At 42.9% G+C, this 72089-nt stretch overlaps 1 protein-coding gene and 1 pseudogene across 1 annotated transcript; both read right to left on the reverse strand.

Moving 5' to 3' along the window:
• Window positions 1-8910: 8910 nt before the first annotated feature.
• On the reverse strand, window positions 8911-17803 carry LOC148594240 (guanine nucleotide exchange factor C9orf72-like). Its single transcript, XM_088527317.1, has 6 exons — window positions 17311-17803; window positions 14758-14817; window positions 13823-13918; window positions 13202-13266; window positions 11154-11226; window positions 8911-8934 (listed from the first exon to the last, which is right to left on the reverse strand). Exons 1-6 carry the CDS (start codon window positions 17752-17754, stop codon window positions 8911-8913), a joined length of 762 nt encoding a protein of 253 aa, XP_088383443.1. The 5' UTR covers window positions 17755-17803.
• A 16533-nt stretch (window positions 17804-34336) lies between these two features.
• Window positions 34337-43213, reverse strand: LOC148594241 (guanine nucleotide exchange factor C9orf72-like; annotated as a pseudogene).
• Between the last annotated feature and the right edge of the window lie 28876 nt (window positions 43214-72089).

The following is a 72089-nucleotide window of genomic DNA, read 5'->3' on the forward strand; positions in this document are numbered from 1 at the left end:
AGGGGACGGGACACGCGGCCGTTACCGCGGCACTTCGGTCTGGCCAGCGAGAGCGCCATGGCTGTGTGCCTGGTGCTCATGCTGATGGCGCTGGCCGTGGTGCAGCAGCCGCTCAGGGTCAGCGACCATGTGGATGCGGGCACGCAGGAGCGGCTGCAGCGGCGCCTGCAGCACCTCACACGTTCCATGGCCCGGCTGCAGGAAGAGCTGGAGCAGCCGCAGCCCATCGAGCAGCGGCAGCAGCAGCAGCAGGAGGGCAGTGACGCTGCCCAGCAGTGGCTCTTGGCTGGCAGCCGTTGGGGGAAGCTCGGGGAGGCGCTGGGAGCCCTCGTGCTGCTTGTGGGCCACGGCTGGCTGGCCAGGAAGCGGCGCCGTGAGCTGGGGAAGCCATCGAGTCCGTCGTGCAGCTGGGCAGGGCAGCAGCAAGACAAGGAGGAGGAGGACAAGGAAGAGCAGGAAGAAGAGGAAGAAGAGCAGAAGGAGGATGAGGGCAAGGATGAGGAGTGTGCGGGCCAGAGACAGGCAGCGGGGTGTCTGCAGCAGCAGCAGCTCCAGCAACCGGTCTGGGTCATGCCCGAGGCCCTGGAGGAACTGCTGGACGAGCTGCTCTCCGCCTGCCACGCGCTCTCGTTGGGCTCCTTCTTCCCGCGCCTGGGCCCAGGCATCTGTGTGACTGGCAGCAACCCAGGCCGCCCCAGCAGCCACTACACCTTCCTGGTGCCGCTGCGCCCACCACCCGGCCATGCCTTCCGCCTGGAGACGACCCATGAGCAGGGACGCTCGCCGTGGCAGGGCCGTGTGCGTGTGCACGCGCGGTGCGTGTGCACGCGGCAGCGCCTGCTGGGCGATGTGCACTGCCTCCTGCACCAGACCATGTCACTGTCGGGCGCCTGCTGCAGCCCAGGCCTCCTGCGCACCCTCTGCACCCACTCCTTCCTCGACGCGCGCAAGATAGCAGAATGGTTCCAGGACGTGGCGCAGAGAGCCTGGCTGCTGCTGCCCGCCTCACAGCACTGCCGCCTTGCCGTGCTGCCCTGCGCACATGCCTGCCAGCTCTGCCTGCACAGCGCCTCGGGCAGCAGCCTGCTCATCCGCATCCTCTTTGGCGTGCGGCAGGGCAACCTGGCCGTCTTCTGGCCAGCTGGCTTGCACGGGCCTCCTGACGATGACGTGCGGCGCTGCTGGAGCAGCGTGCGCTGACGCTCGCACCCCGCACAGGCCTCCAGAGCCAGCACTGCAGCCGTGTGTGTGTCTCCTAACCCTAACCCGGCCTCCACGCAATCCCTTCCCATAAGCCCAATAAACATTTTTTTCTGCATCAAACAGCCTGTGCCCAGAGTCTCTCTGACGCTGCTCCAAGTACTCAGCTGCCCTTTCCAGGAGCACCTCCTGGAGCTGTTGGTTCACAGCCCATCACTGGTCACAGTCTGCTCTTCCACGGCTGTGGTCATCATAAGCCCCTAGCCAAAGCCAAAGTCTTTTGGCTTTAACATGCATTTGAAGAGACTTGTCAGTGGAAAAAGGAGAACTTTGGACCTCAAGTTACACTAGCAATGGTTCCATTTATGCAACGACTTCTACCACATCCTTCTATTTCTGCTCTTTCTCACTACTACATCTCCATAGGTGCCTGGCGGGGCATCCTGCTCTGTGGGCAGGTACGACTTGTGTGGACAGACCTTGCGCAAGTCCTCATGTGCTGCACCACAGGAGCAGTAGTGCCTGTGGCCCACAGGCAGGTGGAGAGCCCTTCCTACCACTGTGAAGCCTGTGGACAGCAGGACTGTTACAGAGTCTGGTCCCTGGGGCAAGGGTCACTGTGGGCTGCCTCTTGCTCCCTGGAGAGCTCCAGTTAGGGTAAAGAGATCCAGGAGCTCAGAGCCGAGGCTGAGCTGGAGAAGGAGGAAAGATGAGTGGACAAGAGGTGCCCCTCATTAGAGGGGAGTCTCCTAGTCTTTCCATCCTCTCTCACAAGCACCCTGCACAGAGACACGAGGCTATGCATAACAGCCTAAGGTCAGTAGCAAAGAATGTCTGGTTCACAGACGGTCGGCTGTGCTGGAGAGGCGGGAAGCTGCAGCCACATGGGCAGCGCATGACCAAGAAGGTCACTGGATGGCCTCGCGCGTGATCAGCCTGTGATCATCTGGTTGATTGGTTGCTTGATGGTGGGGTGTCGCGTGCTACCGGGCAGGGTGGGGACTGCTCTGAGGTCAGAAGCTCTGTAAGTGGCGTTTAAGTATAAGTAGAGGTTTTTGGTTTCACCCCCACTGAAGTCTGTGTGCATCATATTGTGCAAGTGTTGCCCAACGTGGAGCACTAACATTGAGGCGGCTGGTGAAGCCTGAACCTGGTAGCACAGGCCAGCCTAACTGGGAACGGAGCAGGAAGAGCTCCAGTGTGCACCCATCTCCTAATTACACAAGCGGCCTGGACCCATGGGAGGTGGAACGTCTCAAGAGCAGAAAGGCAGTGTAGACGAGCTGCAGCGCGTGGTACACGAACAGAACTGCGCACCACAGGTTTCCAGGAAGGATTTAGTCATGTTACTTGAGTGGATTCGGGAGAAGGTACCTACTTTCCTGAAGGAAGGCAGGCTCTAGCGATAGATGTGGGAAGATCTCAGAAAGTGCTTTAAGGAGGCGGTGGCAGATGGCGATACACACGCGGTAAAACATGTGACCACCTGGTGGTGGATCACCTTAGTCAGAGAATGCAGAGATGCGACAAGGCATTTGGAAGGCAATCTGGCAAGTGACATTAAAAATAACAAGAAAAACTTCTTCAGCTATATTAACAGCAAAAGGAAAATCAAGGGAAAAGGTGGGTCCACTGGTGAATGGGATGGGCACCCTGGTTACGAATAACACAGAAAAAGCAGAGTGGCTGAATGCCTTCTTTGCTTCGGTGTTTACCAAGGGCAGCCCTTTAGAGCCCCAGGCCCTAGGAACAAGAGAAGAAGCTGGTGGACAGGAAGACTTGCCCTGGGTAGAGGAAGATTGGGTCAGAGAGCACCTAAGGAACCTCGATACCCACAAATCCATGGGCCCTGATGGGATGCACCCCAGAGTGCTGCGGGAGCTGGCGGATGTCATAGATAAGCCACTCTCCATCATCTTTGAAAGATCCTGGAGAATGGGGGAGGTGCCGGAAGACTGGAAGAAAGCCAATGTCACGCCAGTCTTCAGAACAGGCAAGAAGGAGGACCCAGGCAACTACAGGCCAGTCAGACTCACCTCCGTCCCCGGAAAAGAGATGGAACAGCTCATACTGGCCGTTGTCTCCGGGCATAGAGGACAAGAAGGTGCTCAGGAGTAGTCAGCATGGATTCACCAAGGGGAAATCTTGCTTGACTAACCTGATAGCCTTCTATGATGGAATGACCAGCTGGATAGATGAGGGGAGAGCGGTGGATGTTGTCTATCTTGACTTCAGCAAGACTTTTGACACTGTCCCTCACAACATCCTCCTGGGCAAGCTCCGGAAGCGTGGGATAGATGAGTGCACAGTGAGGTGGGTTAGGAACTGGCTGGATGGCAGGGCCCAGAGAGTGGTGATCAGCGGTGCAGAGTCTAGTTGGAGGCCTGTAGCTAGCAGTGTCCCCCAGGGGTCAGTCCTCGGTCCAGTCCTGTTCAATTTATTCATCAATGACCTGGATGAAGGCACGGAGTGCTCCCTCAGCAAGTTTGCTGATGATAAGCAAACTGGGAGGAGTAACTGATACCCCAGAGGGCTGCGCTGCCATCCAGAGGGACCTGGACAGACTGGACAACTGGGCGGTGAAAAACCTCATGAAATTCAACAAGGCCAAGTGCGAAGTCCTGCACCTGGGGAGAAATAAGCCCCGGACACCAGTACAGGTTGGGGACGGACCTTCTGGAGGGCAGCTCTGCAGAGAAAGACCTGGGTGTCGTGGTGGACAAGTTGACCAGGAGGCAGCAGTGTGCTCTTGTGGTCAAGAAGGCCAATGGGATCCTGGGGTGCATTAAGAAGAGCGTCTCCAGCAGGTTGAGGGAGGTGATCCTGCCCCTCTACTCAGGCCTGGTGAGGCCACATCCAGAGTATTGTGTCCCATGCTGGACCCCCCAGTACAAGAGGGATGTGGAGCTGCTGGAGAGAGTCCAGCGCAGGGCTACAAGGATGGTCAGGAGCCTGGAACATCCGCCCTATAAAGAGAGGCTGAGGGAGCTGCGCCTGTTCAGCCTGGAGAAGAGAAGGCTGAGAGGGGATCTAATCAGTGTTTATAAGTACCTCAAGGGAGGGATGGAGGAGTATGGTGCTGGCCTCTTGTCAGTGGTGGCCACCAACAGAACTAGAGGTGATGGCCACAAACTGGAACACCAAAAGTTCCACAGGAAATTAAGGAAAAAATTTTTAACAGTGAGCGTGACAGAGCACTGGCACAGGCTGCCCAGAGAGGTTGTGGAGTCTCCTTCTCTGGAGAATTTCCAGACTCACTTGGACACAGTCCTGTGCCATGTGCTCTAGGTGATCCTGCGTGTGCAGGGGGGTTGGACTAGATGACCTCTAGAGGTCCGTTCCAACCTTAAGCATTCTATGATTCTGAGGTAATTTCAAAACTGCATTTTCAAGAATTTATGCCTACCTTACATATTCACTTGCTATTTTGGTTATTTCTTTTTTCTAACTCAGAAACCTCACCTGAGTCCTGAATATTAGTTTGATCGTACTACAATTTTATCGTGGCAAAATTCCTCCTTTCAGTGGGGTCACCATTCTATAGTCCATATTGTTTTTATTGTAAGCATCAATTTCACAAATTAATACAAATTATGCTTTTAATCAGATTTCTGGAAAAATACTACAGCTACTATGTGCCTGGTAGGATGAAAAAAAAAAAAAAAAACAGAAACAAATATTGGGTTGGTGTTTTTTTGTTTGCAACCGGTTGATTGGGATTTAGAGATAGGCACAGAAAGAGAAAGGTCAATGAAGTTAGAAAATAAATATTTGAACAAGTTTCTAATTCACAGCCTGCATCTGCTTGCAGTTAAGAAATAAAGTTTACAAAATACTGAAGAAATGTATTTCTGTTCAAACAAGAAAAATGGAATTCACTTGAACTTTTGCAAAAAGAGAGTGAAAGAAGAATCCTGATCTTTTAAAGACAGATCAACCAGCTCTCTGACTTGATTGTTCTGTCAACTGAATGTAAGAGTATTCTGATGACGGTGATCTTGGCTTTCTACACACCACTTTTCCTCTCTTAAATGCTTTCTTTCCCCACCCAAGTTATTTCCTGTTCTTTCTAGAGATTTGCAATTGAAAGTGTCGAGAGGATTTTATGCATTTCTTTGCTGATGGTGAGTATTTTGTCTGTCAGGCAATGCTGTGTCTTTTGGCTTCATCTTGTCCTTCAAACGGATATATAACTTTTTTTTTCAAGAATTATTATTTTATGACATGAAATCTCTGTTTATTAAAACCTTTGATTTATGTGGGTTTTGCTATCTTACCCATCTGCAATTACTACAGAATTGTCACATAGATATTTTTCTTCCTAGAGTGAGAAGAGGAAGAGTTGTGAGCTATGTGAGCTATGACAACATTTAGAACAGAGACTTTCAATGCAGCTTGGGCACTTAACTACTGCACTTCAACCATGTGGCCTTTAGTGCCGTTTTGGGGAATCTGTTCTACTTTTGGTTGCTGACATGCCAGTGAGAATTTTGTTTTCTTTTACTACCATTTTATCTAGGGAACTTCATACCGAATATCTTCCAATTATAATACTTGAGAGACAGCATAAAATTAAGAGCTTCTGTATTCTCTCTCTATATATCTCCAGTCAGGTCTAAAGTACCTTTGAAACAAAATATATATATTTTTTGATATTTTTACTGATTAGCTGGTTATTTGTCTCCATCATGTTGCTATATTTCCTAGTTGAATCAGTCTGAAAAGTACCCAGGCATTTTTATCTGTTAAGATGGAAAAAAAAATCCAATTATATGTTCATTTGAAGTTGTTTAATTTCACGTGTTACTAATTCGGAGTGTTTTTCCCTTATTACATACTCAGAAGAGCTTAACATGTTAAGTTCTTTCAACTGAAATTCAACCAGTAAGCAATTTTTTATAAATCTAAAGTAATTTCAAGTCATTTGAACAATGAAGCACAGATTACATGATGGGAAGTCTCCAGTGTACATCTGCTCAGTACTTTAAACTCCTATCTTTTCAGAAAAATAAAAAAATTAAGGACTTGTTTTTCATAGTTATATATATGGTCATATTAAAAATCCACATGTAGTAGAGGAATGGTACTGAATGCTATGAATATTCAGTGCCATGCTCTTGGAGAAAATACAGATAAATAAATAGATAGATAAATAAATCAAGCATGTACAATCTTGCCTATATTAAGCACACAGATAATGCAACTGTATAATGGAGTGATCTCAGATGGCCATTTCTCCAGGTAAAATTCTCAAGTATATCTAAGGATGACTGAGTTGTACTAAATCCTATGAAGTTTTTAAAAACACTGAATATCATCTTTTTTTCCTTTTGTCATCGTAACTGATTTGGGGATTGTCAATGTGGCAGAAAACCAATTGCATAAACTAATCTGAATTTGCATAAAACAAATCTTGCACTCTTTTGCATGTATTTGTGTCCTTTTCCGTGTGTTTGTCTTCTTTAAGTCTTCCACTCAAAACCAAGGGCTGAACATACGAGAATGTCAAACTTATAACCAACCTGCCTTTCTTGCTCTCCTCATATTTCCATAAGATACCTTTTTCATACAAAGCAAACCATGATTTGGCTACAAAGTACAAAAGAAACCCTGGTTTTGGAGGTACTGTTTCAGGACCACTGCCCTTAATACATGCTATATTACAAAGAAATAGGAAAGAGTGTAAAACCGAATTAGCTTTCCTTATGCCTAAATAGAACAATATGTATGACTGCAAACTTATACGATTTAGCTAACTATAACAAAAACGGAGGCTTGTAACATGTAGAAATCAAGAGTGCCACAATCAAAATCATCACCGTCAGGTATAATATTACCTTGCCTTGAACCTTTATCTAAGTGCCTACTGAAGCATATTTAACCAATAGGAGTATATAAGTATTTTGCACCACTGTGATACCATATCCAGAAACAATATATAAATATGTTATATATGTGTCTGAGCAATGTGACCACTGAAGGGACACACAAAGTTGTGTACAGTTGTACTGTAAGCATGCCCCCCCCAAAAAAAGGTGCAGATAAGGAGCAGTGAGGGTGCTTCTTAACACTTCTTGAAAGTGAGTGTGACAGACCACTGGAACAGGCTGCTCAGAGAGGTTGTGGAGTCAAGTAAGTGAGAGCATATTCAATAAATTAGAGCTTTACTGTTAATAGTGTTAATGTTACGTTTCCAACGGCTATCAAGCTACAGTGATTAATTCCAGCACCACATTTACATCTATTTAGACTTTAACACTATTTCTATGTAAGGTTCAAAACTGTTCATTATAATTTCTCCCACAATTGTGAGCCTAGAGAGTTAAAGGTTATGAATCAGACTTGTAGTTTAATTATAAACCGACTAAAGTGCAGAAGGAAAAGAAAATGCTAGCAAGACAAACAGAATCTAAGCACAAGCAACTTATGTCAGCATAACTCTGACAAGTTCTCCTGAAAAATTGGTGAAGTCTGTTGTCCAAAAATAATAAAAAAGAAGTAAAAAAGGCTGGACAAGATGCAGCTACTTACTGAGGTTGAACATTTTTATTCATAAAAACAGCACATAACTGAGACACAACTGCCTTCCTGCAGGAGCTCTCAATATTTAACAATAAATCTTTCTGTGAAAAGTAAAGAATTCTGAATGTGTTAGGAACTGACAGTATTCCATTTAAAAAAACATCATGAATCTGAATTATTGATTTTATATCTCATTTCACGGAAGAGATAGTAAAGACTACCTTGAAAAGAGGAAACTGTCCTCCAAGGACTGCTGTGAATAAGTTCATCAAACAAGCAATAGCAGCTTTTCAAACTACAAGAGCAGTTCTTTTACAATGAACAACTAGTTATAAGGTTACTCTAAAACATGACACATATTCCTGCCTTCATCCAAAAAAAAGAGAAATACACCGTCATCAAACACAGATGTGTCACCCGTTTCAATACAGCATACATTAACCATGAGCCAAAGTGTCAAAAAACAAAAACAAACAAAAAAACATAGTAATGAAAAATTTTACGGTATACAAATAGAATACTTAGAATATCACTCTGGTGCTCTGCGGGAAGATTTTAAGGTTTTGACCTGGCCTGCATACAAACTGACAGTGGATAAAACAATAGCAGCTAATAGCCAAAGACTGACAACAGAAGCTGAGAAAAACAAATTTTCTGTGCTTTGAAAGATCTCAATTATGCTACATTACTGAATATTTAATGGTAGACCAACAATCTGTGGCAGAATATCCTGGTTGGCAGTGAACATAACATCTTAAATAAGGTCACAGTTCCATTGTGCAGTGCTGCAATTTATGTTGTTAACAATCAACAATTGCTTGTTAACACTTGCTTGTTAACAGTCAAAGCATGCTCTTCTATTTCAGTTGATATTCCGTCTGATAGCACTTCTTCCTGCTTCTTGCAGATTTCCTTTATTACTATTGCTTCATTATAAATCAGTGATTGTCTGAAATGTGGTATTCACATTGATTTCTTTTACCAGCATGCAAGACTGCAATATTACACATGAACAATGGGTAATTTTAAAATGTCATCAGCATATCACGTTCTTGTACACTAATGTAGAATGGTCTCCCAAAGATGAAGAAATGTAGACCTGGTTTAATCTTCTCAGCTCAAGCCATTATTATGTTAAGATCGCCCTCTGCTGTTAGGTCAAGGTCTATCTTTAAACTCCAAAGAGACTTAAAAGGCCTTTTTCCTTTTTGCCTGCAAGAAAGATGAGAAGAATTTTTGAAGCTGGATTACATCAAAAAGAACATAATTTCCTACAGTCTATTTTCTATTACTTATTCACTTACGTGTCATCCTCTATGTATTTTATTAAAGTTAAGGCTTTTCTGTGAAGGACTAGCAGAAATTGTGCAAGAAAAGTACTCCTCAGAGATAAGCCTGGTTTCAGGTGAAAGATCTGTTAAAAATTACACCAGAAAATTAGCTGTATACAGAAATCAAACTATGGAATATAAAGAAATAGTGTGCAAATGTGACAAACAGGTTCCTAATATGCAAAACAAACATACTAACATTGGATTCATACATACACATTCTTACTGCTCTAACTGTTCAAAGATAGTATGTTAAGCTGTTTCACATTTCAATTGATATTTGAGTTGAAGCAATACACACAGATACATTCACATATTTATCAAAAAAACACGAAAGTAAGAATTTCTGTAAATGGAAAGTCTTATGCTTACAAAATAAACTAGAACTGAACGATCAGTACACCATAATTAAAAAAACATGATCGGAGAGAAAACTCCAATATAGAAAAATATTTTCTGTCAGGAAATGAATTTATTTGACCATACTGCTTCTCCACATGTATACTCCAGCAGCCATGTCACGGTCTAAGAACATGAAAATATTGTTACTACTCTGCAGAGAAAATACTCTGAGTAGTACCAGTGTCCTCATTAAACGTAATAGTATCTAATACCTGAAGGCTCTAGGATCGTATGTTTTTATAAAGCCCTTCTTTCCATTCCCACCTGCAGGGATATTCTGAATCAAACAGGCTTTAACATTAGAAGATTAAAGAGTGAAAGCAGAGAGGCAATTTAGTTAGTGAATTCCATTTACTTTTTAAAAAATAAAATCCATGATTTGTCTGTGCATATTTTGATTCAAGATTAACTTTGGTGAATTTATTAGAAAAGATGGAAAAATAGTCTAATTAAGTCCTCCTGGGTGGAGGGAAACCCTCCTGGGTGAAAGGCTGATATACTGCCATATGCCATAAATAGATAAGATTTTAGAAATATTTCAGTGGACTACAAACACAGATATATATCTTCCAGAAATTATTTTCAATTTATTTGAAACTAGCTTTATATGTAATCAGAAAGCTGTGTATAAAATTTGAGTTGGAAAACACTGAATAAAAAAAAATCGTCCTTTAATTTTTCTTTTAAACACTTAGTAAATTTTAAAAAAAGCATCAAAACTTCCCATATTTGTACAAAAAACATTACAAGAAAAAACAGAAAAGATAACAAATACTTAACCTGAACCAATATGAAATCAACAGATTTAGAAGAAAGTTAAAAAGTATTAATAAAATGGAGAAAAGGGTGGCTATCAAAAAAGGTAGTAATTTTATTGTTCCAAAATGACAGCCTCCAACGGTGAGTTCTGGATCATAGTGGTATATGTACATTTTACTATTCTCTACCAAGAAGTGCAGCTAATGCTGCCTGTTGTTTCTAGCCCTGGAAAGTTGCTAACATTAGGTCAGTTTTACACATGCTACAGCAATTATGTTGAAATATGGTGTTTTTCTTGCAGTTTTAGGGGTCTACATTTGTGTTTTGCATCTCTTTGGCTCTTCTGAAAAGTTGAGTCAACTTAATTTAAGGATCTAAGTCTGCAGTTATTTACAAATTAATTTCAAATAGATTGCAGACACAGGTATGCAAATATCTTGAAACTGATGGTACAGATGAAGATCCTAATAAGCTGCACATTCTGAGGAGTGTGTTTATAACTACAGTTGTGTATCTGTTTCATGAAACACAAGCAGTTCATGATGCAGAAGTATGCATTCCCCAGCACAGTAAAATAATGCAGATATCCATTTCTTAAAGTACATGGACAACACCTGTTGACCTGAGCTATGCAAGTCACACCAGAATGGTTCAATTCATATTTAGCTAACAAACCTGATCTTAAAATCTCCAATTCATCCACTATTCCCTTATGAACAATATGAATAAAATTAAATATATTGCCTTGCTTAAAGTTGCCAGAAAACAACTTATAAGCCACTTTTCAAGCAGAATTGATAACTGTTAAGAGTAATTAACTGAAGACAATTCCATAATGATATTCTCTCTCTCTTCAACCTCAGGTACATCTATAGGCAAATGACACATTCACACTCTTAACAATGGCCATTCAAGTTGGTTTGTTCAGAAGTGCATTACCTTATTCACTTTTTCTGCACTGCTTCCTACAACTACAGAACAACCACAGGTCTGCAAATGTGAACTAATTGCACTGCAAATAAAAACAGAACAGGTTAATACCTTTATAAATACTTTTAAAATATAATCATCACCATGATTCCACAGAATTAAGTCCCCAGTATAACTTTCAGATTTTAGCAACACTTACAGTTTTAGTCCAATTGATAGAAAAACCGGCAGACAAAATCTCCAAATATCACTTGGGTGCTAACCCAAACTGTCTCTGTATCATAACTGTAGTATACCATCTACACCACTTCACCACCACTACAAAATAATTCACCTAAAATAGCAGAAGACATTAATAATAAAGGATTTAAAAGAATTTTGAAAGATGATTTATTTGATAGTTCTCATTTTCAAAAACTTTGTGTCAGATAGCAGTTTTGGGACGCTTGGTAGATGGACTGCTCTACTCTTGTTAACTACATGGACAAGAACACTTCACAGGTATGAGATCCTTGATATAGAGTGACACACTGGGAATTAGAGAGTGTTGTCTTGTGATTTGCCAGCAGCACTGCTCTGATTTAGTCACTCCTCAGCTTGGCAGCTGCTACAAGTTTATCTGCACTAATCCTCACAACTCTTAGCCTGTTCTTAACAGACTTCTGTTGATGTTTTGTCGTCACCTTTGTCGTCACTTTTCTTACCTACCACACGGTATCAAAAGTCTGGTTATCTTTGTAATTAGAAAGCTTTTTTCCGACATCTGTGAATAAGTATTAGAATTGAGCAACTGTTTGGATACTGTTTAAGCAGTTCTAATAAACACTTCTAAAATGGTTAGGATTATAACAGCTATGCTGAGACTCTCCTACAGGTGAAAGTCCTACAGGTGGACTTTATAGTGGGCCTACTACTCTTTACCTTACCAAATATTTTTAAAATAGATTCAAGGTGTGCAGATGAATTTCTTACTTTGTGCGATCCAATTTTTAGTCAGCAAAATACGGAAATCCATTTCAACACTATATTAGATTGAGAGCAGACCCAGAGGACTTGATGCTGTTTTTCAGAGGGTAGTAGACCTTATCAAGTAGAGCAGCACAGGAAGCTTAACTGAATCTTTATCCTTCAAGACACAGAGTTCATCAGATCATTCATGTCACTTCTGCTCAATAATCTTGCCACTGATTGTACAACTGCTGCATAAAACTGTACGACCTTGATACTATTAGCAGTAATTTTTAAAAAAGTTATAAAAGCAGGAAAAGGGGGTACACAGAAAATCACATAACGCAGAAGTATGCTCCTGATCACTGTAGAGATACACAGCTATAACATATGCAGTGACTCTGACTTAGGAGGACTACTGTGCAACACTGCACATCTCACTGCTCTTTATTTGGATGTTGTCAGCAGCATGTCAGAGTAATAGATATGTTTCAAGCAGGGTCCTTGATGTTAGGACCCTTTAGGCAAATGGCCAAGTTATTCTGCTTCTTGAAAATTTTATCTGTGAAAGAGAAGTAGCATCAAGGCAGCCATTAACTGATAGAAGAGTAACTTATCATCATAGAATCAGTGACTCTAGTTGTTTACAACAATCCATCTAACAACATTCGTCATATTATTTTATAAAGAGTGATAGCCTTAAAGGATTAAAAACACAAAGAGAACCCAATTTTTCTATAAAAGTAAATACTATGTGTCAATAATTTGTAAATTTAACACATGAATTTGTGCAGTACTGAAAGAATATGTCACACTGTATAAACAGATTATAGATTATTTGAAGTTAAGCAGTACAGAAATTAATGAAATTGTAAGGGTGATATTCTAAAATAACATGATCTAAAAATCGATGAAATACTATTCCCACAGAATAGTTTCTCTGAAGTGCAATTATTTCTGGTTTTACATTAAAAATACAATAAAAGTCAAATACATGTCTTTTTCCATTCTTACAAATAAATCTAATCACACACTCACATGCATACATATTTATAAATATACACACACACAAGTCTATGTCATTTTGCTATCAAAACTGAATTTCATACTTGAGGAGAAAGCCTTCATGACAACTATCCCCAATGCCATCGTCATTTAGCACAGTATCACTTACCTGAAACGCAAATAAACACAAACAAAGGTTACACAAGGATATGTGCCAATTTTAAATAACTACTTTTTGTTTTGAACACAGGTGCTTGCTCTTCAGGAACTCTCTCTTTAGGATCTGCTTAAACTAAAGTTTTAACATTGCCAGAAAACCAAAAGCGTAAAAAGGCCTCAGTCTTTGGCCAAAGAATACTGAAAAAGTCACTGATGATTAAACTTGTTTCTCCAACTTGACAGTCAGATTGCACCCAAGAGGTTTTTCTAATGCCTTCTCCAGATTACCTTAAATTAGTTCAAGTCAAATCACTTCTATTTCTTTCATGAGAATGATAAACCACACTGAAACGGTTATCAACATTAAACCCAATTACATCTTCACTTGTTTTGTTTTGTGTGAACAGCCTCTCTCCCGTTCTTTTAAAAATGGTATCACTGGTAACTAATTTTACTAAGTGCTGAGCAAAACTTCACTAAGTGGAACGTTATTTTTTGTTGTTGTTGAGAGCTTCAAATGAGAACATCACTTTATTACTCAGAATGCAATAAATATAAGGACTTACATCTATTTCTTCTGAAACACTGTGTGATTTCATAGACGAAAGGAGTTCCATTACAGGAATAACTTCTCCTGTCAGCATCGGAATGATACTGTGGCCCTGTGGAATAAATAACATGTTTGAAGTTAAAGCATGCAGTACAGGAAGTTGCCAGGGAGAAACTCAGGCAAAACATCCTAAGTTTCTATTATTTGGAAGTGCGGTGTATGAGTTAATACACAAAACTTCAACAGCAATTGTAAATTGGAAACACGCAATTCACTTTTTAACCAGACATGTAAAATGCGTTCCCGGGGTGCTAGGCTGATTCACCAGATCAGTTTGATCAACCTACTCAGAAAACATTTATAATGATACAATTTATTCACACCATATTACATGCAAGTACTGTATTCAAACTATAATGTTTTCACAGTGACAGGGCAACAGTATCAGGCTTACTAGTTATTAACATGGTGCCTTATTTCTCTTGCTTCACACACACACAAAAGCCACATTTTCCTACTTTTTCAGAAACCTCACAGTCTCACACATTAGATCTACAAGCACATTCTAACACAACAGATTCCATACATCTCTGTAACCTGAAAAGGTAATGACCTATTGAAAAACTACTCTTAACAGGAGAAAGCATATATCTGTGGAAGCTACTACCTTTAGGGAAACTGAAGTACACATAAAACACTTCCCTCTTCTGAAATACAACATTCTTCATAGGCTTTCCTTTTACACATAAAGTGACGCAATGTATTTGTTTTTTCACAGCTCCCACCATCCTATCTTCAGTAGTTTTCCTCATGTGTATGGCAGGTCATCAGCCAGTCCAAAGTATCTTCCTGAATCCCAGAAATGAGAAGTGGCACCAAGTGCTACAGTCACGAGATCCAGTCGATTAATTTTGTCATGTTGTGCCATATTCATCAACCAGCCTGTCTTACCTGATCCTCCATTCTCTCCGTGCCTTCCAGGGCAATCTTCTGGAAATGTTCTTGCCTCTCCTGAGCAAGAAAGCAGTTAAATATAAAAGCTTTGGTATTTCTCTATACACGCATGCACACAACAGTCAAAGGCCAAATTTCTTCCCTTCAGAAACATGCTTCTTAGATTCAAACTTTGATGTTCAAGTCTTTTTCTTTTACAGAGTTGACACTGCTAGGAATGAAGTCACTTCAAAGTGATCAGTGCTCCCTGCTCCACTTCCCACCAAACCTCTTACACATAGCAGGAGTAGCAGGAAAGTGAGAGAATGATGACAGTAACAACAGATTAGTAGTTCTTTTGTTAAAGACCAAGAAAATGACAAATGATCAAAAGATTAAAGTTCAGAATTCCGTTTTATATACTTTTATTTTCAAATGATTAACATACACAGGGATGACTCCCACAGAAACAGGAGAAAATGATATCTCTAGGATAAGGAAAAATATTGGTTTGGACAGGGGAGGAAAGACAGGATTATTTTCACATCTTCAGACACTGACAAGACTTCAAAACATGCCTTCTGTTTCAAAATCAAGTCCAGGAGACACAAAACCTCACAGCATATAAAACACCACTGTAGAAGAGATTGGACTAGGCTTTCCAAACACACTCACCAGCAGCTCAGTAGCAAACAACATTCAAAATGTAATTCAACAATATTGAATTATTATTCACAATAAAAGCTTAAATCACTTGATCAATCACTACGAGATCCAAAAATAAATAATGCCACAACAACTAATAAGTTTTGCTAAATGCTAGGAAGTTACTGCATTTCTAATCCCATTGGTCTCATGAACTACTTGAAGTCCATCAATCTCAAGTGGGTAGAGTTTGCCTAACTCTTTTGAAACAGGGGAATAAGGCATAATCTATAGTAAATTGCCATCAAATGGCACCCAGCTAACGATTTGAAAGGCTACAATGTAGATTCCTTAAGGACACTTCTATTGTGAAGCTTCCTAGACAATGAAGATCCTTTGTTTTGAAAGAAGACTTCATGTAAATACCTTAGTACCACTGTAATACCATAAGCCACTTTTTTTTCCTCTTTAGAAATAGAGCTGCCATTAATTGTCAAAGAACTAAAATATGATATCTATATGAATAAAAGGGATTTCTCACCCCATACGGTACCCCTGTTTGGAATCGCTTGTCTTTACCAGTATGAATATTGTTCCACATTTGTCTTAGCCCTGAGTTCAGAAGGTTTCTTCTTGTCTAAAGTCTGATTGTTCATCCCTAAACAGATCTCATGAGAACTGATAACCACAACACTATAAATGCCAGAACAGATGCATAGTTCTTCTGACATTTTAATTCAATATAATTTGTTCTCATATAGACACGCTTGATAAATTGTCAGAAATTGGAAACTAGTATTTCAGCCTGTCTTCACACACTACTCACGCCTAAAATTTAATCTAAATGTTTAATACCAAGTAAGGTTAAGGCTCTGATTTCTCTGCTCTCCTCATCTTCAAAAAACGCTATAAACACTTTTGACCTTCCTCAAAAACCCAACAAGAACTTTTTAAATAGAATTTAACTGTCTTGACTGACCAAGCTGGACTGTCTATTTCAGGAACATCTGAAAAAGAATGAAGAATTTAAGACTATTTTCAGAGAATGCCACCAGAAAACATGTTCCATCATGGTCAATATAACTGAAAGGCCATTTCTACAGTAGATTGAAAAAGAGGGAAGCTGTAGTTAACAACGATGCACAAAGCTTTATCTGAACTTCCCTATTCCACACAGAAAGTCTGTAAAGAGAGACCTAAATGACTGGGAAATTAAGTAAGAGCATGAGCATTTCTTTATGTCAAAAGTACTAACGTATAGAGAACAACTGACTTTATTATTAGACCATCACGTATTTTTAATGAAAGACATAATTTCCATTTAATCATGAAAAATCCACAATGCACTAAGGTGCAATTCTTTAAAAATAATTTAATATAGTTTTCTTCTTCAGGATTCAGAAGTAGTAATAATATTTGGACTAAAGCAGATTTATCTTACTGATTCTCCCACAGCTTAATACTCTGGTGAGTTCTCTTGCAAAAACTGCTTGCCAATATCTTTTTGGGGAAATAATGCAGTGACTACTGTATACAATAGCAGTAACGTGAAATCATTCCAAGAGTTTCCTTTTTTAGACACAAAGTGTGAAAACAATTATCTGAAACATAGTAATTTTCCAATTCTACTGAATACGAATACTTAGCACATTTTGTAGTACTAATTTTTATTAGATTCAGGGAGATGAAAGACAATGCGTAGGACACCTGTTTTAACTAGAAACTGGCATATGCTCATACAATGCCCTATGTAACAACAATTCACATGACTGAAAATCCAGCTTTGAATTTGCTGACATATGGATTTCTTACTTCTAGAGAGATCACTTTCCTTCGAGTTTTTGTCTGGGTATGACACAGCCTCATATTTTGCTAGTGCCCAAAACAACTAAGACAACTGTTTTTAGCAATGAAAAGCAAACCTACCTTGTGCATCCATATTCTCCCTTTCCTTATAATATGTGTTAAGCTATCCACACACACCCTGTGAAGAGGCAGGTAGAAGCCAAGGTCACTTTGTGGAAGTATAATGGACAGTCCATAGGTGCTTCTGTCTCCATTCCAGTTTCCATCGAAGATTAATGACACAATGATTACTCTTTTCTCTGCCAAAACGAAAAACTTCACATCTATTGCACCGCTTTCTGCATTCCGAAGTATCTCTCCATTTAGTGTGTGATTTGCAAGAAAAGTTCTTTCACCATCGCTGAGGAGAACTTGTTTGGTCTTTGGGGCCCAAATGTGTCGCACTCTGGGACCAAGAATATTGTCCCAGTAAGCAAAAGTGGCAGCTAACAAAGGTGACTCTCCATTCAAACAGATCTCTGTTTTGGAAACTGCAGGTGAGGGCGGTGGGCAAAGAGCTGACATACCTATTTCTTCTCAACCATATCCTTAAAATGCTTACATTGCCTAAAAAACAAAGTTTTAGCAGAAAAATAAATTAGAACCACATACATTATTTTCTCTCTCTTTTTTTTTTTTTTTTTGCTTTCAAATAAGATTTCACCACATCCACAGCTCTGGCTTCCACTTTTAGGATTCCATTCTAGCCTTCATGCAAGAAGCAAGTTTACATGCATACTCTCTACATAACAAAGTGGCATGATTCACAAATTTTAGTCAATCACTCGGATATTCTTTAGCAGCTCTAAAAAGCTTATTATGATGAACCTGCAACACATTCAAGTAGTGTAGAAGAAAAGACACATGAGAAGCATTTCCTTTACTTTAAAGTAATATACATGCATGCCCTGGCCATTTCCAAAGACCCTACATCTTCTCAATTTTGATGAGGTTGCAAGAGATAACAGGAAGTTCCACCTCGACAAAAAACAGCATGCTGCTCACAGCAATAGCTTCAGGACCCAAATATATTACACCAAGAACCCAGATATATTAGATCAGGAGTTATTCTAAAAATCTCAACCCAGGATAGACAAATAAAACACCGAAATGCATTTATCCTGGCTAAACTTGGAGACATTAAACCTCGTTGTTCCTTTTTAAAATGTCTGCACCTTGATTGCTGCACGCTATAGAAGAGTATGGAAAAAAGGGCAAAATGAAGAAGTGATACTGATCCTATTTGACATATCTGTTTTTTTCATGAGGCCTTTTTTTGTTTTGTTTTTGATACATATATCTATGTGTTTTAAGGTCCCAACTAAAACTGTCCAACTGTTTCCCCCTAGGGCAGAAAAGCACCTGCTCCCTTTTTTTTTTTTTTTCTTAGGCCTCATCTAAGAATTAGGATGCGCTAGGCGACCTTCCTATATAGCCTATGACAGGCTGCACCGGCAGAAGAAAACCACGCACACAGGCTCAAAATGCAACGTCACCGTTTCAGGGGAAGCCGAAACAGACACATCCCTGCGCCCTCCCTTCGTTCCCGGCTGAAAACTGAGCCGCCCCCCTCCAACCCGCCACCTCGTAAAAGGGCAGCACCGGGACAGGACGCGGCCCCCACCTTACTCACCCGCGGAACCGCCACAACGGCCGCCCCCTGTGCGGCGCCGCGCGCATGCGCATGCGCGTGCTCCGCCCCCGCCCCCGCCCCCGCCCCCGCCCCCGCCCCCGCGAGCGGCCCCGGCCTCCCTGCCGCGCATGCGCGCTCGCCGCCAGGAAGCACCCGAGCGCAGCAGCCCGAGGGGAAAATGGCGGTGGGAGAGCGCGGTGCGGGGGAGGAGTGTTCGGGCAGCCGCTCTGGTCCGTGCTATCCCCAAAGGGCTTATTTTTAATAAAATAAACTGCCTCTGCCCTACTGCCGCAGCTTTAACACTCTCACGGAAAGCTTTCATGGGATTACTGCTTGAAACGGCTGTGCATGTTCTGCTGCTCGGGTGCTTTAAAACGAGAAGTAGTTCTGGCCGATTTGCACGTTGGCTGCGTTTGGTTCAGAAAGCTGCTTTGCCAGCTGCTAGTCATCTGCGTCCTCTTCATACTCCAAGTTGGAATCCAACCTGGAGGACTTGTCAGCACCGGGGATGTTTCCATCCCAAGTTCCTGTTTCTGGGTCCATTACCTGCATCCCCCCCTCCCGCCTCCGCCCCCCCCCTCCCCCCGGTGCTCCGGCTTTTTATTTTTTATTTTATTTTCAGCTGGGAATGGGGTTCTCACATCTCTCTCCCCTTGTTACCACTTCTGAGGAGACCTTGGCTCAATCAGCTTCAATGAGAAAAAACTGTCTCCGGGCCTCAGTTCCTCAGAGCTGCTTGCAGACACTAGGTATTTTACTGTTTTCTAGCAAAAGAAGGTCTGGAGGGTTGGAGTGCACCTGGCATGCAGTGTAAGTGGAGAAAGTCCAAAGAAACACATGAATGGAAGGAGCCTTAGGTTTCCTGCTGCTCTGGAACCATGTGTAGTTTTTATAGTTTACAGCCAACATGAGTTTTTACCACTGTGGAAACACTGTCTTGGAAAAACCTAATTTCACAGTGATAAAAACTCATTTTCTGGTCAGGTCAGAGAGCAACAGAACTACTACACATGGTAAAAGAGGGAGTGGAAGTGTTTTCTTGGGATATAAGGAGCAGGGACTCTCCATAGCAGTGCAGATTTCTGAAATGGGTTAATGAAATAAGTGGGTTAATGAAATAAATAAAGCCAGATTAAGTTCAACAAAAAGCAAATCTTGCATTTCTGTATCCCCAGCTGTTCATTCTTCCAGGGAGAAATTGAGACTTTCTGAAGTAGCTCTGGTTTGTGCAACGTAAGCTGCATTCATGTTAAGAACAGTGAAGTATCATAGAATCATAGAATCATAGAATGCTTAGGGTTGGAAGGGACCTCTAGAGATCATCTAGTCCAACCCCCCTGCACACGCAGGGTCACCTAGAGCATGTGGCACAGGACTGCATCCAAGCGGGTTTTGAAGATCTCCAGAGAAGGAGACTCCACAACCTCTCTGGGCAGCCTGTTCCAGTGCTCTGTCACCCTCACTGTTAAGAAATTTTTCCTTAAGTTCCTATGAAATTTTTGGTGTTTCAGTTTCCGGCCATTTCCTCTAGTCCTATCAGTGGCCACCAGTGAAAAGAGACCATCACCGTCCTCTGCACTCCCTCCCTTGAGGTATTTGTAGACACTGATTAGATCCCCTCTCAGCCTTCTCTTCTCCTGGCTGAACAGGGCCCAGCTCCCTCACTCTCTCCTCATAGGGCAGATGTTCCAGGCCCCTGATCATCCTTGTGGCCCTGTGCTGGACTCTCTCCAGAAGCTCCACATCCCTCTTGTACTGTGGAGCCCAGAACTGGACACAATACTCCAGATGTGGCCTCACCAGGGCTGAATAGAGGGGCAGGATCACCTCCCTCGACCTGCTGGAGACGCTCTTCTTAATGCAGCCCAGGATTCCATTGGCCTTCTTGGCCACGAGGGCACACTGCTGCCTCATGGTCAACTTATCATCCACCATGACACCCAGGTCTTTCTCCGCAGAGCTGCTCTCCAGAAGGTCGGTCCCCAACCTGTACTGGTGTCTGGGGTTATTCCTCCCCAGGTGCAGGACCTTGCACTTGGCCTTGTTGAATTGCATGAGGTTTTCCACCGCCCAGTTGTCCAGTCTGTCCAGGTCCCTCTGGATGGCAGCACAGCCCCCTGGGGTATCGGCTACTCCTCCCAGTTTCGTGTCATCAGCAAACTTGCTGAGGGAGCACTCTGTGCCTTCATCCAGGTCACTGATGAATAAATTGAACAGGACTGGACCAAGGACTGACCCCTGGGGGACCCCGCTAGCTACAGGCCTCCAACTAGACTCTGCACTGCTGATCACCACTCTCTGGGCCCTCCCATCCAGCCAGTTCCTAATCCACCTCACTGTCCACTCATCTATCCCACACTTCTGGAGCTTGCCCAGGAGGATGTTGTGAGGGACGGTGTCAAAAGCCTTGGTGAAGTCGAGATAGACGACATCCACTGCTCTCCCCTCGTCTATCCAGCCGGTCATTCTATCATAGAAGGCTGGACCAGAAATGGGCCGGGTCTGGGCATTGCTGTGAACCCCAGGGGCCTGAAGGCATTAGAGATATGGCAAATGGATGTAACACATGTTCCGGAGTCTGCTCGACTTAAGTATGTGCATGTGTCTATTGATACTTACTTGCATGTAATATGGGCAACTGCTCAGCCTGGGGAAAGAGCCCTCCATGTGAAAAAACATCTCACCGCTTGCTTTGCAGTGTTAGGAGTCCCAGAAATGATTAAGACGGACAATGGTCCGGCATATGCCAGTGACACTGTCCGTCAGCTTTGCAAAAAATGGGGCATTAAGCATGTCAGGGGAATCTCAAATTCGCCCACCGGCCAGGCCATGGTAGAACGGGCTAATCGCACCTTAAAAAATTACCTGATGAAATTTAAGGAAATGACAGACCCAAAAGAGCAGTTGTCCTACATACTGTTTGTATCAAACCATCTTTGTGTGTTTGGAGATGACACGGAACCCTCCATGTAGGTGCATGCACAGCAGGTCCGTAGTGAAAAAATGCAGGAGTCACCTATGAGCGTGCACTATCGGCATCCTCGAACCAGGTTATGGGAGGGTCCAGCAAAAGTTGTCTGAATTCCATCAAAGCCCATAGGGGGGTCCATGTACGGTAGGCCAAGTAAGTATGGCTTTGCCCTGGGTCCATCCTAACAGCACCAGTGTCAAAAGAAGAACTCGGCGAATGGCGCGTAGCATAACCCAGACGGAGGACTGTAATGACGAAGTCTGCCTCTGGTCTAAGTGGGAGGTAGTTTTCGCATCCCTCTTCGTACTGGGGGCGGCAGCAGCGCGAGCCCACAAAGTCTTAGACACCCTGTCCTGCTGGGTGGTTAAACAAGCAAATGTCACCAGTCAGGTCCTCTCTAATCTTGCGCTAGATTTATCACAGGTGCAACACGCGGTGCTACAAAATAGAGCGGCCATCGACTTCCTGCTGCTAGCCCATGGGCACGGATGTGAAGACTTTGAAGGAATGTGCTGCATGGACCTGCAGGACCATTCCAGAGCAATCCACCAGCAAATCCAACAGCTGATGGAACACACCCAGAAGATACAGAAAGATGTGGTCTTCTTTGGGCTGGATGGGTTAACTGATTTATTGGGTATTGGTGGGTGGCTAAAATCCTTGCTTAAGACAGGACTGATGCTTTGGATTGTTATGCTTCTTGTCCTAGGCTTATTCAGCTGTGCCTTTGCATGCTTAAGGCGAATGCTACCCTCCCATACTCATAAAGCCTGGTTATTGCAAAAGAAAAAAGGAGGACTTATAGAGGAATGGCTTGGAGACCAAGGACACCTTACGGCTCCAGGCGGTAAGCACAACCCCTACGTTGAAATGATCGAGAGTCTTTGAACTGCCCATCAGCAGATCAATAAACAATGGACGCTGCTCAGCAGGACGTTGGACTCTCTGGCTGGGAAGAGTTTGCAGACCAACATGGACTTGGGGATGGGTGCATGTACTAGTAAAATTGAGGCTGATGTTACTGGTTGTTTTACTGTTTATGCTTTGTATCTTTAGCTGTACTTTTGCATGTATTAGACGTATGATAGTCTCGCTTACCAGCAAGGCTTGACTAGTGCAAAAGAAAAAAGGGGGAACTGTAGGATCTGAGGATCTGCACCACCTGCGCCTTGCTGATAATGTACAGGGGAGTGTTAGCGAATTGTCCTTGGCCGGCTGGGAATGAGGAGCTAGCTGGGAAAGAGTAGCTGGCCGTTTCGGGTAAACAACTTTGCAGAGCTGAGAAGAGCCTATGCGGCCGGGACCTAGCAACCCCCCTAGCAACCAACCAAAGCTAGCCTAGAAATCCCTCAGATGCTTGTAGGTATAAATAGACGCGCACTTTGGCTAATAAACGGAGCAAGATCTAAACTCATATTGAATTTAGTTTCATGACATGAAGGCTCCAGGCCCTCTCATGCCGTTGCTGGGCTGGGCCAGGGCTGGTGGCAGGGCAGCGCCCGTGGCAGCACAGAGCACGCGGCACAGTCACAAAGGGGCAGCGGGTGTCACAGGCGGGCGGAATGCGAGGGGACGGGACGCGCGGCCGTTACCGCGGCACTTCGGTCTGGCCAGCGAGAGCGCCATGGCTGTGTGCCTGGTGCTCATGCTGATGGCGCTGGCCGTGGTGCAGCAGCCGCTCAGGGTCAGCGACCATGTGGATGCGGGCACGCAGGAGCGGCTGCAGCGGCGCCTGCAGCACCTCACACATTCCATGGCCCGACTGCAGGAAGAGCTGGAGCAGCCGCAGCCCATCAAGCAGCGGCAGCAGCAGCGGCAGGAGGGCAGTGACGCTGCCCAGCAGTGGCTCTTGGCTGGCAGCCGTTGGGGGAAGCTCGGGGAGGCGCTGGGAGCCCTCGTGCTGCTTGTGGGCCACGGCTGGCTGGCCAGGAAGCGGCGCCGTGAGCTGGGGAAGCCATCGAGTCCGTCGTGCAGCTGGGCAGGGCAGCAGCAAGACAAGGAGGAGGAGGACAAGGAAGAGCAGGAAGAAGAGGAAGAAGAGCAGAAGGAGGATGAGGGCAAGGATGAGGAGTGTGCGGGCCAGAGACAGGCAGCGGGGTGTCTGCAGCAGCAGCAGCTCCAGCAACCGGTCTGGGTCATGCCCGAGGCCCTGGAGGAACTGCTGGACGAGCTGCTCTCCGCCTGCCACGCGCTCTCGTTGGGCTCCTTCTTCCCGCGCCTGGGCCCAGGCATCTGTGTGACTGGCAGCAACCCAGGCCGCCCCAGCAGCCACTACAGCTTCCTGGTGCCGCTGCGCCCACCACCCGGCCATGCCTTCCGCCTGGAGACGACCCATGGGCAGGGACGCTCGCCGTGGCAGGGCCGTGTGCGTGTGCACGCGCGGTGCTTGTGCACGCGGCAGCGCCTGCTGGGCGATGTGCACTGCCTCCTGCACCAGACCACGTCACTGTCGGGCGCCTGCTGCAGCCCAGGCCTCCTGCGCACCCTCTGCACCCACTCCTTCCTCGACGCGCGCAAGATAGCAGAATGGTTCCAGGACGTGGCGCAGAGAGCCTGGCTGCTGCTGCCCGCCTCACAGCACTGCCGCCTTGCCGTGCTGCCCTGCGCACATGCCTGCCAGCTCTGCCTGCACAGCGCCTCGGGCAGCAGCCTGCTCATCCGCATCCTCTTCGGCGTGCGGCAGGGCAACCTGGCCGTCTTCTGGCCAGCTGGCTTGCACGGGCCTCCTGACGATGACGTGCAGCTCTGCTGGAGCAGCGTGCGCTGACGCTCGCACCCCGCACAGGCCTCCAGAGCCAGCACTGCAGCCGTGTGTGTGTCTCCAGCCCCTAACCCGGCCTCCACGCAATCCCTTCCCATAAGCCCAATAAACATTTTTTTCTGCATCAAACAGCCTGTGCCCAGAGTCTCTCTGACGCTGCTCCAAGTACTCAGCTGCCCTTACCAGGAGCACCTCCTGGAGCTGTTGGTTCACAGCCCATCACTGGTCACAGTCTGCTCTTCCACGGCTGTGGTCATCATAAGCCCCTAGCCAAAGCCAAAGTCTTTTGGCTTTAACATGCATTTGAAGAGACTTGTCAGTGGAAAAAGGAGAACTTTGGACCTCAAGTTACACTAGCAATGGTTCCATTTATGCATCGACTTCTACCACATCCTTCTATTTCTGCTCTTTCTCACTACTACATCTCCATAGGTGCCTGGCGGGGCATCCTGCTCTGTGGGCAGGTACGACTTGTGTGGACAGACCTTGCGCAAGTCCTCATGTGCTGCACCACAGGAGCAGTAGTGCCTGTGGCCCACAGGCAGGTGGAGAGCCCTTCCTACCACTGTGAAGCCTGTGGACAGCAGGACTGTTACAGAGTCTGGTCCCTGGGGCAAGGGTCACTGTGGGCTGCCTCTTGCTCCCTGGAGAGCTCCAGTTAGGGTAAAGAGATCCAGGAGCTCAGAGCCGAGGCTGAGCTGGAGAAGGAGGAAAGATGAGTGGACAAGAGGTGCCCCTCATTAGAGGGGAGTCTCCTAGTCTTTCCATCCTCTCTCACAAGCACCCTGCACAGAGACACGAGGCTATGCATAACAGCCTAAGGTCAGTAGCAAAGAATGTCTGGTTCACAGACGGTCGGCTGTGCTGGAGAGGCGGGAAGCTGCAGCCACATGGGCAGCGCATGACCAAGAAGGTCACTGGATGGCCTCGCGCGTGATCAGCCTGTGATCATCTGGTTGATTGGTTGCTTGATGGTGGGGTGTCGCGTGCTACCGGGCAGGGTGGGGACTGCTCTGAGGTCAGAAGCTCTGTAAGTGGCGTTTAAGTATAAGTAGAGGTTTTTGGTTTCACCCCCACTGAAGTCTGTGTGCATCATATTGTGCAAGTGTTGCCCAACGTGGAGCACTAACATTGAGGCGGCTGGTGAAGCCTGAACCTGGTAGCACAGGCCAGCCTAACTGGGAACGGAGCAGGAAGAGCTCCAGTGTGCACCCATCTCCTAATTACACAAGCGGCCTGGACCCATGGGAGGTGGAACGTCTCAAGAGCAGAAAGGCAGTGTAGACGAGCTGCAGCGCGTGGTACACGAACAGAACTGCGCACCACAGGTTTCCGGGAAGGATTTAGTCATGTTACTTGAGTGGATTCGGGAGAAGGTACCTACTTTCCTGAAGGAAGGCAGGCTCTAGCGATAGATGTGGGAAGATCGCAGAAAGTGCTTTAAGGAGGCGGTGGCAGATGGCGATACACGCGCGGTAAAACATGTGACCACCTGGTGGTGGATCACCTTAAAAATGGCCTGGGATGTTCAGGGGGACAAAAGCAATCAGCCATGTGCAGCAGGACCGTCTGCACCAGCATATGGGGGGGTGGGGGGGTGGGAGGGGTGGCTGCCAATCCTCTGCGCTAAGATCTGTTCGACTCAGGCCATGTGGACCCAGAGAAGGCACCCGATTTGTACCCTCCCAGACCCACATAATGGGGTTACAAAAGGGGATCGAGGGTCAGATGGCTGGGAAATGTTCAGGAGAGAAGCAAAAGAAGGAGATGAAGTACAAGCAGAAAAATAAGCAGAGGAAGCAGAAGCAGCAGAAGTGGAAGAAATTTGTGGACTTTGTTAAATCACTGAGCCAATCCGTACTTTATTTGGGATGTGTGTAAGCACTGGTTGAGATGTTTTGCAGTCATGGGTGTTCCAAAAATGATAAGACAATGGGCCTGTGTATGTTGCTATGCAAACCCAGGACTCCTACACAATGGGGCCTTTAACATGTCTTCGGTATACCTCATTCTCCTACTGGGCAGGCAGTTACTGAGCGCGTGCACCAGACCCTAAAAAATATGTTAATTAAACAGAAAGGGAGAGCTCAGGGAGATGGCCCCCAAGAAAGATTGGATAAAGCTTTATATGTACTTAATTTTTTAAATTGTAACATAGGAGGTGAGAGACAAGTTACTCAACACTTTGGCCAAGTCAGAAAATTTACAGACAAGTTACCATAAAAGGTCTAGGTATGTGGAAGTTGAGAGGTCCAAAAGACTTAGTAACTTGAGGAAGAGTTCATGCTTGTGTTTTAACAGACAAGAGACCAAGACGGGTCCCTTCGCGATGTGTATGAGATGTGATCATCTAATTGATCGGTTGGTTGGGTTGCTTGGCTTTGTGTGCTGCCAGACAGGGTGGGGGCTGCTCCAGGGTCAGAAGCTGTATAAGTTGTGGTTAACTCTAAATAAAGATCTTTGGTTTCACCCCCTCCGAAGTCCATGAATTTCATATGTTGCACTAAGCAAACATTTTTTTTCTCCCTCTGTGCCAGGCTCTTTTTTTGTTTGTTTTAGCATTTTTACAGCCTTGTGCAGAACCCAGACCAGTGTTAGAAGCTCAGTGAACAGCTTAGGCTGTGGGGAGCACTCAACCCCATGGAGAGTCAGGATGACAGCTGCTGCTTTCAAAAATTGGGGGTCAATTCCAAAACTGGCATTACCATATTTCTCTCACTGATTCAAGCCTGTGCAGGATTATGTTAATGTGCTTTCAACTTTGGTAGCTTTTGGCAGTTCAAGACCAGGCTCAAAATTGCTGTAAACCTCTAAATACTACATGCAATTCAGAGTCCGTACACCTTGTGCTATCCCAATTGTTGTTGAACCTCGTGACGTTCCTCCCTGCCCATCCTGTCCAGGTCTCTCTGAATGGCAGCACAGACCTCTGGAGTGTTGGCCACTCCACCCAGTTTTGTATCATCTTGAAACTTGCTCAGGGCGCACTCTGTGCCCTCATTCAAATCATTGATGAACAAGTTGAAGAGCACCGGTTCCAGTACTGACCCCTGCGGGACACCACTGGCCACAAGCCTCCAACAAAACTTGACCTCATTTATCACAATCCTCTGAGCTCTGCCATCCAGCCAGTCCTCTCTCCACTGTCCATTCATCTAAGCTTCACCTCCTGAGCTTCCTTGTGAGGAAGTTATGGGAGACTTCCTCCCATGCCTCCAAGGAGGAGGCAGGGCTGTAAGTAGTCTTGCAACCATGGACTTCAGGAGGGCCAACTTTAACCTCTTCAGAGACCTCCTTGGAAGAATCCCATGGGCTAGAGCTCTAGAAGGAAGGGGGGCCCAAGAGAGCTGGTTAGTTTTCAAGCAGCACTTCCTCCACGCCCAGCAGCAGTGCATCCCTGTGTGTAGGAAGGCAGGCAGAGGGAGCAGGAGACCGGCGTGGATGAGCAAGGAGCTTGTGGCAATGCTCAAGCAGAAGAAGGTGGTATACAGAATGTGGAAAAAAGGACAGGCCCCCTGGGAGAAATACAAGAATGTAGTCAGAGAATGCAGAGATGCGACAAGGCATTTGGAAGGCAATCTGGCAAGTGACATTAAAAATAACAAGAAAAACTTCTTCAGCTATATTAACAGCAAAAGGAAAATCAAGGGAAAAGGTGGGTCCACTGGTGAATGGGATGGGCACCCTGGTTACGAATAACACAGAAAAAGCAGAGTGGCTGAATGCCTTCTTTGCTTCGGTGTTTACCAAGGGCAGCCCTTTAGAGCCCCAGGCCCTAGGAACAAGAGAAGAAGCTGGTGGACAGGAAGACTTGCCCTGGGTAGAGGAAGATTGGGTCAGAGAGCACCTAAGGAACCTCGATACCCACAAATCCATGGGCCCTGATGGGATGCACCCCAGAGTGCTGCGGGAGCTGGCGGATGTCATAGATAAGCCACTCTCCATCATCTTTGAAAGATCCTGGAGAATGGGGGAGGTGCCGGAAGACTGGAAGAAAGCCAATGTCACGCCAGTCTTCAGAACAGGCAAGAAGGAGGACCCAGGCAACTACAGGCCAGTCAGACTCACCTCCGTCCCCGGAAAAGAGATGGAACAGCTCATACTGGCCGTTGTCTCCGGGCATAGAGGACAAGAAGGTGCTCAGGAGTAGTCAGCATGGATTCACCAAGGGGAAATCTTGCTTGACTAACCTGATAGCCTTCTATGATGGAATGACCAGCTGGATAGATGAGGGGAGAGCGGTGGATGTTGTCTATCTTGACTTCAGCAAGACTTTTGACACTGTCCCTCACAACATCCTCCTGGGCAAGCTCCGGAAGCGTGGGATAGATGAGTGCACAGTGAGGTGGGTTAGGAACTGGCTGGATGGCAGGGCCCAGAGAGTGGTGATCAGCGGTGCAGAGTCTAGTTGGAGGCCTGTAGCTAGCAGTGTCCCCCAGGGGTCAGTCCTCGGTCCAGTCCTGTTCAATTTATTCATCAATGACCTGGATGAAGGCACGGAGTGCTCCCTCAGCAAGTTTGCTGATGATAAGCAAACTGGGAGGAGTAACTGATACCCCAGAGGGCTGCGCTGCCATCCAGAGGGACCTGGACAGACTGGACAACTGGGCGGTGAAAAACCTCATGAAATTCAACAAGGCCAAGTGCGAAGTCCTGCACCTGGGGAGAAATAAGCCCCGGACACCAGTACAGGTTGGGGACGGACCTTCTGGAGGGCAGCTCTGCAGAGAAAGACCTGGGTGTCGTGGTGGACAAGTTGACCAGGAGGCAGCAGTGTGCTCTTGTGGTCAAGAAGGCCAATGGGATCCTGGGGTGCATTAAGAAGAGCGTCTCCAGCAGGTTGAGGGAGGTGATCCTGCCCCTCTACTCAGGCCTGGTGAGGCCACATCCAGAGTATTGTGTCCCATGCTGGACCCCCCAGTACAAGAGGGATGTGGAGCTGCTGGAGAGAGTCCAGCGCAGGGCTACAAGGATGGTCAGGAGCCTGGAACATCCGCCCTATAAAGAGAGGCTGAGGGAGCTGCGCCTGTTCAGCCTGGAGAAGAGAAGGCTGAGAGGGGATCTAATCAGTGTTTATAAGTACCTCAAGGGAGGGATGGAGGAGTATGGTGCTGGCCTCTTGTCAGTGGTGGCCACCAACAGAACTAGAGGTGATGGCCACAAACTGGAACACCAAAAGTTCCACAGGAAATTAAGGAAAAAATTTTTAACAGTGAGCGTGACAGAGCACTGGCACAGGCTGCCCAGAGAGGTTGTGGAGTCTCCTTCTCTGGAGAATTTCCAAACTCACTTGGACACAGTCCTGTGCCATGTGCTCTAGGTGATCCTGCGTGTGCAGGGGGGTTGGACTAGATGACCTCTAGAGGTCCGTTCCAACCTTAAGCATTCTATGATTCTGAGGTAATTTCAAAACTGCATTTTCAAGAATTTATGCCTACCTTACATATTCACTTGCTATTTTGGTTATTTCTTTTTTCTAACTCAGAAACCTCACCTGAGTCCTGAATATTAGTTTGATCGTACTACAATTTTATCGTGGCAAAATTCCTCCTTTCAGTGGGGTCACCATTCTATAGTCCATATTGTTTTTATTGTAAGCATCAATTTCACAAATTAATACAAATTATGCTTTTAATCAGATTTCTGGAAAAATACTACAGCTACTATGTGCCTGGTAGGATGAAAAAAAAAAAAAAAAACAGAAACAAATATTGGGTTGGTGTTTTTTTGTTTGCAACCGGTTGATTGGGATTTAGAGATAGGCACAGAAAGAGAAAGGTCAATGAAGTTAGAAAATAAATATTTGAACAAGTTTCTAATTCACAGCCTGCATCTGCTTGCAGTTAAGAAATAAAGTTTACAAAATACTGAAGAAATGTATTTCTGTTCAAACAAGAAAAATGGAATTCACTTGAACTTTTGCAAAAAGAGAGTGAAAGAAGAATCCTGATCTTTTAAAGACAGATCAACCAGCTCTCTGACTTGATTGTTCTGTCAACTGAATGTAAGAACATTCTGATGACGGTGATCTTGGCTTTCTACACACCACTTTTCCTCTCTTAAATGCTTTCTTTCCCCACCCAAGTTATTTCCTGTTCTTTCTAGAGATTTGCAATTGAAAGTGTCGAGAGGATTTTATGCATTTCTTTGCTGATGGTGAGTATTTTGTCTGTCAGGCAATGCTGTGTCTTTTGGCTTCATCTTGTCCTTCAAACGGATATATAACTTTTTTTTTCAAGAATTATTATTTTATGACATGAAATCTCTGTTTATTAAAACCTTTGATTTATGTGGGTTTTGCTATCTTACCCATCTGCAATTACTACAGAATTGTCACATAGATATTTTTCTTCCTAGAGTGAGAAGAGGAAGAGTTGTGAGCTATGTGAGCTATGACAACATTTAGAACAGAGACTTTCAATGCAGCTTGGGCACTTAACTACTGCACTTCAACCATGTGGCCTTTAGTGCCGTTTTGGGGAATCTGTTCTACTTTTGGTTGCTGACATGCCAGTGAGAATTTTGTTTTCTTTTACTACCATTTTATCTAGGGAACTTCATACCGAATATCTTCCAATTATAATACTTGAGAGACAGCATAAAATTAAGAGCTTCTGTATTCTCTCTCTATATATCTCCAGTCAGGTCTAAAGTACCTTTGAAACAAAATATATATATTTTTTGATATTTTTACTGATTAGCTGGTTATTTGTCTCCATCATGTTGCTATATTTCCTAGTTGAATCAGTCTGAAAAGTACGCAGGCATTTTTATCTGTTAAGATGGAAAAAAAAATCCAATTATATGTTCATTTGAAGTTGTTTAATTTCACGTGTTACTAATTCGGAGTGTTTTTCCCTTATTACATACTCAGAAGAGCTTAACATGTTAAGTTCTTTCAACTGAAATTCAACCAGTAAGCAATTTTTTATAAATCTAAAGTAATTTCAAGTCATTTGAACAATGAAGCACAGATTACATGATGGGAAGTCTCCAGTGTACATCTGCTCAGTACTTTAAACTCCTATCTTTTCAGAAAAATAAAAAAATTAAGGACTTGTTTTTCATAGTTATATATATGGTCATATTAAAAATCCACATGTAGTAGAGGAATGGTACTGAATGCTATGAATATTCAGTGCCATGCTCTTGGAGAAAATACAGATAAATAAATAGATAGATAAATAAATCAAGCATGTACAATCTTGCCTATATTAAGCACACAGATAATGCAACTGTATAATGGAGTGATCTCAGATGGCCATTTCTCCAGGTAAAATTCTCAAGTATATCTAAGGATGACTGAGTTGTACTAAATCCTATGAAGTTTTTAAAAACACTGAATATCATCTTTTTTTCCTTTTGTCATCGTAACTGATTTGGGGATTGTCAATGTGGCAGAAAACCAATTGCATAAACTAATCTGAATTTGCATAAAACAAATCTTGCACTCTTTTGCATGTATTTGTGTCCTTTTCCGTGTGTTTGTCTTCTTTAAGTCTTCCACTCAAAACCAAGGGCTGAACATACGAGAATGTCAAACTTATAACCAACCTGCCTTTCTTGCTCTCCTCATATTTCCATAAGATACCTTTTTCATACAAAGCAAACCATGATTTGGCTACAAAGTACAAAAGAAACCCTGGTTTTGGAGGTACTGTTTCAGGACCACTGCCCTTAATACATGCTATATTACAAAGAAATAGGAAAGAGTGTAAAACCGAATTAGCTTTCCTTATGCCTAAATAGAACAATATGTATGACTGCAAACTTATACGATTTAGCTAACTATAACAAAAACGGAGGCTTGTAACATGTAGAAATCAAGAGTGCCACAATCAAAATCATCACCGTCAGGTATAATATTACCTTGCCTTGAACCTTTATCTAAGTGCCTACTGAAGCATATTTAACCAATAGGAGTATATAAGTATTTTGCACCACTGTGATACCATATCCAGAAACAATATATAAATATGTTATATATGTGTCTGAGCAATGTGACCACTGAAGGGACACACAAAGTTGTGTACAGTTGTACTGTAAGCATGCCCCCCCCAAAAAAAGGTGCAGATAAGGAGCAGTGAGGGTGCTTCTTAACACTTCTTGAAAGTGAGTGTGACAGACCACTGGAACAGGCTGCTCAGAGAGGTTGTGGAGTCAAGTAAGTGAGAGCATATTCAATAAATTAGAGCTTTACTGTTAATAGTGTTAATGTTACGTTTCCAACGGCTATCAAGCTACAGTGATTAATTCCAGCACCACATTTACATCTATTTAGACTTTAACACTATTTCTATGTAAGGTTCAAAACTGTTCATTATAATTTCTCCCACAATTGTGAGCCTAGAGAGTTAAAGGTTATGAATCAGACTTGTAGTTTAATTATAAACCGACTAAAGTGCAGAAGGAAAAGAAAATGCTAGCAAGACAAACAGAATCTAAGCACAAGCAACTTATGTCAGCATAACTCTGACAAGTGCTCCTGAAAAATTGGTGAAGTCTGTTGTCCAAAAATAATAAAAAAGAAGTAAAAAAGGCTGGACAAGATGCAGCTACTTACTGAGGTTGAACATTTTTATTCATAAAAACAGCACATAACTGAGACACAACTGCCTTCCTGCAGGAGCTCTCAATATTTAACAATAAATCTTTCTGTGAAAAGTAAAGAATTCTGAATGTGTTAGGAACTGACAGTATTCCATTTAAAAAAACATCATGAATCTGAATTATTGATTTTATATCTCATTTCACGGAAGAGATAGTAAAGACTACCTTGAAAAGAGGAAACTGTCCTCCAAGGACTGCTGTGAATAAGTTCATCAAACAAGCAATAGCAGCTTTTCAAACTACAAGAGCAGTTCTTTTACAATGAACAACTAGTTATAAGGTTACTCTAAAACATGACACATATTGCTGCCTTCATCCAAAAAAAAGAGAAATACACCGTCATCAAACACAGATGTGTCACCCGTTTCAATACAGCATACATTAACCATGAGCCAAAGTGTCAAAAAACAAAAACAAACAAAAAAACATAGTAATGAAAAATTTTACGGTATACAAATAGAATACTTAGAATATCACTCTGGTGCTCTGCGGGAAGATTTTAAGGTTTTGACCTGGCCTGCATACAAACTGACAGTGGATAAAACAATAGCAGTTAATAGCCAAAGACTGACAACAGAAGCTGAGAAAAACAAATTTTCTGTGCTTTGAAAGATCTCAATTATGCTACATTACTGAATATTTAATGGTAGACCAACGATCTGTGGCAGAATATCCTGGTTGGCAGTGAACATAACATCTTAAATAAGGTCACAGTTCCATTGTGCAGTGCTGCAATTTATGTTGTTAACAATCAACAATTGCTTGTTAACACTTGCTTGTTAACAGTCAAAGCATGCTCTTCTATTTCAGTTGATATTCCGTCTGATAGCACTTCTTCCTGCTTCTTGCAGATTTCCTTTATTACTATTGCTTCATTATAAATCAGTGATTGTCTGAAATGTGGTATTCACATTGATTTCTTTTACCAGCATGCAAGACTGCAATATTACACATGAACAATGGGTAATTTTAAAATGTCATCAGCATATCACGTTCTTGTACACTAATGTAGAATGGTCTCCCAAAGATGAAGAAATGTAGACCTGGTTTAATCTTCTCAGCTCAAGCCATTATTATGTTAAGATCGCCCTCTGCTGTTAGGTCAAGGTCTATCTTTAAACTCCAAAGAGACTTAAAAGGCCTTTTTCCTTTTTGCCTGCAAGAAAGATGAGAAGAATTTTTGAAGCTGGATTACATCAAAAAGAACATAATTTCCTACAGTCTATTTTCTATTACTTATTCACTTACGTGTCATCCTCTATGTATTTTATTAAAGTTAAGGCTTTTCTGTGAAGGACTAGCAGAAATTGTGCAAGAAAAGTACTCCTCAGAGATAAGCCTGGTTTCAGGTGAAAGATCTGTAAAAATTACACCAGAAAATTAGCTGTATACAGAAATCAAACTATGGAATATAAAGAAATAGTGTGCAAATGTGACAAACAGGTTCCTAATATGCAAAACAAACATACTAACATTGGATTCATACATACACATTCTTACTGCTCTAACCGTTCAAAGATAGTATGTTAAGCTGTTTCACATTTCAATTGATATTTGAGTTGAAGCAATACACACAGATACATTCACATATTTATCAAAAAAACACGAAAGTAAGAATTTCTGTAAATGGAAAGTCTTATGCTTACAAAATAAACTAGAACTGAACGATCAGTACACCATAATTAAAAAAACATGATCGGAGAGAAAACTCCAATATAGAAAAATATTTTCTGTCAGGAAATGAATTTATTTGACCATACTGCTTCTCCACATGTATACTCCAGCAGCCATGTCACGGTCTAAGAACATGAAAATATTGTTACTACTCTGCAGAGAAAATACTCTGAGTAGTACCAGTGTCCTCATTAAACGTAATAGTATCTAATACCTGAAGGCTCTAGGATCGTATGTTTTTATAAAGCCCTTCTTTCCATTCCCACCTGCAGGGATATTCTGAATCAAACAGGCTTTAACATTAGAAGATTAAAGAGTGAAAGCAGAGAGGCAATTTAGTTAGTGAATTCCATTTACTTTTTAAAAAATAAAATCCATGATTTGTCTGTGCATATTTTGATTCAAGATTAACTTTGGTGAATTTATTAGAAAAGATGGAAAAATAGTCTAATTAAGTCCTCCTGGGTGGAGGGAAACCCTCCTGGGTGAAAGGCTGATATACTGCCATATGCCATAAATAGATAAGATTTTAGAAATATTTCAGTGGACTACAAACACAGATATATATCTTCCAGAAATTATTTTCAATTTATTTGAAACTAGCTTTATATGTAATCAGAAAGCTGTGTATAAAATTTGAGTTGGAAAACACTGAATAAAAAAAAATTGTCCTTTAATTTTTCTTTTAAATACTTAGTAAATTTTAAAAAAAGCATCAAAACTTCCCATATTTGTACAAAAAACATTACAAGAAAAAACAGAAAAGATAACAAATACTTAACCTGAACCAATATGAAATCAACAGATTTAGAAGAAAGTTAAAAAGTATTAATAAAATGGAGAAAAGGGTGGCTATCAAAAAAGGTAGTAATTTTATTGTTCCAAAATGACAGCCTCCAACGGTGAGTTCTGGATCATAGTGGTATATGTACATTTTACTATTCTCTACCAAGAAGTGCAGCTAATGCTGCCTGTTGTTTCTAGCCCTGGAAAGTTGCTAACATTAGGTCAGTTTTACACATGCTACAGCAATTATGTTGAAATATGGTGTTTTTCTTGCAGTTTTAGGGGTCTACATTTGTGTTTTGCATCTCTTCGGCTCTTCTGAAAAGTTGAGTCAACTTAATTTAAGGATCTAAGTCTGCAGTTATTTACAAATTAATTTCAAATAGATTGCAGACACAGGTATGCAAATATCTTGAAACTGATGGTACAGATGAAGATCCTAATAAGCTGCACATTCTGAGGAGTGTGTTTATAACTACAGTTGTGTATCTGTTTCATGAAACACAAGCAGTTCATGATGCAGAAGTATGCATTCCCCAGCACAGTAAAATTATGCAGATATCCATTTCTTAAAGTACATGGACAACTCCTGTTGACCTGAGCTATGCAAGTCACACCAGAATGGTTCAATTCATATTTAGCTAACAAACCTGATCTTAAAATCTCCAATTCATCCACTATTCCCTTATGAACAATATGAATAAAATTAAATATATTGCCTTGCTTAAAGTTGCCAGAAAACAACTTATAAGCCACTTTTCAAGCAGAATTGATAACTGTTAGAGTAATTAACTGAAGACAATTCCATAATGATATTCTCTCTCTCTTCAACCTCAGGTACATCTATAGGCAAATGACACATTCACAATGGCCATTCAAGTTGGTTTGTTCAGAAGTGCATTACCTTATTCACTTTTTCTGCACTGCTTCCTACAACTACAGAACAACCACAGGTCTGCAAATGTGAACTAATTGCACTGCAAATAAAAACAGAACAGGTTAATACCTTTATAAATACTTTTAAAATATAATCATCACCATGATTCCACAGAATTAAGTCCCCAGTATAACTTTCAGATTTTAGCAACACTTACAGTTTTAGTCCAATTGATAGAAAAACCGGCAGACAAAATCTCCAAATATCACTTGGGTGCTAACCCAAACTGTCTCTGTATCATAACTGTAGTATACCATCTACACCACTTCACCACCACTACAAAATAATTCACCTAAAATAGCAGAAGACATTAATAATAAAGGATTTAAAAGAATTTTGAAAGATGATTTATTTGATAGTTCTCATTTTCAAAAACTTTGTGTCAGATAGCAGTTTTGGGACGCTTGGTAGATGGACTGCCCTACTCTTGTTAACTACATGGACAAGAACACTTCACAGGTATGAGATCCTTGATATAGAGTGACACACTGGGAATTAGAGAGTGTTGTCTTGTGATTTGCCAGCAGCACTGCTCTGATTTAGTCACTCCTCAGCTTGGCAGCTGCTACAAGTTTATCTGCACTAATCCTCACAACTCTTAGCCTGTTCTTAACAGACTTCTGTTGATGTTTTGTCGTCACCTTTGTCGTCACTTTTCTTACCTACCACACGGTATCAAAAGTCTGGTTATCTTTGTAATTAGAAAGCTTTTTTCCGACATCTGTGAATAAGTATTAGAATTGAGCAACTGTTTGGATACTGTTTAAGCAGTTCTAATAAACACTTCTAAAATGGTTAGGATTATAACAGCTATGCTGAGACTCTCCTACAGGTGAAAGTCCTACAGGTGGACTTTATAGTGGGCCTACTACTCTTTACCTTACCAAATATTTTTAAAATAGATTCAAGGTGTGCAGATGAATTTCTTACTTTGTGCGATCCAATTTTTAGTCAGCAAAATACGGAAATCCATTCCAACACTATATTAGATTGAGAGCAGACCCAGAGGACTTGATGCTGTTTTTCAGAGGGTAGTAGACCTTATCAAGTAGAGCAGCACAGGAAGCTTAACTGAATCTTTATCCCTTCAAGACACAGAGTTCATCAGATCATTCATGTCACTTCTGCTCAATAATCTTGCCACTGATTGTACAACTGCTGCATAAAACTGTACGACCTTGATACTATTAGCAGTAATTTTTAAAAAAGTTATAAAAGCAGGAAAAGGGGGTACACAGAAAATCACATAACGCAGAAGTATGCTCCTGATCACTGTAGAGATACACAGCTATAACATATGCAGTGACTCTGACTTAGGAGGACTACTGTGCAACACTGCACATCTCACTGCTCTTTATTTGGATGTTGTCAGCAGCATGTCAGAGTAATAGATATGTTTCAAGCAGGGTCCTTGATGTTAGGACCCTTTAGGCAAATGGCCAAGTTATTCTGCTTCTTGAAAATTTTATCTGTGAAAGAGAAGTAGCATCAAGGCAGCCATTAACTGATAGAAGAGTAACTTATCATCATAGAATCAGTGACTCTAGTTGTTTACAACAATCCATCTAACAACATTCGTCATATTATTTTATAAAGAGTGATAGCCTTAAAGGATTAAAAACACAAAGAGAACCCAATTTTTCTATAAAAGTAAATACTATGTGTCAATAATTTGTAAATTTAACACATGAATTTGTGCAGTACTGAAAGAATATGTCACACTGTATAAACAGATTATAGATTATTTGAAGTTAAGCAGTACAGAAATTAATGAAATTGTAAGGGTGATATTCTAAAATAACATGATCTAAAAATCGATGAAATACTATTCCCACAGAATAGTTTCTCTGAAGTGCAATTATTTCTGGTTTTACATTAAAAATACAATAAAAGTCAAATACATGTCTTTTTCCATTCTTACAAATAAATCTAATCACACACTCACATGCATACATATTTATAAATATACACACACACAAGTCTATGTCATTTTGCTATCAAAACTGAATTTCATACTTGAGGAGAAAGCCTTCATGACAACTATCCCCAATGCCATCGTCATTTAGCACAGTATCACTTACCTGAAACGCAAATAAACACAAACAAAGGTTACACAAGGATATGTGCCAATTTTAAATAACTACTTTTTGTTTTGAACACAGGTGCTTGCTCTTCAGGAACTCTCTCTTTAGGATCTGCTTAAACTAAAGTTTTAACATTGCCAGAAAACCAAAAGCGTAAAAAGGCCTCAGTCTTTGGCCAAAGAATACTGAACAAGTCACTGATGATTAAACTTGTTTCTCCAACTTGACAGTCAGATTGCACCCAAGAGGTTTTTCTAATGCCTTCTCCAGATTACCTTAAATTAGTTCAAGTCAAATCACTTCTATTTCTTTCATGAGAATGATAAACCACACTGAAACGGTTATCAACATTAAACCCAATTACATCTTCACTTGTTTTGTTTTGTGTGAACAGCCTCTCTCCCGTTCTTTTAAAAATGGTATCACTGGTAGCTAATTTTACTAAGTGCTGAGCAAAACTTCACTAAGTGGAACGTTATTTTTTGTTGTTGTTGAGAGCTTCAAATGAGAACATCACTTTATTACTCAGAATGCAATAAATATAAGGACTTACATCTATTTCTTCTGAAACACTGTGTGATTTCATAGACGAAAGGAGTTCCATTACAGGAATAACTTCTCCTGTCAGCATCGGAATGATACTGTGGCCCTGTGGAATAAATAACATGTTTGAAGTTAAAGCATGCAGTACAGGAAGTTGCCAGGGAGAAACTCAGGCAAAACATCTTAAGTTTCTATTATTTGCAAGTGCGGTGTATGAGTTAATACACAAAACTTCAACAGCAATTGTAAATTGGAAACACGCAATTCACTTTTTAACCAGACATGTAAAATGCGTTCCCGGGGTGCTAGGCTGATTCACCAGATCAGTTTGATCAACCTACTCAGAAAACATTTACAATGATACAATTTATTCACACCATATTACATGCAAGTACTGTATTCAAACTATAATGTTTTCACAGTGACAGGGCAACAGTATCAGGCTTACTAGTTATTAACATGGTGCCTTATTTCTCTTGCTTCACACACACACAAAAGCCACATTTTCCTACTTACTCTTTCAGAAACCTCACAGTCTCACACATTAGATCTACAAGCACATTCTAACACAACAGATTCCATACATCTCTGTAACCTGAAAAGGTAATGACCTATTGAAAAACTACTCTTAACAGGAGAAAGCATATATCTGTGGAAGCTACTACCTTTAGGGAAACTGAAGTACACATAAAACACTTCCCTCTTCTGAAATACAACATTCTTCATAGACTTTCCTTTTACACATAAAGTGACGGAATGTATTTGTTTTTTCACAGCTCCCACCATCCTATCTTCAGTAGTTTTCCTCATGTGTATGGCAGGTCATCAGCCAGTCCAAAGTATCTTCCTGAATCCCAGAAATGAGAAGTGGCACCAAGTGCTACAGTCACGAGATCCAGTCGATTAATTTTGTCATGTTGTGCCATATTCATCAACCAGCCTGTCTTACCTGATCCTCCATTCTCTCCGTGCCTTCCAGGGCAATCTTCTGGAAATGTTCTTGCCTCTCCTGAGCAAGAAAGCAGTTAAATATAAAAGCTTTGGTATTTCTCTATACACGCATGCACACAACAGTCAAAGGCCAAATTTCTTCCCTTCAGAAACATGCTTCTTAGATTCAAACTTTGATGTTCAAGTCTTTTTCTTTTACAGAGTTGACACTGCTAGGAATGAAGTCACTTCAAAGTGATCAGTGCTCCCTGTTCCACTTCCCACCAAACCTCTTACACATAGCAGGAGTAGCAGGAAAGTGAGAGAATGATGTCAGTAACAACAGATTAGTAGTTCTTTTGTTACAGACCAAGAAAATGACAAATGATCAAAAGATTAAAGTTCAGAATTCCGTTTTATATACTTTTATTTTCAAATGATTAACATACACAGGGATGACTACCACAGAAACAGGAGAAAATGATATCTCTAGGATAAGGAAAAATATTGGTTTGGACAGGGGAGGAAAGACAGGATTATTTTCACATCTTCAGACACTGACAAGACTTCAAAACATGCCTTCTGTTTCAAAATCAAGTCCAGGAGACACAAAACCTCACAGCATATAAAACACCACTGTAGAAGAGATTGGACTAGGCTTTCCAAACACACTCACCAGCAGCTCAGTAGCAAACAACATTCAAAATGTAATTGAACAATATTGAATTATTATTCACAATAAAAGCTTAAATCACTTGATCAATCACTACGAGATCCAAAAATAAATAATGCCACAACAACTAATAAGTTTTGCTAAATGCTAGGAAGTTACTGCATTTCTAATCCCATTGGTCTCATGAACTACTTGAAGTCCATCAATCTCAAGTGGGTAGAGTTTGCCTAACTCTTTTGAAACAGGGGAATAAGGCATAATCTATAGTAAATTGCCATCAAATGGCACCCAGCTAACGATTTGAAAGGCTACAATGTAGATTCCTTAAGGACACTTCTATTGTGAAGCTTCCTAGACAATGAAGATCCTTTGTTTTGAAAGAAGACTTCATGTAAATACCTTAGTACCACTGTAATACCATAAGCCACTTTTTTTTCCTCTTTAGAAATAGAGCTGCCATTAATTGTCAAAGAACTAAAATATGATATCTATATGAATAAAAGGGATTTCTCACCCCATACGGTACCCCTGTTTGGAATCGCTTGTCTTTACCAGTATGAATATTGTTCCACATTTGTCTTAGCCCTGAGTTCAGAAGGTTTCTTCTTGTCTAAAGTCTGATTGTTCATCCCTAAACAGATCTCATGAGAACTGATAACCACAACACTATAAATGCCAGAACAGATGCATAGTTCTTCTGACATTTTAATTCAATATAATTTGTTCTCATATAGACACGCTTGATAAATTGTCAGAAATTGGAAACTAGTATTTCAGCCTGTCTTCACACACTACTCACGCCTAAAATTTAATCTAAATGTTTAATACCAAGTAAGGTTAAGGCTCTGATTTCTCTGCTCTCCTCATCTTCAAAAAACGCTATAAACACTTTTGACCTTCCTCAAAAACCCAACAAGAACTTTTTAAATAGAATTTAACTGTCTTGACTGACCAAGCTGGACTGTCTATTTCAGGAACATCTGAAAAAGAATGAAGAATTTAAGACTATTTTCAGAGAATGCCACCAGAAAACATGTTCCATCATGGTCAATATAACTGAAAGGCCATTTCTACAGTAGATTGAAAAAGAGGGAAGCTGTAGTTAACAACGATGCACAAGCTTTATCTGAACTTCCCTATTCCACACAGAAAGTCTGTAAAGAGAGACCTAAATGACTGGGAAATTAAGTAAGAGCATGAGCATTTCTTTATGTCAAAAGTACTAACGTATAGAGAACAACTGACTTTATTATTAGACCATCACGTATTTTTAATGAAAGACATAATTTCCATTTAATCATGAAAAATCCACAATGCACTAAGGTGCAATTCTTTAAAAATAATTTAATATAGTTTTCTTCTTCAGGATTCAGAAGTAGTAATAATATTTGGACTAAAGCAGATTTATCTTACTGATTCTCCCACAGCTTAATACTCTGGTGAGTTCTCTTGCAAAAACTGCTTGCCAATATCTTTTTGGGGAAATAATACAGTGACTACTGTATACAATAGCAGTAACGTGAAATCATTCCAAGAGTTTCCTTTTTAGACACAAAGTGTGAAAACAATTATCTGAAACATAGTAATTTTCCAATTCTACTGAATACGAATACTTTACTTAGCACATTTTGTAGTACTAATTTTTATTAGATTCAGGGAGATGAAAGACAATGCGTAGGACACCTGTTTTAACTAGAAACTGGCATATGCTCATACAATGCCCTATGTAACAACAATTCACATGACTGAAAATCCAGCTTTGAATTTGCTGACATATGGATTTCTTACTTCTGGAGAGATCACTTTCCTTCGAGTTTTTGTCTGGTATGACACAGCCTCATATTTTGCTAGTGCCCAAAACAACTAAGACAACTGTTTTTAGCAATGAAAAGCAAACCTACCTTGTGCATCCATATTCTTCCTTTCCTTATAATATGTGTTAAGCTATCCACACACACCCTGTGAAGAGGCAGGTAGAAGCCAAGGTCACTTTGTGGAAGTATAATGGACAGTCCATAGGTGCTTCTGTCTCCATTCCAGTTTCCATCGAAGATTAATGACACAATGATTACTCTTTTCTCTGCCAAAACGAAAAACTTCACATTTATTGCACCGCTTTCTGCATTCCGAAGTATCTCTCCATTTAGTGTGTGATTTGCAAGAAAAGTTCTTTCACCATCGCTGAGGAGAACTTGTTTGGTCTTTGGGGCCAAATGTGTCGCACTCTGGGACCAAGAATATTGTCCCAGTAAGCAAAAGTGGCAGCTAACAAAGGTGACTCTCCATTCAAACAGATCTCTGTTTTGGCAACTGCAGGTGAGGGCGGTGGGCAAAGAGCTGACATACCTATTTCTTCTCAACCATATCCTTAAAATGCTTACATTGCCTAAAAAAACAAAGTTTTAGCAGAAAAATAAATAAGAACCACATACATTATTTTCTCTCTCTTTTTTTTTTTTTTTGCTTTCAAATAAGATTTCACCACATCCACAGCTCTGGCTTCCACTTTTAGGATTCCGTTCTAGCCTTCATGCAAGAAGCAAGTTTACATGCATACTCTCTACATAACAAAGTGGCATGATTCACAAATTTAGTCAATCACTCGGATATCTTTAGCAGCTCTAAAAAGCTTATTACGATGAACCTGCACCGCGTTCAAGTAGTGTAGAAGAAAAGACACATGAGAAGCATTTCCTTTACTTTAAAGTAATATACATGCATGCCCTGGCCATTTCCAAAGACCCTACATCTTCTCAATTTTGATGAGGTTGCAAGAGATAACAGAAGTTCCACCTCGACAAAAAACAGCATGCTGCTCACAGCAATAGCTTCAGGACCCAAATATATTACACCAAGAACCCAGATATATTAGATCAGGAGTTATTCTAAAAATCTCAACCCAGGATAGACAAATAAAACACCGAAATGCATTTATCCTGGCTAAACTTGGAGACATTAAACCTCGTTGTTCCTTGTTAAAATGTCTGCACCTTGATTGCTGCACGCTATAGAAGAGAATGGAAAAAAGGGCAAAATGAAGAAGTGATACTGATCCTACTTGATATATCTGTTTTTTTCATGAGGCCTTTTTTTGTTTTGTTTTTGATACATATATCTATGTGTTTTAAGGTCCCAACTAAAACTGTCCAACTGTTTCCCCCTAGGGCAGAAAAGCACCTGCTCCCTTTTTTTTTTTTTTTTCTTAGGCCTCATCTAAGAATTAGGATGCGCTAGGCGACCTTCCTATATAGCCTATGACAGGCTGCGCCGGCAGAAGAAAACCACGCACACAGGCTCAAAATGCAACGTCACCGTTTCAGGGGAAGCCGAAACAGACACATCCCTGCGCCCTCCCTTCGTTCCCGGCTGAAAACTGAGCCGCCCCCCTCCAACCCGCCACCTCGTAAAAGGGCAGCACCGGGACAGGACGCGGCCCCCGCCTTACTCACCCGCGGAACCGCCACAACGGCCGCCCCCTGTGCGGCGCCGCGCGCATGCGCATGCGCGTGCTCCTCCCCCGCCCCCGCCCCCGCCCCCGCGAGCGGCCCCGGCCTCCCTGCCGCGCATGCGCGCTCGCCGCCAGGAAGCACCCGAGCGCAGCAGCCCGAGGGGAAAATGGCGGTGGGAGAGCGCGGTGCGGGGGGAGGAGTGTTCGGGCAGCCGCTCTGGTCCGTGCTATCCCCAAAGGGCTTATTTTTAATAAAATAAACTGCCTCTGCCCTACTGCCGCAGCTTTAACACTCTCACGGAAAGCTTTCATGGGATTGCTGCTTGAAACGGCTGTGCATGTTCTGCTGCTCGGGTGCTTTAAAACGAGAAGTAGTTCTGGCCGATTTGCACGTTGGCTGCGTTTGGTTCAGAAAGCTGCTTTGCCAGCTGCTAGTCACCTGCGTCCTCTTCATACTCCAAGTTGGAATCCAACCTGGAGGACTTGTCAGCACCGGGGATGTTTCCATCCCAAGTTCCTGTTTCTGGGTCCATTACCTGCATCCCCCCCTCCCGCCTCCGCCCCCCCCCTCCCCCCGGTGCTCCGGCTTTTTATTTTTTATTTTATTTTCAGCTGGGAATGGGGTTCTCACATCTCTCTCCCCTTGTTACCACTTCTGAGGAGACCTTGGCTCAATCAGCTTCAATGAGAAAAAACTGTCTCCGGGCCTCAGTTCCTCAGAGCTGCTTGCAGACACTAGGTATTTTACTGTTTTCTAGCAAAAGAAGGTCTGGAGGGTTGGAGTGCACCTGGCATGCAGTGTAAGTGGAGAAAGTCCAAAGAAACACATGAATGGAAGGAGCCTTAGGTTTCCTGCTGCTCTGGAACCATGTGTAGTTTTTATAGTTTACAGCCAACATGAGTTTTTACCACTGTGGAAACACTGTCTTGGAAAAACCTAATTTCACAGTGATAAAAACTCATTTTCTGGTCAGGTCAGAGAGCAACAGAACTACTACACATGGTAAAAGAGGGAGTGGAAGTGTTTTCTTGGGATATAAGGAGCAGGGACTCTCCATAGCAGTGCAGATTTCTGAAATGGGTTAATGAAATAAGTGGGTTAATGAAATAAATAAAGCCAGATTAAGTTCAACAAAAAGCAAATCTTGCATTTCTGTATCCCCAGCTGTTCATTCTTCCAGGGAGAAATTGAGACTTTCTGAAGTAGCTCTGGTTTGTGCAACGTAAGCTGCATTCATGTTAAGAACAGTGAAGTATCATAGAATCATAGAATCATAGAATGCTTAGGGTTGGAAGGGACCTCTAGAGATCATCTAGTCCAACCCCCCTGCACACGCAGGGTCACCTAGAGCATGTGGCACAGGACTGCATCCAAGCGGGTTTTGAAGATCTCCAGAGAAGGAGACTCCACAACCTCTCTGGGCAGCCTGTTCCAGTGCTCTGTCACCCTCACTGTTAAGAAATTTTTCCTTAAGTTCCTATGAAATTTTTGGTGTTTCAGTTTCCGGCCATTTCCTCTAGTCCTATCAGTGGCCACCAGTGAAAAGAGACCATCACCGTCCTCTGCACTCCCTCCCTTGAGGTATTTGTAGACACTGATTAGATCCCCTCTCAGCCTTCTCTTCTCCTGGCTGAACAGGGCCCAGCTCCCTCACTCTCTCCTCATAGGGCAGATGTTCCAGGCCCCTGATCATCCTTGTGGCCCTGTGCTGGACTCTCTCCAGAAGCTCCACATCCCTCTTGTACTGTGGAGCCCAGAACTGGACACAATACTCCAGATGTGGCCTCACCAGGGCTGAATAGAGGGGCAGGATCACCTCCCTCGACCTGCTGGAGACGCTCTTCTTAATGCAGCCCAGGATTCCATTGGCCTTCTTGGCCACGAGGGCACACTGCTGCCTCATGGTCAACTTATCATCCACCATGACACCCAGGTCTTTCTCCGCAGAGCTGCTCTCCAGAAGGTCGGTCCCCAACCTGTACTGGTGTCTGGGGTTATTCCTCCCCAGGTGCAGGACCTTGCACTTGGCCTTGTTGAATTGCATGAGGTTTTCCACCGCCCAGTTGTCCAGTCTGTCCAGGTCCCTCTGGATGGCAGCACAGCCCCCTGGGGTATCGGCTACTCCTCCCAGTTTCGTGTCATCAGCAAACTTGCTGAGGGAGCACTCTGTGCCTTCATCCAGGTCACTGATGAATAAATTGAACAGGACTGGACCAAGGACTGACCCCTGGGGGACCCCGCTAGCTACAGGCCTCCAACTAGACTCTGCACTGCTGATCACCACTCTCTGGGCCCTCCCATCCAGCCAGTTCCTAATCCACCTCACTGTCCACTCATCTATCCCACACTTCTGGAGCTTGCCCAGGAGGATGTTGTGAGGGACGGTGTCAAAAGCCTTGGTGAAGTCGAGATAGACGACATCCACTGCTCTCCCCTCGTCTATCCAGCCGGTCATTCTATCATAGAAGGCTGGACCAGAAATGGGCCGGGTCTGGGCATTGCTGTGAACCCCAGGGGCCTGAAGGCATTAGAGATATGGCAAATGGATGTAACACATGTTCCGGAGTCTGCTCGACTTAAGTATGTGCATGTGTCTATTGATACTTACTTGCATGTAATATGGGCAACTGCTCAGCCTGGGGAAAGAGCCCTCCATGTGAAAAAACATCTCACCGCTTGCTTTGCAGTGTTAGGAGTCCCAGAAATGATTAAGACGGACAATGGTCCGGCATATGCCAGTGACACTGTCCGTCAGCTTTGCAAAAAATGGGGCATTAAGCATGTCAGGGGAATCTCAAATTCGCCCACCGGCCAGGCCATGGTAGAACGGGCTAATCGCACCTTAAAAAATTACCTGATGAAATTTAAGGAAATGACAGACCCAAAAGAGCAGTTGTCCTACATACTGTTTGTATCAAACCATCTTTGTGTGTTTGGAGATGACACGGAACCCTCCATGTAGGTGCATGCACAGCAGGTCCGTAGTGAAAAAATGCAGGAGTCACCTATGAGCGTGCACTATCGGCATCCTCGAACCAGGTTATGGGAGGGTCCAGCAAAAGTTGTCTGAATTCCATCAAAGCCCATAGGGGGGTCCATGTACGGTAGGCCAAGTAAGTATGGCTTTGCCCTGGGTCCATCCTAACAGCACCAGTGTCAAAAGAAGAACTCGGCGAATGGCGCGTAGCATAACCCAGACGGAGGACTGTAATGACGAAGTCTGCCTCTGGTCTAAGTGGGAGGTAGTTTTCGCATCCCTCTTCGTACTGGGGGCGGCAGCAGCGCGAGCCCACAAAGTCTTAGACACCCTGTCCTGCTGGGTGGTTAAACAAGCAAATGTCACCAGTCAGGTCCTCTCTAATCTTGCGCTAGATTTATCACAGGTGCAACACGCGGTGCTACAAAATAGAGCGGCCATCGACTTCCTGCTGCTAGCCCATGGGCACGGATGTGAAGACTTTGAAGGAATGTGCTGCATGGACCTGCAGGACCATTCCAGAGCAATCCACCAGCAAATCCAACAGCTGATGGAACACACCCAGAAGATACAGAAAGATGTGGTCTTCTTTGGGCTGGATGGGTTAACTGATTTATTGGGTATTGGTGGGTGGCTAAAATCCTTGCTTAAGACAGGACTGATGCTTTGGATTGTTATGCTTCTTGTCCTAGGCTTATTCAGCTGTGCCTTTGCATGCTTAAGGCGAATGCTACCCTCCCATACTCATAAAGCCTGGTTATTGCAAAAGAAAAAAGGAGGACTTATAGAGGAATGGCTTGGAGACCAAGGACACCTTACGGCTCCAGGCGGTAAGCACAACCCCTACGTTGAAATGATCGAGAGTCTTTGAACTGCCCATCAGCAGATCAATAAACAATGGACGCTGCTCAGCAGGACGTTGGACTCTCTGGCTGGGAAGAGTTTGCAGACCAACATGGACTTGGGGATGGGTGCATGTACTAGTAAAATTGAGGCTGATGTTACTGGTTGTTTTACTGTTTATGCTTTGTATCTTTAGCTGTACTTTTGCATGTATTAGACGTATGATAGTCTCGCTTACCAGCAAGGCTTGACTAGTGCAAAAGAAAAAAGGGGGAACTGTAGGATCTGAGGATCTGCACCACCTGCGCCTTGCTGATAATGTACAGGGGAGTGTTAGCGAATTGTCCTTGGCCGGCTGGGAATGAGGAGCTAGCTGGGAAAGAGTAGCTGGCCGTTTTGGGTAAACATCTTTGCAGAGCTGAGAAGAGCCTATGCGGCCGGGACCTAGCAACCCCCCTAGCAACCAACCAAAGCTAGCCTAGAAATCCCTCAGATGCTTGTAGGTATAAATAGACGCGCACTTTGGCTAATAAACGGAGCAAGATCTAAACTCATATTGAATTTAGTTTCATGACATGAAGGCTCCAGGCCCTCTCATGCCGTTGCTGGGCTGGGCCAGGGCTGGTGGCAGGGCAGGGCCCGTGGCAGCACAGAGCACGCGGCACAGTCACAAAGGGGCAGCGGGTGTCACAGGCGGGCGGAATGCGAGGGGACGGGACGCGCGGCCGTTACCGCGGCACTTCGGTCTGGCCAGCGAGAGCGCCATGGCTGTGTGCCTGGTGCTCATGCTGATGGCGCTGGCCGTGGTGCAGCAGCCGCTCAGGGTCAGCGACCATGTGGATGCGGGCACGCAGGAGCGGCTGCAGCGGCGCCTGCAGCACCTCACACATTCCATGGCCCGGCTGCAGGAAGAGCTGGAGCAGCCGCAGCCCATCGAGCAGCGGCAGCAGCAGCGGCAGGAGGGCAGTGACGCTGCCCAGCAGTGGCTCTTGGCTGGCAGCCGTTGGGGGAAGCTCGGGGAGGCGCTGGGAGCCCTCGTGCTGCTTGTGGGCCACGGCTGGCTGGCCAGGAAGCGGCGCCGTGAGCTGGGGAAGCCATCGAGTCCGTCGTGCAGCTGGGCAGGGCAGCAGCAAGACAAGGAGGAGGAGGACAAGGAAGAGCAGGAAGAAGAGGAAGAAGAGCAGAAGGAGGATGAGGGCAAGGATGAGGAGTGTGCGGGCCAGAGACAGGCAGCGGGGTGTCTGCAGCAGCAGCAGCTCCAGCAACCGGTCTGGGTCATGCCCGAGGCCCTGGAGGAACTGCTGGACGAGCTGCTCTCCGCCTGCCACGCGCTCTCGTTGGGCTCCTTCTTCCCGCGCCTGGGCCCAGGCATCTGTGTGACTGGCAGCAACCCAGGCCGCCCCAGCAGCCACTACAGCTTCCTGGTGCCGCTGCGCCCACCACCCGGCCATGCCTTCCGCCTGGAGACGACCCATGGGCAGGGACGCTCGCCGTGGCAGGGCCGTGTGCGTGTGCACGCGCGGTGCGTGTGCACGCGGCAGCGCCTGCTGGGCGATGTGCACTGCCTCCTGCACCAGACCATGTCACTGTCGGGCGCCTGCTGCAGCCCAGGCCTCCTGCGCACCCTCTGCACCCACTCCTTCCTCGACGCGCGCAAGATAGCAGAATGGTTCCAGGACGTGGCGCAGAGAGCCTGGCTGCTGCTGCCCGCCTCACAGCACTGCCGCCTTGCCGTGCTGCCCTGCGCACATGCCTGCCAGCTCTGCCTGCACAGCGCCTCGGGCAGCAGCCTGCTCATCCGCATCCTCTTCGGCGTGCGGCAGGGCAACCTGGCCGTCTTCTGGCCAGCTGGCTTGCACGGGCCTCCTGACGATGATGTGCGGCGCTGCTGGAGCAGCGTGCGCTGACGCTCGCACCCCGCACAGGCCTCCAGAGCCAGCACTGCAGCCGTGTGTGTGTCTCCAGCCCCTAACCTGGCCTCCACGCAATCCCTTCCCATAAGCCCAATAAACATTTTTTTTCTGCATCAAACAGCCTGTGCCCAGAGTCTCTCTGACGCTGCTCCAAGTACTCAGCTGCCCTTACCAGGAGCACCTCCTGGAGCTGTTGGTTCACAGCCCATCACTGGTCACAGTCTGCTCTTCCACGGCTGTGGTCATCATAAGCCCCTAGCCAAAGCCAAAGTCTTTTGGCTTTAACATGCATTTGAAGAGACTTGTCAGTGGAAAAAGGAGAACTTTGGACCTCAAGTTACACTAGCAATGGTTCCATTTATGCATCGACTTCTACCACATCCTTCTATTTCTGCTCTTTCTCACTACTACATCTCCATAGGTGCCTGGCGGGGCATCCTGCTCTGTGGGCAGGTACGACTTGTGTGGACAGACCTTGCGCAAGTCCTCATGTGCTGCACCACAGGAGCAGTAGTGCCTGTGGCCCACAGGCAGGTGGAGAGCCCTTCCTACCACTGTGAAGCCTGTGGACAGCAGGACTGTTACAGAGTCTGGTCCCTGGGGCAAGGGTCACTGTGGGCTGCCTCTTGCTCCCTGGAGAGCTCCAGTTAGGGTAAAGAGATCCAGGAGCTCAGAGCCGAGGCTGAGCTGGAGAAGGAGGAAAGATGAGTGGACAAGAGGTGCCCCTCATTAGAGGGGAGTCTCCTAGTCTTTCCATCCTCTCTCACAAGCACCCTGCACAGAGACATGAGGCTATGCATAACAGCCTAAGGTCAGTAGCAAAGAATGTCTGGTTCACAGACGGTCGGCTGTGCTGGAGAGGCGGGGAGCTGCAGCCACATGGGCAGCGCATGACCAAGAAGGTCACTGGATGGCCTCGCGCGTGATCAGCCTGTGATCATCTGGTTGATTGGTTGCTTGATGGTGGGGTGTCGCGTGCTACCGGGCAGGGTGGGGACTGCTCTGAGGTCAGAAGCTCTGTAAGTGGCGTTTAAGTATAAGTAGAGGTTTTTGGTTTCACCCCCACTGAAGTCTGTGTGCATCATATTGTGCAAGTGTTGCCCAACGTGGAGCACTAACATTGAGGCGGCTGGTGAAGCCTGAACCTGGTAGCACAGGCCAGCCTAACTGGGAACGGAGCAGGAAGAGCTCCAGTGTGCACCCATCTCCTAATTACACAAGCGGCCTGGACCCATGGGAGGTGGAACGTCTCAAGAGCAGAAAGGCAGTGTAGACGAGCTGCAGCGCGTGGTACACGAACAGAACTGCGCACCACAGGTTTCCGGGAAGGATTTAGTCATGTTACTTGAGTGGATTCGGGAGAAGGTACCTACTTTCCTGAAGGAAGGCAGGCTCTAGCGATAGATGTGGGAAGATCTCAGAAAGTGCTTTAAGGAGGCGGTGGCAGATGGCGATACACGCGCGGTAAAACATGTGCCCACCTGGTGGTGGATCACCTTAAAAATGGCCTGGGATGTTCAGGGGGACAAAAGCAATCAGCCATGTGCAGCAGGACCGTCTGCACCAGCATATGGGGGGGTGGGGGGGTGGGAGGGGTGGCTGCCAATCCTCTGCGCTAAGATCTGTTCGACTCAGGCCATGTGGACCCAGAGAAGGCACCCGATTTGTACCCTCCCAGACCCACATAATGGGGTTACAAAAGGGGATCGAGGGTCAGATGGCTGGGAAATGTTCAGGAGAGAAGCAAAAGAAGGAGATGAAGTACAAGCAGAAAAATAAGCAGAGGAAGCAGAAGCAGCAGAAGTGGAAGAAATTTGTGGACTTTGTTAAATCACTGAGCCAATCCGTACTTTATTTGGGATGTGTGTAAGCACTGGTTGAGATGTTTTGCAGTCATGGGTGTTCCAAAAATGATAAGACAATGGGCCTGCGTATGTTGCTATGCAAACCCAGGACTCCTACACAATGGGGCCTTTAACATGTCTTCGGTATACCTCATTCTCCTACTGGGCAGGCAGTTACTGAGCGCGTGCACCAGACCCTAAAAAATATGTTAATTAAACAGAAAGGGAGAGCTCAGGGAGATGGCCCCCAAGAAAGATTGGATAAAGCTTTATATGTACTTAATTTTTTAAATTGTAACATAGGAGGTGAGAGACAAGTTACTCAACACTTTGGCCAAGTCAGAAAATTTACAGACAAGTTACCATAAAAGGTCTAGGTATGTGGAAGTTGAGAGGTCCAAAAGACTTAGTAACTTGAGGAAGAGTTCATGCTTGTGTTTTAACAGACAAGAGACCAAGATGGGTCCCTTCGCGATGTGTATGAGATGTGATCATCTAATTGATCGGTTGGTTGGGTTGCTTGGCTTTGTGTGCTGCCAGGCAGGGTGGGGGCTGCTCCAGGGTCAGAAGCTGTGTAAGTTGTGGTTAACTCCAAATAAAGATCTTTGGTTTCACCCCCTCCGAAGTCCATGAATTTCATATGTTGCACTAAGCAAACATTTTTTTTCTCCCTCTGTGCCAGGCTCTTTTTTTGTTTGTTTTAGCATTTTTACAGCCTTGTGCAGAACCCAGACCAGTGTTAGAAGCTCAGTGAACAGCTTAGGCTGTGGGGAGCACTCAACCCCATGGAGAGTCAGGATGACAGCTGCTGCTTTCAAAAATTGGGGGTCAATTCCAAAACTGGCATTACCATATTTCTCTCACTGATTCAAGCCTGTGCAGGATTATGTTAATGTGCTTTCAACTTTGGTAGCTTTTGGCAGTTCAAGACCAGGCTCAAAATTGCTGTAAACCTCTAAATACTACATGCAATTCAGAGTCCGTACACCTTGTGCTATCCCAATTGTTGTTGAACCTCGTGACGTTCCTCCCTGCCCATCCTGTCCAGGTCTCTCTGAATGGCAGCACAGACCTCTGGAGTGTTGGCCACTCCACCCAGTTTTGTATCATCTTGAAACTTGCTCAGGGCGCACTCTGTGCCCTCATTCAAATCATTGATGAACAAGTTGAAGAGCACCGGTTCCAGTACTGACCCCTGCGGGACACCACTGGCCACAAGCCTCCAACAAAACTTGACCTCATTTATCACAATCCTCTGAGCTCTGCCATCCAGCCAGTCCTCTCTCCACTGTCCATTCATCTAAGCTTCACCTCCTGAGCTTCCTTGTGAGGAAGTTATGGGAGACTTCCTCCCATGCCTCCAAGGAGGAGGCAGGGCTGTAAGTGGTCTTGCAACCATGGACTTCAGGAGGGCCAACTTTAACCTCTTCAGAGACCTCCTTGGAAGAATCCCATGGGCTAGAGCTCTAGAAGGAAGGGGGGCCCAAGAGAGCTGGTTAGTTTTCAAGCAGCACTTCCTCCACGCCCAGCAGCAGTGCATCCCTGTGTGTAGGAAGGCAGGCAGAGGGAGCAGGAGACCGGCGTGGATGAGCAAGGAGCTTGTGGCAATGCTCAAGCAGAAGAAGGTGGTATACAGAATGTGGAAAAAAGGACAGGCCCCCTGGGAGAAATACAAGAACGTAGTCAGGGAATGCAGAGATGCGACAAGGCATTTGGAAGGCAATCTGGCAAGTGACATTAAAAATAACAAGAAAAACTTCTTCAGCTATATTAACAGCAAAAGGAAAATCAAGGGAAAAGGTGGGTCCACTGGTGAATGGGATGGGCACCCTGGTTACGAATAACACAGAAAAAGCAGAGTGGCTGAATGCCTTCTTTGCTTCGGTGTTTACCAAGGGCAGCCCTTTAGAGCCCCAGGCCCTAGGAACAAGAGAAGAAGCTGGTGGACAGGAAGACTTGCCCTGGGTAGAGGAAGATTGGGTCAGAGAGCACCTAAGGAACCTCGATACCCACAAATCCATGGGCCCTGATGGGATGCACCCCAGAGTGCTGCGGGAGCTGGCGGATGTCATAGATAAGCCACTCTCCATCATCTTTGAAAGATCCTGGAGAATGGGGGAGGTGCCGGAGGACTGGAAGAAAGCCAATGTCACGCCAGTCTTCAGAACAGGCAAGAAGGAGGACCCAGGCAACTACAGGCCAGTCAGACTCACCTCCGTCCCCGGAAAAGAGATGGAACAGCTCATACTGGCCGTTGTCTCCGGGCATAGAGGACAAGAAGGTGCTCAGGAGTAGTCAGCATGGATTCACCAAGGGGAAATCTTGCTTGACTAACCTGATAGCCTTCTATGATGGAATGACCAGCTGGATAGATGAGGGGAGAGCGGTGGATGTTGTCTATCTTGACTTCAGCAAGACTTTTGACACTGTCCCTCACAACATCCTCCTGGGCAAGCTCCGGAAGCGTGGGATAGATGAGTGCACAGTGAGGTGGGTTAGGAACTGGCTGGATGGCAGGGCCCAGAGAGTGGTGATCAGCGGTGCAGAGTCTAGTTGGAGGCCTGTAGCTAGCAGTGTCCCCCAGGGGTCAGTCCTCGGTCCAGTCCTGTTCAATTTATTCATCAATGACCTGGATGAAGGCACAGAGTGCTCCCTCAGCAAGTTTGCTGATGATAAGCAAACTGGGAGGAGTAACTGATACCCCAGAGGGCTGCGCTGCCATCCAGAGGGACCTGGACAGACTGGACAACTGGGCGGTGAAAAACCTCATGAAATTCAACAAGGCCAAGTGCGAAGTCCTGCACCTGGGGAGAAATAAGCCCCAGACACCAGTACAGGTTGGGGACGGACCTTCTGGAGGGCAGCTCTGCAGAGAAAGACCTGGGTGTCGTGGTGGACAAGTTGACCAGGAGGCAGCAGTGTGCTCTTGTGGTCAAGAAGGCCAATGGGATCCTGGGGTGCATTAAGAAGAGCGTCTCCAGCAGGTTGAGGGAGGTGATCCTGCCCCTCTACTCAGGCCTGGTGAGGCCACATCCAGAGTATTGTGTCCCATGCTGGACCCCCCAGTACAAGAGGGATGTGGAGCTGCTGGAGAGAGTCCAGCGCAGGGCTACAAGGATGGTCAGGAGCCTGGAACATCCGCCCTATAAAGAGAGGCTGAGGGAGCTGCGCCTGTTCAGCCTGGAGAAGAGAAGGCTGAGAGGGGATCTAATCAGTGTTTATAAGTACCTCAAGGGAGGGATGGAGGAGTATGGTGCTGGCCTCTTGTCAGTGGTGGCCACCAACAGAACTAGAGGTGATGGCCACAAACTGGAACACCAAAAGTTCCACAGGAAATTAAGGAAAAAATTTTTAACAGTGAGCGTGACAGAGCACTGGCACAGGCTGCCCAGAGAGGTTGTGGAGTCTCCTTCTCTGGAGAATTTCCAAACTCACTTGGACACAGTCCTGTGCCATGTGCTCTAGGTGATCCTGCGTGTGCAGGGGGGTTGGACTAGATGACCTCTAGAGGTCCGTTCCAACCTTAAGCATTCTATGATTCTGAGGTAATTTCAAAACTGCATTTTCAAGAATTTATGCCTACCTTACATATTCACTTGCTATTTTGGTTATTTCTTTTTTCTAACTCAGAAACCTCACCTGAGTCCTGAATATTAGTTTGATCGTACTACAATTTTATCGTGGCAAAATTCCTCCTTTCAGTGGGGTCACCATTCTATAGTCCATATTGTTTTTATTGTAAGCATCAATTTCACAAATTAATACAAATTATGCTTTTAATCAGATTTCTGGAAAAATACTACAGCTACTATGTGCCTGGTAGGATAAAAAAAAAAAAAAAAAAAAAAACAGAAACAAATATTGGGTTGGTGTTTTTTTGTTTGCAACCGGTTGATTGGGATTTAGAGATAGGCACAGAAAGAGAAAGGTCAATGAAGTTAGAAAATAAATATTTGAACAAGTTTCTAATTCACAGCCTGCATCTGCTTGCAGTTAAGAAATAAAGTTTACAAAATACTGAAGAAATGTATTTCTGTTTAAACAAGAAAAATGGAATTCACTTGAACTTTTGCAAAAAGAGAGTGAAAGAAGAATCCTGATCTTTTAAAGACAGATTAACCAGCTCTCTGACTTGATTGTTCTGTCAACTGAATGTAAGAGCATTCTGATGACGGTGATCTTGGCTTTCTACACACCACTTTTCCTCTCTTAAATGCTTTCTTTCCCCACCCAAGTTATTTCCTGTTCTTTCTAGAGATTTGCAATTGAAAGTGTCGAGAGGATTTTATGCATTTCTTTGCTGATGGTGAGTATTTTGTCTGTCAGGCAATGCTGTGTCTTTTGGCTTCATCTTGTCCTTCAAACGGATATATAACTTTTTTTTTCAAGAATTATTATTTTATGACATGAAATCTCTGTTTATTAAAACCTTTGATTTATGTGGGTTTTGCTATCTTACCCATCTGCAATTACTACAGAATTGTCACATAGATATTTTTCTTCCTAGAGTGAGAAGAGGAAGAGTTGTGAGCTATGTGAGCTATGACAACATTTAGAACAGAGACTTTCAATGCAGCTTGGGCACTGCACTACTGCACTTCAACCATGTGGCCTTTAGTGCCGTTTTGGGGAATCTGTTCTACTTTTGGTTGCTGACATGCCAGTGAGAATTTTGTTTTCTTTTACTACCATTTTATCTAGGGAACTTCATACCGAATATCTTCCAATTATCATACTTGAGAGACAGCATAAAATTAAGAGCTTCTGTATTCTCTCTCTATATATCTCCAGTCAGGTCTAAAGTACCTTTGAAACAAAATATATATATTTTTTGATATTTTTACTGATTAGCTGGTTATTTGTCTCCATCATGTTGCTATATTTCCTAGTTGAATCAGTCTGAAAAGTACCCAGGCATTTTTATCTGTTAAGATGGAAAAAAAAATCCAATTATATGTTCATTTGAAGTTGTTTAATTTCACGTGTTACTAATTCGGAGTGTTTTTCCCTTATTACATACTCAGAAGAGCTTAACATGTTAAGTTCTTTCAACTGAAATTCAACCAGTAAGCAATTTTTTATAAATCTAAAGTAATTTCAAGTCATTTGAACAATGAAGCACAGATTACATGATGGGAAGTCTCCAGTGTACATCTGCTCAGTACTTTAAACTCCTATCTTTTCAGAAAAATAAAAAAATTAAGGACTTGTTTTTCATAGTTATATATATGGTCATATTAAAAATCCACATGTAGTAGAGGAATGGTACTGAATGCTATGAATATTCAGTGCCATGCTCTTGGAGAAAATACAGATAAATAAATAGATAGATAAATAAATCAAGCATGTACAATCTTGCCTATATTAAGCACACAGATAATGCAACTGTATAATGGAGTGATCTCAGATGGCCATTTCTCCAGGTAAAATTCTCAAGTATATCTAAGGATGACTGAGTTGTACTAAATCCTATGAAGTTTTTAAAAACACTGAATATCATCTTTTTTTCCTTTTGTCATCGTAACTGATTTGGGGATTGTCAATGTGGCAGAAAACCAATTGCATAAACTAATCTGAATTTGCATAAAACAAATCTTGCACTCTTTTGCATGTATTTGTGTCCTTTTCCGTGTGTTTGTCTTCTTTAAGTCTTCCACTCAAAACCAAGGGCTGAACATACGAGAATGTCAAACTTATAACCAACCTGCCTTTCTTGCTCTCCTCATATTTCCATAAGATACCTTTTTCATACAAAGCAAACCATGATTTGGCTACAAAGTACAAAAGAAACCCTGGTTTTGGAGGTACTGTTTCAGGACCACTGCCCTTAATACATGCTATATTACAAAGAAATAGGAAAGAGTGTAAAACCGAATTAGCTTTCCTTATGCCTAAATAGAACAATATGTATGACTGCAAACTTATACGATTTAGCTAACTATAACAAAAACGGAGGCTTGTAACATGTAGAAATCAAGAGTGCCATAATCAAAATCATCACCGTCAGGTATAATATTACCTTGCCTTGAACCTTTATCTAAGTGCCTACTGAAGCATATTTAACCAATAGGAGTATATAAGTATTTTGCACCACTGTGATACCATATCCAGAAACAATATATAAATATGTTATATATGTGTCTGAGCAATGTGACCACTGAAGGGACACACAAAGTTGTGTACAGTTGTACTGTAAGCATGCCCCCCCCAAAAAAAGGTGCAGATAAGGAGCAGTGAGGGTGCTTCTTAACACTTCTTGAAAGTGAGTGTGACAGACCACTGGAACAGGCTGCTCAGAGAGGTTGTGGAGTCAAGTAAGTGAGAGCATATTCAATAAATTAGAGCTTTACTGTTAATAGTGTTAATGTTACGTTTCCAACGGCTATCAAGCTACAGTGATTAATTCCAGCACCACATTTACATCTATTTAGACTTTAACACTATTTCTATGTAAGGTTCAAAACTGTTCATTATAATTTCTCCCACAATTGTGAGCCTAGAGAGTTAAAGGTTATGAATCAGACTTGTAGTTTAATTATAAACCGACTAAAGTGCAGAAGGAAAAGAAAATGCTAGCAAGACAAACAGAATCTAAGCACAAGCAACTTATGTCAGCATAACTCTGACAAGTTCTCCTGAAAAATTGGTGAAGTCTGTTGTCCAAAAATAATAAAAAAGAAGTAAAAAAGGCTGGACAAGATGCAGCTACTTACTGAGGTTGAACATTTTTATTCATAAAAACAGCACATAACTGAGACACAACTGCCTTCCTGCAGGAGCTCTCAATATTTAACAATAAATCTTTCTGTGAAAAGTAAAGAATTCTGAATGTGTTAGGAACTGACAGTATTCCATTTAAAAAAACATCATGAATCTGAATTATTGATTTTATATCTCATTTCACGGAAGAGATAGTAAAGACTACCTTGAAAAGAGGAAACTGTCCTCCAAGGACTGCTGTGAATAAGTTCATCAAACAAGCAATAGCAGCTTTTCAAACTACAAGAGCAGTTCTTTTACAATGAACAACTAGTTATAAGGTTACTCTAAAACATGACACATATTGCTGCCTTCATCCAAAAAAAAGAGAAATACACCGTCATCAAACACAGATGTGTCACCCGTTTCAATACAGCATACATTAACCATGAGCCAAAGTGTCAAAAAACAAAACAAACAAAAAAACATAGTAATGAAAAGGTTTACGGCATACAAATAGAATACTTAGAATATCACTTTGGTGCTCTGCGGGAAGATTTTAAGGTTTTGACCTGGCCTGCATACAAACTGACAGTGGATAAAACAATAGCAGTTAATAGCCAAAGACTGACAACAGAAGCTGAGAAAAACAAATCTTCTGTGCTTTGAAAGATCTCAATTATGCTAGATTACTGAATATTTAATGGTAGACCAACGATCTGTGGCAGAATATCCTGGTTGGCAGTGAACATAACATCTTAAATAAGGTCACAGTTCCATTGTGCAGTGCTGCAATTTATGTTGTTAACAATCAACAATTGCTTGTTAACACTTGCTTGTTAACAGTCAAAGCATGCTCTTCTATTTCAGTTGATATTCCGTCTGATAGCACTTCTTCCTGCTTCTTGCAGATTTCCTTTATTACTATTGCTTCATTATAAATCAGTGATTGTCTGAAATGTGGTATTCACATTGATTTCTTTTACCAGCATGCAAGACTGCAATATTACACATGAACAATGGGTAATTTTAAAATGTCATCAGCATATCACGTTCTTGTACACTAATGTAGAATGGTCTCCCAAAGATGAAGAAATGTAGACCTGGTTTAATCTTCTCAGCTCAAGCCATTATTATGTTAAGATCGCCCTCTGCTGTTAGGTCAAGGTCTATCTTTAAACTCCAAAGAGACTTAAAAGGCCTTTTTCCTTTTTGCCTGCAAGAAAGATGAGAAGAATTTTTGAAGCTGGATTACATCAAAAAGAACATAATTTCCTACAGTCTATTTTCTATTACTTATTCACTTACGTGTCAGCCTCTATGTATTTTATTAAAGTTAAGGCTTTTCTGTGAAGGACTAGCAGAAATTGTGCAAGAAAAGTACTCCTCAGAGATAAGCCTGGTTTCAGGTGAAAGATCTGTTAAAAATTACACCAGAAAATTAGCTGTATACAGAAATCAAACTATGGAATATAAAGAAATAGTGTGCAAATGTGACAAACAGGTTCCTAATATGCAAAACAAACATACTAACATTGGATTCATACATACACATTCTTACTGCTCTAACCGTTCAAAGATAGTATGTTAAGCTGTTTCACATTTCAATTGATATTTGAGTTGAAGCAATACACACAGATACATTCACATATTTATCAAAAAAACACGAAAGTAAGAATTTCTGTAAATGGAAAGTCTTATGCTTACAAAATAAACTAGAACTGAACGATCAGTACACCATAATTAAAAAAACATGATCGGAGAGAAAACTCCAATATAGAAAAATATTTTCTGTCAGGAAATGAATTTATTTGACCATACTGCTTCTCCACATGTATACTCCAGCAGCCATGTCACGGTCTAAGAACATGAAAATATTGTTACTACTCTGCAGAGAAAATACTCTGAGTAGTACCAGTGTCCTCATTAAACGTAATAGTATCTAATACCTGAAGGCTCTAGGATCGTATGTTTTTATAAAGCCCTTCTTTCCATTCCCACCTGCAGGGATATTCTGAATCAAACAGGCTTTAACATTAGAAGATTAAAGAGTGAAAGCAGAGAGGCAATTTAGTTAGTGAATTCCATTTACTTTTTAAAAAATAAAATCCATGATTTGTCTGTGCATATTTTGATTCAAGATTAACTTTGGTGAATTTATTAGAAAAGATGGAAAAATAGTCTAATTAAGTCCTCCTGGGTGGAGGGAAACCCTCCTGGGTGAAAGGCTGATATACTGCCATATGCCATAAATAGATAAGATTTTAGAAATATTTCAGTGGACTACAAACACAGATATATATCTTCCAGAAATTATTTTCAATTTATTTGAAACTAGCTTTATATGTAATCAGAAAGCTGTGTATAAAACTTGAGTTGGAAAACACTGAATAAAAAAAAATTGTCCTTTAATTTTTCTTTTAAATACTTAGTAAATTTTAAAAAAAGCATCAAAACTTCCCATATTTGTACAAAAAACATTACAAGAAAAAACAGAAAAGATAACAAATACTTAACCTGAACCAATATGAAATCAACAGATTTAGAAGAAAGTTAAAAAGTATTAATAAAATGGAGAAAAGGGTGGCTATCAAAAAAGGTAGTAATTTTATTGTTCCAAAATGACAGCCTCCAACGGTGAGTTCTGGATCATAGTGGTATATGTACATTTTACTATTCTCTACCAAGAAGTGCAGCTAATGCTGCCTGTTGTTTCTAGCCCTGGAAAGTTGCTAACATTAGGTCAGTTTTACACATGCTACAGCAGTTACGTTGAAATATGGTGTTTTTCTTGCAGTTTTAGGGGTCTACATTTGTGTTTTGCATCTCTTCGGCTCTTCTGAAAAGTTGAGTCAACTTAATTTAAGGGTCTAAGTCTGCAGTTATTTACAAATTAATTTCAAATAGATTGCAGACACAGGTATGCAAATATCTTGAAACTGATGGTACAGATGAAGATCCTAATAAGCTGCACATTCTGAGGAGTGTGTTTATAACTACAGTTGTGTATCTGTTTCATGAAACACAAGCAGTTCATGATGCAGAAGTATGCATTCCCCAGCACAGTAAAATTATGCAGATATCCATTTCTTAAAGTACATGGACAACACCTGTTGACCTGAGCTATGCAAGTCACACCAGAATGGTTCAATTCATATTTAGCTAACAAACCTGATCTTAAAATCTCCAATTCATCCACTATTCCCTTATGAACAATATGAATAAAATTAAATATATTGCCTTGCTTAAAGTTGCCAGAAAACAACTTATAAGCCACTTTTCAAGCAGAATTGATAACTGTTAGAGTAATTAACTGAAGACAATTCCATAATGATATTCTCTCTCTCTTCAACCTCAGGTACATCTATAGGCAAATGACACATTCACAATGGCCATTCAAGTTGGTTTGTTCAGAAGTGCATTACCTTATTCACTTTTTCTGCACTGCTTCCTACAACTACAGAACAACCACAGGTCTGCAAATGTGAACTAATTGCACTGCAAATAAAAACAGAACAGGTTAATACCTTTATAAATACTTTTAAAATATAATCATCACCATGATTCCACAGAATTAAGTCCCCAGTATAACTTTCAGATTTTAGCAACACTTACAGTTTTAGTCCAATTGATAGAAAAACCGGCAGACAAAATCTCCAAATATCACTTGGGTGCTAACCCAAACTGTCTCTGTATCATAACTGTAGTATACCATCTACACCACTTCACCACCACTACAAAATAATTCACCTAAAATAGCAGAAGACATTAATAATAAAGGATTTAAAAGAATTTTGAAAGATGATTTATTTGATAGTTCTCATTTTCAAAAACTTTGTGTCAGATAGCAGTTTTGGGACGCTTGGTAGATGGACTGCCCTACTCTTGTTAACTACATGGACAAGAACACTTCACAGGTATGAGATCCTTGATATAGAGTGACACACTGGGAATTAGAGAGTGTTGTCTTGTGATTTGCCAGCAGCACTGCTCTGATTTAGTCACTCCTCAGCTTGGCAGCTGCTACAAGTTTATCTGCACTAATCCTCACAACTCTTAGCCTGTTCTTAACAGACTTCTGTTGATGTTTTGTCGTCACCTTTGTCGTCACTTTTCTTACCTACCACACGGTATCAAAAGTCTGGTTATCTTTGTAATTAGAAAGCTTTTTTCCGACATCTGTGAATAAGTATTAGAATTGAGCAACTGTTTGGATACTGTTTAAGCAGTTCTAATAAACACTTCTAAAATGGTTAGGATTATAACAGCTATGCTGAGACTCTCCTACAGGTGAAAGTCCTACAGGTGGACTTTATAGTGGGCCTACTACTCTTTACCTTACCAAATATTTTTAAAATAGATTCAAGGTGTGCAGATGAATTTCTTACTTTGTGCGATCCAATTTTTAGTCAGCAAAATACGGAAATCCATTTCAACACTATATTAGATTGAGAGCAGACCCAGAGGACTTGATGCTGTTTTTCAGAGGGTAGTAGACCTTATCAAGTAGAGCAGCACAGGAAGCTTAACTGAATCTTTATCCTTCAAGACACAGAGTTCATCAGATCATTCATGTCACTTCTGCTCAATAATCTTGCCACTGATTGTACAACTGCTGCATAAAACTGTACGACCTTGATACTATTAGCAGTAATTTTTAAAAAAGTTATAAAAGCAGGAAAAGGGGGTACACAGAAAATCACATAACGCAGAAGTATGCTCCTGATCACTGTAGAGATACACAGCTATAACATATGCAGTGACTCTGACTTAGGAGGACTACTGTGCAACACTGCACATCTCACTGCTCTTTATTTGGATGTTGTCAGCAGCATGTCAGAGTAATAGATATGTTTCAAGCAGGGTCCTTGATGTTAGGACCCTTTAGGCAAATGGCCAAGTTATTCTGCTTCTTGAAAATTTTATCTGTGAAAGAGAAGTAGCATCAAGGCAGCCATTAACTGATAGAAGAGTAACTTATCATCATAGAATCAGTGACTCTAGTTGTTTACAACAATCCATCTAACAACATTCGTCATATTATTTTATAAAGAGTGATAGCCTTAAAGGATTAAAAACACAAAGAGAACCCAATTTTTCTATAAAAGTAAATACTATGTGTCAATAATTTGTAAATTTAACACATGAATTTGTGCAGTACTGAAAGAATATGTCACACTGTATAAACAGATTATAGATTATTTGAAGTTAAGCAGTACAGAAATTAATGAAATTGTAAGGGTGATATTCTAAAATAACATGATCTAAAAATCGATGAAATACTATTCCCACAGAATAGTTTCTCTGAAGTGCAATTATTTCTGGTTTTACATTAAAAATACAATAAAAGTCAAATACATGTCTTTTTCCATTCTTACAAATAAATCTAATCACACACTCACATGCATACATATTTATAAATATACACACACACAAGTCTATGTCATTTTGCTATCAAAACTGAATTTCATACTTGAGGAGAAAGCCTTCATGACAACTATCCCCAATGCCATCGTCATTTAGCACAGTATCACTTACCTGAAACGCAAATAAACATAAACAAAGGTTACACAAGGATATGTGCCAATTTTAAATAACTACTTTTTGTTTTGAACACAGGTGCTTGCTCTTCAGGAACTCTCTCTTTAGGATCTGCTTAAACTAAAGTTTTAACATTGCCAGAAAACCAAAAGCGTAAAAAGGCCTCAGTCTTTGGCCAAAGAATACTGAACAAGTCACTGATGATTAAACTTGTTTCTCCAACTTGACAGTCAGATTGCACCCAAGAGGTTTTTCTAATGCCTTCTCCAGATTACCTTAAATTAGTTCAAGTCAAATCACTTCTATTTCTTTCATGAGAATGATAAACCACACTGAAACGGTTATCAACATTAAACCCAATTACATCTTCACTTGTTTTGTTTTGTGTGAACAGCCTCTCTCCCGTTCTTTTAAAAATGGTATCACTGGTAGCTAATTTTACTAAGTGCTGAGCAAAACTTCACTAAGTGGAACGTTATTTTTTGTTGTTGTTGAGAGCTTCAAATGAGAACATCACTTTATTACTCAGAATGCAATAAATATAAGGACTTACATCTATTTCTTCTGAAACACTGTGTGATTTCATAGACGAAAGGAGTTCCATTACAGGAATAACTTCTCCTGTCAGCATCGGAATGATACTGTGGCCCTGTGGAATAAATAACATGTTTGAAGTTAAAGCATGCAGTACAGGAAGTTGCCAGGGAGAAACTCAGGCAAAACATCTTAAGTTTCTATTATTTGCAAGTGCGGTGTATGAGTTAATACACAAAACTTCAACAGCAATTGTAAATTGGAAACACGCAATTCACTTTTTAACCAGACATGTAAAATGCGTTCCCGGGGTGCTAGGCTGATTCACCAGATCAGTTTGATCAACCTACTCAGAAAACATTTACAATGATACAATTTATTCACACCATATTACATGCAAGTACTGTATTCAAACTATAATGTTTTCACAGTGACAGGGCAACAGTATCAGGCTTACTAGTTATTAACATGGTGCCTTATTTCTCTTGCTTCACACACACACAAAAGCCACATTTTCCTACTTACTCTTTCAGAAACCTCACAGTCTCACACATTAGATCTACAAGCACATTCTAACACAACAGATTCCATACATCTCTGTAACCTGAAAAGGTAATGACCTATTGAAAAACTACTCTTAACAGGAGAAAGCATATATCTGTGGAAGCTACTACCTTTAGGGAAACTGAAGTACACATAAAACACTTCCCTCTTCTGAAATACAACATTCTTCATAGACTTTCCTTTTACACATAAAGTGACGGAATGTATTTGTTTTTTCACAGCTCCCACCATCCTATCTTCAGTAGTTTGCCTCATGTGTATGGCAGGTCATCAGCCAGTCCAAAGTATCTTCCTGAATCCCAGAAATGAGAAGTGGCACCAAGTGCTACAGTCACGAGATCCAGTCGATTAATTTTGTCATGTTGTGCCATATTCATCAACCAGCCTGTCTTACCTGATCCTCCATTCTCTCCGTGCCTTCCAGGGCAATCTTCTGGAAATGTTCTTGCCTCTCCTGAGCAAGAAAGCAGTTAAATATAAAAGCTTTGGTATTTCTCTATACACGCATGCACACAACAGTCAAAGGCCAAATTTCTTCCCTTCAGAAACATGCTTCTTAGATTCAAACTTTGATGTTCAAGTCTTTTTCTTTTACAGAGTTGACACTGCTAGGAATGAAGTCACTTCAAAGTGATCAGTGCTCCCTGTTCCACTTCCCACCAAACCTCTTACACATAGCAGGAGTAGCAGGAAAGTGAGAGAATGATGTCAGTAACAACAGATTAGTAGTTCTTTTGTTACAGACCAAGAAAATGACAAATGATCAAAAGATTAAAGTTCAGAATTCCGTTTTATATACTTTTATTTTCAAATGATTAACATACACAGGGATGACTCCCACAGAAACAGGAGAAAATGATATCTCTAGGATAAGGAAAAATATTGGTTTGGACAGGGGAGGAAAGACAGGATTATTTTCACATCTTCAGACACTGACAAGACTTCAAAACATGCCTTCTGTTTCAAAATCAAGTCCAGGAGACACAAAACCTCACAGCATATAAAACACCACTGTAGAAGAGATTGGACTAGGCTTTCCAAACACACTCACCAGCAGCTCAGTAGCAAACAACATTCAAAATGTAATTGAACAATATTGAATTATTATTCACAATAAAAGCTTAAATCACTTGATCAATCACTACGAGATCCAAAAATAAATAATGCCACAACAACTAATAAGTTTTGCTAAATGCTAGGAAGTTACTGCATTTCTAATCCCATTGGTCTCATGAACTACTTGAAGTCCATCAATCTCAAGTGGGTAGAGTTTGCCTAACTCTTTTGAAACAGGGGAATAAGGCATAATCTATAGTAAATTGCCATCAAATGGCACCCAGCTAACGATTTGAAAGGCTACAATGTAGATTCCTTAAGGACACTTCTATTGTGAAGCTTCCTAGACAATGAAGATCCTTTGTTTTGAAAGAAGACTTCATGTAAATACCTTAGTACCACTGTAATACCATAAGCCACTTTTTTTTCCTCTTTAGAAATAGAGCTGCCATTAATTGTCAAAGAACTAAAATATGATATCTATATGAATAAAAGGGATTTCTCACCCCATACGGTACCCCTGTTTGGAATCGCTTGTCTTTACCAGTATGAATATTGTTCCACATTTGTCTTAGCCCTGAGTTCAGAAGGTTTCTTCTTGTCTAAAGTCTGATTGTTCATCCCTAAACAGATCTCATGAGAACTGATAACCACAACACTATAAATGCCAGAACAGATGCATAGTTCTTCTGACATTTTAATTCAATATAATTTGTTCTCATATAGACACGCTTGATAAATTGTCAGAAATTGGAAACTAGTATTTCAGCCTGTCTTCACACACTACTCACGCCTAAAATTTAATCTAAATGTTTAATACCAAGTAAGGTTAAGGCTCTGATTTCTCTGCTCTCCTCATCTTCAAAAAACGCTATAAACACTTTTGACCTTCCTCAAAAACCCAACAAGAACTTTTTAAATAGAATTTAACTGTCTTGACTGACCAAGCTGGACTGTCTATTTCAGGAACATCTGAAAAAGAATGAAGAATTTAAGACTATTTTCAGAGAATGCCACCAGAAAACATGTTCCATCATGGTCAATATAACTGAAAGGCCATTTCTACAGTAGATTGAAAAAGAGGGAAGCTGTAGTTAACAACGATGCACAAAGCTTTATCTGAACTTCCCTATTCCACACAGAAAGTCTGTAAAGAGAGACCTAAATGACTGGGAAATTAAGTAAGAGCATGAGCATTTCTTTATGTCAAAAGTACTAACGTATAGAGAACAACTGACTTTATTATTAGACCATCACGTATTTTTAATGAAAGACATAATTTCCATTTAATCATGAAAAATCCACAATGCACTAAGGTGCAATTCTTTAAAAATAATTTAATATAGTTTTCTTCTTCAGGATTCAGAAGTAGTAATAATATTTGGACTAAAGCAGATTTATCTTACTGATTCTCCCACAGCTTAATACTCTGGTGAGTTCTCTTGCAAAAACTGCTTGCCAATATCTTTTTGGGGAAATAATACAGTGACTACTGTATACAATAGCAGTAACGTGAAATCATTCCAAGAGTTTCCTTTTTTAGACACAAAGTGTGAAAACAATTATCTGAAACATAGTAATTTTCCAATTCTACTGAATACGAATACTTTACTTAGCACATTTTGTAGTACTAATTTTTATTAGATTCAGGGAGATGAAAGACAATGCGTAGGACACCTGTTTTAACTAGAAACTGGCATATGCTCATACAATGCCCTATGTAACAACAATTCACATGACTGAAAATCCAGCTTTGAATTTGCTGACATATGGATTTCTTACTTCTGGAGAGATCACTTTCCTTCGAGTTTTTGTCTGGGTATGACACAGCCTCATATTTTGCTAGTGCCCAAAACAACTAAGACAACTGTTTTTAGCAATGAAAAGCAAACCTACCTTGTGCATCCATATTCTTCCTTTCCTTATAATATGTGTTAACCCATCCACACACACCCTGTGAAGAGGCAGGTAGAAGCCAAGTTCACTTTGTGGAAGTATAATGGACAGTCCATAGGTGCTTCTGTCTCCATTCCAGTTTCCATCGAAGATTAATGACACAATGATTACTCTTTTCTCTGCCAAAACGAAAAACTTCACATCTATTGCACCGCTTTCTGCATTCCGAAGTATCTCTCCATTTAGTGTGTGATTTGCAAGAAAAGTTCTTTCACCATCGCTGAGGAGAACTTGTTTGGTCTTTGGGGCCCAAATGTGTCGCACTCTGGGACCAAGAATATTGTCCCAGTAAGCAAAAGTGGCAGCTAACAAAGGTGACTCTCCATTCAAACAGATCTCTGTTTTGGCAACTGCAGGTGAGGGCGGCGGGCAAAGAGCTGACATACCTATTTCTTCTCAACCATATCCTTAAAATGCTTACATTGCCTAAAAAACAAAGTTTTAGCAGAAAAATAAATAAGAACCACATACATTATTTTCTCTCTTTTTTTTTTTTTTTTTTGCTTTCAAATAAGATTTCACCACATCCACAGCTCTGGCTTCCACTTTTAGGATTCCGTTCTAGCCTTCATGCAAGAAGCAAGTTTACATGCATACTCTCTACATAACAAAGTGGCATGATTCACAAATTTTAGTCAATCACTCGGATATTCTTTAGCAGCTCTAAAAAGCTTATACGATGAACCTGCAACACGTTCAAGTAGTGTAGAAGAAAAGACACATGAGAAGCATTTCCTTCACTTTAAAGTAATATACATGCATGCCCTGGCCATTTCCAAAGACCCTACATCTTCTCAATTTTGATGAGGTTGCAAGAGATAACAGGAAGTTCCACCTCGACAAAAAACAGCATGCTGCTCACAGCAATAGCTTCAGAACCCAAATATATTACACCAAGAACCCAGATATATTAGATCAGGAGTTATTCTAAAAATCTCAACCCAGGATAGACAAATAAAACACCGAAATGCATTTATCCTGGCTAAACTTGGAGACATTAAACCTCGTTGTTCCTTGTTAAAATGTCTGCACCTTGATTGCTGCACGCTATAGAAGAGAATGGAAAAAAGGGCAAAATGAAGAAGTGATACTGATCCTACTTGATATATCTGTTTTTTTCATGAGGCCTTTTTTTGTTTTGTTTTTGATACATATATCTATGTGTTTTAAGGTCCCAACTAAAACTGTCCAACTGTTTCCCCCTAGGGCAGAAAAGCACCTGCTCCCTTTTTTTTTTTTTTTTTCTTAGGCCTCATCTAAGAATTAGGATGCGCTAGGCGACCTTCCTATATAGCCTATGACAGGCTGCACCGGCAGAAGAAAACCACGCACACAGGCTCAAAATGCAACGTCACCGTTTCAGGGGAAGCCGAAACAGACACATCCCTGCGCCCTCCCTTCGTTCCCGGCTGAAAACTGAGCCGCCCCCCTCCAACCCGCCACCTCGTAAAAGGGCAGCACCGGGACAGGACGCGGCCCCCGCCTTACTCACCCGCGGAACCGCCACAACGGCCGCCCCCTGTGCGGCGCCGCGCGCATGCGCATGCGCGTGCCCCGCCCCCGCCCCCGCCCCCGCCCCCGCGAGCGGCCCCGGCCTCCCTGCCGCGCATGCGCGCTCGCCGCCAGGAAGCACCCGAGCGCAGCAGCCCGAGGGGAAAATGGCGGTGGGAGAGCGCGGTGCGGGGGAGGAGTGTTCGGGCAGCCGCTCTGGTCCGTGCTATCCCCAAAGGGCTTATTTTTAATAAAATAAACTGCCTCTGCCCTACTGCCGCAGCTTTAACACTCTCACGGAAAGCTTTCATGGGATTGCTGCTTGAAACGGCTGTGCATGTTCTGCTGCTCGGGTGCTTTAAAACGAGAAGTAGTTCTGGCCGATTTGCACGTTGGCTGCGTTTGGTTCAGAAAGCTGCTTTGCCAGCTGCTAGTCATCTGCGTCCTCTTCATACTCCAAGTTGGAATCCAACCTGGAGGACTTGTCAGCACCGGGGATGTTTCCATCCCAAGTTCCTGTTTCTGGGTCCATTACCTGCATCCCCCCCTCCCGCCTCCGCCCCCCCCCCCCCCCCCCCCCCGCGCTCCGGCTTTTTATTTTTTATTTTATTTTCAGCTGGGAATGGGGTTCTCACATCTCCCTCCCCTTGTTACCACTTCTGAGGAGACCTTGGCTCAATCAGCTTCAATGAGAAAAAACTGTCTCCGGGCCTCAGTTCCTCAGAGCTGCTTGCAGACACTAGGTATTTTACTGTTTTCTAGCAAAAGAAGGTCTGGAGGGTTGGAGTGCACCTGGCATGCAGTGTAAGTGGAGAAAGTCCAAAGAAACACATGAATGGAAGGAGCCTTAGGTTTCCTGCTGCTCTGGAACCATGTGTAGTTTTTATAGTTTACAGCCAACATGAGTTTTTACCACTGTGGAAACACTGTCTTGGAAAAACCTAATTTCACAGTGATAAAAACTCATTTTCTGGTCAGGTCAGAGAGCAACAGAACTACTACACATGGTAAAAGAGGGAGTGGAAGTGTTTTCTTGGGATATAAGGAGCAGGGACTCTCCATAGCAGTGCAGATTTCTGAAATGGGTTAATGAAATAAGTGGGTTAATGAAATAAATAAAGCCAGATTAAGTTCAACAAAAAGCAAATCTTGCATTTCTGTATCCCCAGCTGTTCATTCTTCCAGGGAGAAATTGAGACTTTCTGAAGTAGCTCTGGTTTGTGCAACGTAAGCTGCATTCATGTTAAGAACAGTGAAGTATCATAGAATCATAGAATCATAGAATGCTTAGGGTTGGAAGGGACCTCTAGAGATCATCTAGTCCAACCCCCCTGCACACGCAGGGTCACCTAGAGCATGTGGCACAGGACTGCATCCAAGCGGGTTTTGAAGATCTCCAGAGAAGGAGACTCCACAACCTCTCTGGGCAGCCTGTTCCAGTGCTCTGTCACCCTCACTGTTAAGAAATTTTTCCTTAAGTTCCTATGAAATTTTTGGTGTTTCAGTTTCCGGCCATTTCCTCTAGTCCTATCAGTGGCCACCAGTGAAAAGAGACCATCACCGTCCTCTGCACTCCCTCCCTTGAGGTATTTGTAGACACTGATTAGATCCCCTCTCAGCCTTCTCTTCTCCTGGCTGAACAGGGCCCAGCTCCCTCACTCTCTCCTCATAGGGCAGATGTTCCAGGCCCCTGATCATCCTTGTGGCCCTGTGCTGGACTCTCTCCAGAAGCTCCACATCCCTCTTGTACTGTGGAGCCCAGAACTGGACACAATACTCCAGATGTGGCCTCACCAGGGCTGAATAGAGGGGCAGGATCACCTCCCTCGACCTGCTGGAGACGCTCTTCTTAATGCAGCCCAGGATTCCATTGGCCTTCTTGGCCACGAGGGCACACTGCTGCCTCATGGTCAACTTATCATCCACCATGACACCCAGGTCTTTCTCCGCAGAGCTGCTCTCCAGAAGGTCGGTCCCCAACCTGTACTGGTGTCTGGGGTTATTCCTCCCCAGGTGCAGGACTTTGCACTTGGCCTTGTTGAATTGCATGAGGTTTTTCACCGCCCAGTTGTCCAGTCTGTCCAGGTCCCTCTGGATGGCAGCACAGCCCCCTGGGGTATCGGCTACTCCTCCCAGTTTCGTGTCATCAGCAAACTTGCTGAGGGAGCACTCTGTGCCTTCATCCAGGTCACTGATGAATAAATTGAACAGGACTGGACCAAGGACTGACCCCTGGGGGACCCCGCTAGCTACAGGCCTCCAACTAGACTCTGCACTGCTGATCACCACTCTCTGGGCCCTGCCATCCAGCCAGTTCCTAATCCACCTCACTGTCCACTCATCTATCCCACACTTCTGGAGCTTGCCCAGGAGGATGTTGTGAGGGACGGT

This window comes from Tinamus guttatus, unplaced genomic scaffold (assembly GCF_059628265.1).
Source record: "Tinamus guttatus ecotype Peru unplaced genomic scaffold, ASM5962826v1 Tinamus_guttatus_pri_ptg000278l, whole genome shotgun sequence".
Lineage (NCBI taxonomy): Eukaryota > Metazoa > Chordata > Aves > Tinamiformes > Tinamidae > Tinamus > Tinamus guttatus.

Excerpts from the sequence above, each read along its gene's own strand:
- LOC148594240 (XM_088527317.1), bottom strand. The coding sequence starts at position 17,754 with ATGTCAGCTCTTTGCCCACCGCCCTCACCTGCAGTTTCCAAAACAGAG. Across the intron at positions 13,919-14,757 it reads CGGAGAGAATGGAGGATCAG|GGCCACAGTATCATTCCGAT; the intron begins GTAAGACAGGCT and ends TTTATTCCACAG. Across the intron at positions 13,267-13,822 it reads GTGTTTCAGAAGAAATAGAT|GTAAGTGATACTGTGCTAAA; the intron begins GTAAGTCCTTAT and ends TTTGCGTTTCAG.